The sequence below is a fragment of the Clarias gariepinus genome, chromosome 22, assembly GCF_024256425.1.
Source record: "Clarias gariepinus isolate MV-2021 ecotype Netherlands chromosome 22, CGAR_prim_01v2, whole genome shotgun sequence".
Taxonomy (NCBI): Eukaryota; Metazoa; Chordata; class Actinopteri; order Siluriformes; family Clariidae; genus Clarias; species Clarias gariepinus.
In genome coordinates this window covers 653,115-724,489 of record NC_071121.1, presented here as the reverse complement: position 1 = coordinate 724,489, position 71,375 = coordinate 653,115, and the positions used below count along the sequence as shown (strand labels likewise).

Here is a 71,375-nt window from a genome sequence, read left to right as displayed (position 1 = left end):
AAATGGTTTTATTTTACAGTAGTCCAAGTGATATTGTACAAAAATAATATTTGATTTCTGTGAAAACATTTTTCCTTTTGCAAATTACTGATAAATCCACAAGCTTACTGGTCTTGATAATTTAAGACAGAATTGACTAAAATTATAGTTTTGGAATCTTTTCAGGCGTTTATAAGCCAAAAAAAAAATCATTTCAAAATAAAGTCAAAGAAAAAGAGACGATTCCTCAGTAATTCAGAATTCTGTTATGAGTTATTAATAGAACATTTCCTCATAAGGTAGCGCTTAAAGTGTGTATATGTGTAAGTGTTTGTATACATTTTCGCCATCACACCCTTTAAGCAAACTCATTATTTCCTGCTGATTTTATCCTAAACACAAATCCGTACGCAGAAGTCGAGGCTTTCCCATCTGCCGTCTCTTGAAGGCTCACGTGAAGCGAGCGCGTGCCGTGAGGTCCCAACATAAACACGCCGCGCTCCGCACGTCCGTTGTCACGAGGGCGCGGTCAAGGGGGTTTTATTCATTTTATTATTTTTAAACAAAGCATTATATTCTTACACAACACCTCTACCTGAACCAAACACACATCTGATACTGAATGCAGAAAGATTTTTTTAAACCCCTTCTTTCTTAATTTTTTTTTCTTTAAACATGTCGAGCAGCTCACGGGGCGGGACAAGCCTCCGTCTGCCCACCTTTAGCCAATGAAGAGAAAATATTCCCAGAAAATAATACAACCATCAATGTGGAAAAGGAGGGGCCGATGAAGGGGGCGGGGCATGTTTACGCCGAGGCCTCGATGGTGCACTCCCGCGCCAGGTGACCCGTCTTCCCGCAGTTGTAGCAGTTCACCTCGCTCGCCTTACTGCACTGCACCGCCACGTGGCCGATCTCACCGCACCTGCACAGCAAGAGTACTCGCGTCATTATCATTGCCATCATCATACAACGCCACCGTCATTAATTCAGTTTTATTTGTATAGCGCTTTTAACAATTGGGGGCCGGGGAAATCAGTTCAGTTACACATCACGATTCTGACTCCAATTTTTTTCCTTTCTGTTTTTGAGCCCCAGCAAGGCCAAGTTGCCACTATTGTGGCCTAGAGCAAGGGCCTTAAACCTGTCTGCTCCAGGATAAAAGTTATTATTATCAATAATCATATCCTTATCTAATTATTAGTATTAAGTATTACTGACAGTACAATCGTAACTAATCAGTGGGATGAGTAACAGGAATCTACCTCCAGTACTCAGAGTAATGATTAGCATGGTAGAGGCCATTATAGTGACTTTATCAGCAGTACTGAGCCCGTAAGAGTAATTAACTGTACAATTTATCACTGTTATAATCATTACTGGTACAAAAGCAGCAGCGAGAGAAATATATTAGCAGGAGTACTGTAATAAATCATCATTGTAGAACAGAAGCACTCTTTATACTACAACAACAAAAATCTTTATTTGTAAAAAAAAAAAAAATATATATATATATATATATATATATATATATATGTGTGTGTGTGTAACCATCCTGAGCGGTAGCTGTGATGTGATTATTAAGAGGCATACATGATCATAGATATAATTAGTGGTAAGCTAAGCATTGAACTCGTACCGGTAGCACTTGACTTTGTCACAAAGTTTCTGGATGTGTCCGAATCCACCGCAGGAGTAACACTTCTGCTCGTTGGCATGGTCACAATCTCGGGCCACGTGTCCGGCTTTACCGCAGTTATAGCAGCACTGCTCGCGCTCCTTCTTCGGCTCCTTACAGTCCCGGGAAATGTGCCCGCTCCGGTGGCAGTTATAACACGCTGAGAGAGAGAAAGAAAGATGTTAAAGGTAATGATTATTTCAATTATCTATTTCATTACTTTTACTACTCTAATAATAATAATAAACATCCAACTTTCATATCAAAACTTAGAAATCATATTTAATCAGCACTTTTATTGCTATAAATTACGATTAGCTTGTCTCACCATCCTCAGTCTGTTCGCAGTCACGGGCGATGTGTCCCTGCTCTCCACAGCGGTAACAGAACAGATCTGCAGGATAAACACATGCAAATAAATACCAGACACGCAAGTGACCCGCTCCGTTATGCTCAGGGGGTGGAAATGACCCGATGCTCTTCCTCACCTTTTCCTCGACCTCTGCCCCGCCCACGGCCCCGCCCCGCATTGGGGCAGTTCTTCACCCAGTGTCCTGAGCGACCACATCCAAAACACTCACTGCTGCTCATATCCATGATCTGAAAACAAAATAAAAAAATGACCATTAAAAATAAATTCAAGGACACGTGGAGGGGGGTAGGGTGGGGGTAAACCTGCTGGAGTAAAATGAGCAATACTTAGATATTACAGTGCTACTGTCCGCATGTGATCACGTGTCATCCCCTCCAGCTCTACACCTCAGGTCTCTACTCAGAACTTTACTATAGAACGTTCTGTGTGTGTGTGAAGCTTGCACAGCTAACACATGGGAAGCACATGTGAATGATCACACACGAGAACTCGGATTTTAGCTTCCTTTCTGACGCAAAACCAAATCTTCGTCAGTGTGACGTCATAGATACAAAGCATAATTGGGAGAAAAACCGTGAAACTAACTAATTATAAATACATTAAAGTCGTTATGGCGGTGCTGAGAACTGGCGTGTATATAATGTATTTAAATGTACTCTGCCAATCCTAGACCTTAAACGAGCACATTTTTAAAGCTGAAACCTGTAAACTAGTTTATTTGTTAGAGTAATTTAATGGTAGAATGACTTACTCCTACACTGAGCATGCGCACGGCCTGGGTTCGCTCGTGCAGCACGCGCGCGCTAAAATCGACCAGCACAGCACATCAGCACGCGACCTCGGCGTTTATTTACTTTCTCAATTTCATTAAATGTGTTATACAGATATCACGCTTTTAAACAAGTATATTTAAGTGAAATAAATCATTAAAAGGCGCAGCTGTGTAAATACTTTCCCGCGCAGCCTGAAGCCACGCTACACTTAGGCCACGACTAGCTCACCTGCTAAGCTAAACTTTACCTAAGGCAACGATTTGCTTTACTTCTTCTCCATCCTACCACTAAAGCAAAAACGCTTAATAAATAGACCGTATATTACATTTAGAACAGATTAAACTTTCCTTATAACAAGCATTAAACGTGTTAAGACTCACCTGCTGATCTCCGCTGCTAGCCTTGTTAAGCTACGTGACTCGCTGCTCTGTGACTCCGCCCCCTCTCGCTCGCTCGCCGTCTGCGCCGCATGAGATTTGCGCATGCGCACGACTGTTCGCAGGTCACACGCGCATCTTCGCGCAATCAGGGCACGCGGTCTGCGCATGCGCGTTGGCAAGAAGAACGGGCTGAAAATAAAATACGCGGACAAACCGGAAGTGCGTCAACGGCCAATAAAATAATGCGCGAGCCTGGCCACCGCCCCCGTGAACTGTCCAATCAGATCTCAGCATCTCAGACCGTCAAAAATATACAGTGTAGGTCTGTTATTCTAATAATAATAATAATAATTACTAAATAAACATATAATATACAGATTTTGTTCACATTAATAAAACCGTCATGATATTATATACAGTTATGTGTAGGATTTAATAATCTACTTTAAGATAATCTACTAATGCGTTACTTGCTCAGTGTAAACAAACACCTGCACCAATAGATATTAATTAAAAAAAATCTTGCCAGAGGAACAATCTCTTTCTAATCGTCAGCAAGACAAAGACGCTGATAGTAGACTGTAGTACAAAGCAGGTGAGGAACTACCAGACCCCCATCATCAACAGGAGCCCAGTGGAGAGAGTGGACAGCTTTCGATAGCTCTGTGTCCACATCACTCAGGACCTGTCATGGTCCTGTCACATCAACACCGTGGTGAAAAAGGCCCGTCAGCGTCTCTACTATCTCAGACGCGTGAGAGACCTCAGACTGCCCTCCAAGGTGCTCAGGAATTTCTACTCCTGCACCATAGAGAGCGTCCTGATGGGAAACATCTTAACCTGGTTTGGGATCCGCACCATGCAGGACAGATGAGCTCTACTGAGGGTGGTGCGATCAGCTGAGAACATCATTCACACCGGACTCCTTGACCTGCACTCAATCACCAGCAAGCGGTGCTGGACGAAGGCCAGGATGATCATAAAGGACCTTAGCCATCCCAACAATGGACTGTTCTCTCTGTTGAGGTCAGGAAAGCGATTCCGCTCGCTGAAGGCCAACACAGAGAGACTGAGGAGGAGCTTCTTCCCGCAGGCAGAACTGTCTCTCAATCAGTACTGATCTATTGTGCACACCCACACGCATGTTTCATTTCACTCTCTGGACATCAACACTAGGGGCCACAACACACCTGCACATTCGTGGACATTAGTTACTTACTCTAACACAAGTCACTTTAAATATGTCACTTTCAGGCAGATTTGCACTCCCCCTGGACATTCTGTTTCCCTGATGCACATAGTCACTTTAAATATGTAAATCATGATACTTTCAGGTACGTATATTTGCACCCCCCCTGGACATTTCTACTTATATTCAACCTCATTCCCACACAAAAATTCCATAATTTTTATATTTCTATATTATATAGCTGTTTTTCTTTATTTTTTCCCCCCATATTTTTCATATTTTACTTGTATATTATATTGTATATTTGGTACTGTACAGTTATTTTATTCTTTCTTAGTTAAATTTACCTCCTATTTTCTTTTTCATATTTATTTCATATTATTAGTCTTTTATTTTAAGGTCACAAGCAGTTGTCTAAGCATTTCACTGCATATCGTAATGTGTATGACTGTGTATGTGACAAATAAAATTTTAATTTGATTTGAATTTGAATTTTAAAAGATAAAGTGAATATTTTTACTAGGATTAGTTCATATTTTCACTTTGGCTGAAATAACAGCGCTGAAGTGGTATAAGTGAATTTTAACACGCTGGAGTGGTTTTAAGACAAAACTTCATCTTTATCCTTTTATCTCCTTTTTCCATTTCTCATCTGTGATTCACTCTCCGATTACCGAACAGGGAGTGTATTTGTCTGAGCACCAAAGAAGGACAACTTAGTGTAAACAAGGCGTAAGATACTCAACCTTACAGAATGGGATTTCTTTGTGTTAATAGGTTAGACAGAGAGTTCTGCTGTACAGAGAGACACACAGACATGGACGTGGGCTTCAACCTCAAATAATAATAATAATAATAATAATAATAATAATATCACTGATTACATTAAAGATTATTATCATCAGATTATTATTAGCTTTAACATTTTAACTCTTTCTACAAACTCTTTAACTGTCGATGTCAGGCACTTACAGTACACTAGTAAATAAATTAAAAAAAATGCAAACAATCATCACAATAGTGATGACACGATCATGTAATGTGAGATTACAATGTTACTCCTAGAACAATTTTAAGGCACGTTGGCGGGTGGAAGGTGAAAGTTACACGTGCTCTTACTATTTTTTTTTATGATTTAGTTCTTGCACACTTTTTCAGTTTGGTAATTTCTATGAGTGTTCTAAAGAGTTGTGCTGATTTGTAGAGGCCACACAGTTATTATTTCAACTGCAACTTGTTTATTGCATGACAGTGGGTAAAATATATGCCAATTTGTGTATTCTATTGATATGAACCAAGCGCTGCATATAAATAATTTAGCAAAAATAAATGATTTTTAAGACACCTGCATGGATTTTGAAATACTGACATGTTGCACATCACTACACTACTCTGCATGTTTTCTAATAAAACACAGATTTCTGCCCTTTTCTCTGTGCTCTTTTAAAACACACAAAGTTTTCACATTCTTTTTCTTCTTTCAGCTGCTGCCGTTAGGAGTCGTCATGGCGGACCATTGCACATCTCCTTTGCCAAACCATCTCAATCTGACCTCTCTAACTTGTCCGTCCTACCTGCATTGTCCCTTTAATATACTCTTTCCTAATTCTATGGATTCTTGTCACTTCCAAAGCAAATCCCAGCATCTTTAGCTCTGTCACTTCAAGCTCTGAAATGATTATTGCCAGGTTAATTTCTTATTCGTCTGGGTCATAACATAGCAGGAAACTAATCAGAATTCAAGTGAATTTAGAAGTCTTATCCTGTTCTATTGCAGTGAGCCACTTTCAACTCTGATCTATTAGAACAACAAGAAAGTGCCGTTATTTTGTATTGCAGCGTAGTTTTGTCCATTACTAAACTTCTGACTGTTACAGAATATTGTACAGAATTAAGTAATTTTAAAAAAAGCTGGTCGTGTAATATTATAGGGGGAAACCCTGCATTATCAGAGCTGAATTATCAGAAATGATGTTTTTGTGAAGGTTTTAAACTCTCCCTTAAACTTCACTGATAAGCCGAAAACAGCTTCTAATGTCAAAATACATAGACAAGACATAAAATGGTTACCATAGAGACCAGGAACTGATTATATTTATTTTGGGTTCACGTGGTTTAGAATGGAGCCAAAAGTAGTTCCTTTTTTCTGTAAGTGTAAAGTGTAAAGATAAGAATTATGGTGGTTTTTATCTGTACAAGAACATGGGGAGAAAAAAGCTTGTGCCCCTGTTGAAGTTTAATTTAATTATTTATTACATTTATTGTTCAGGAAGAGTTTAATTCACTTATTAATATAAAAAAAACCTCATTGTTACTGAGACGGCTCTTATCTTATATTATAACAACATCAATAGCAGATGGACAGACAGCTTCAGGCAGAAAGACAGACTCCTTCATACAGTCAGGCACCTTCACACAGCCAGACAGCCAAACAGACATGTTCATATAGACAGAAAGCACCTTCACTCGGTCAAACAGATAGAAAGACAGACATACAGATAGACATCTTTAGACAGACAGGCACCTTCACACAGACAGACAGACAGACAGGCACCTTCACACAGACAGACAGACAGAGAGACCCCTTTACACAGACAGCTTGATCACACAACCAGACAGATAGACACCTACTAACAGATTGACAGACATCTTCACAGAGACAGAACATTCACTTAGCCAGTCAGTCAGTCAGTCAGCCAGCCAAGCAGACAGACATATTCACACAAACAGACAGACAGACAGACAGACAGACAGACAGACAGACGGATAGAGACCTTCACACAGACAGACCCACACTGACAGGCAGCAAACATCACCTTTTTGTGCAGGAAGAGGTTAATTTCAGTCTTTAACATAAAAAAACTCATCGTTACTGAGACAGCTCTTATTTAATTATAACAACAGACAGGCAGACAGACACACACCGTCAGACAGACAGAGACATTAAAACAGATGAAAACTTTCAGGCAGACAGTCACATTGAAACAAACATCTTCACATAGGCACCCTCACTCAAACAAATATACAGACAGACACCTTCAGACAGACAGACAGACAATTTCACACTGACAGACATATAGACAGAAAGATGGACAGACAGACAGACAGACAGTTAGTCGGACAGAAAGATAGACAGACACCTTCACACAGCCAGACGTTTCCATACAGACACATACAGGTAGATAGACACAAACACACTGACATTCAGACACCTTCACACACTTCAGACAGACATACACACAGACAGATGGTTAGTGAACAATAGACAGACAGACAGACAGACAGGTAGAGACAGACAGATAAAAGAGCTAGACCATCAGACTGATGAGTTTTATACACTATATATATATAGTACAGATATAGACTGTCTTTTTGACTCTCTCTCTCTCTCTCTCTCTCCCTATTTGAAGAAGCTTAAATGATGACGTCACCGCGGCTCAGTGTTTTTCCCCCTGAAGTTACTATGGCGGTTCTGAAGTTTTCAAACTTTTCTTGGTGAGTTTTAGTTGTCACTTGTTTCTGAGTTTCCTGACGGGTTTCTGCTTCAGTCCCCCACTCGGGTCTTCCCCCGGGTCGCTCGGGTGTCTTTAGGGGACTTTATTAAAGGAATCTGAGTGTAAAACCCAGACGTGTCTGAGGCGAACTTTTCTTTACGTGGCTAATAATCGGGAGTTAGCTTAGCATGCTAATGTGCTAACCAGTTTAGCGCCCGTGTGTGTGTGTGTGTGTGCGCGCGCGCGCGCAGGACAGTCTGGTGTGTGTGAGGAGGAAGATGATTTACACCGTCAGAAATCTGAATAAAACCAGGTTTCAGTGTTTAAAGCGCGTGTGGATGAACCCGGGGGTTATGTAAGGGGTTGCTCGGGTTAGCAGTGTTAGCTTAGCCAGGTTAGCCGGCTCCCTCTCAGTGTAAACACAGGGAAAGTGAGGAAATGTCCCAGAAATGTCTTTAATTTAATAATAAATACAACTGCATCGGGTCAGAGATTAAAGGAGGAATTAGACTTTATTCTCAGAGTCTTAAAACATCACACACTCACAGTTTAATCTGAGGGGAAGTTGACTTTATTCACACTTTGAGAGAAGTTTTTATATATATCTATAAACTGGTTAAAAAGTCATAGTCGTTTAAAGCTTCATCTGATGAACAAACAAACTAAATAAACTCCAGTGTGAGAGTTTATATCATCATCATCATTACATTCCTAAATCATTAGCATTTGGAGTCTAAAATAGAGTTTTGGGCCTAAAACTGTACTGATTCATCTGACCTGCTGCAGGCGCTATAGAGCAGGAGCTTACATTCGTTAATATTAAAAATCATCTGTACTGAGACCCGTCACATCTGATTTATAACATCAGACAGACAGACAGACAGACAGACACCTTCAGAAGCTCAGACAGTCTGTATTTTATTGCATATCGTTCTGTGTGTGAAAAATAAAATTAGATTTTAGAATCTTCAGACTGATGGACAGACAGACAGACATCTTCAGACACTCAGGAAGACACGCTAGGAGATAGACAGGCAGACAGCTTCAGACTGGCTGGCGGGCAGAGCGCTTCAGACACTCAGACCGGGAGACAGACATCTACAGACAGAAAGACAGACATCTTCAGACAGACTGGATGGCAGACAGACAACTTCAGACTAACGGGATCGCAGACTGCTTCAGACACTCAGACAGATGGACAGACAGGTAGACAAAGCTTCAGACACTCAGACCGGAGAACAGACATCTTCAGACACTCAGGAAGACACGCTGGGAGACACAGACAGACATCTTCAGTCACTCTGAGAGACAGCTTTAAAGTGACTGGCAGGCAGAGAGATAGATAGACAGAGTGGTCAGAGAAACATACAAAGACAGAAAACACACTGTCGGAGACAAACAAACAGTTGGAGAAAAAAAGAACCAGATAGATGGATAGACATGTAGAGGCAGACAGAAGATGGCTAGTTAAAAAGAGAGGACAAGACTACACATCAGTCTGTCTTTCTTTCTTTCTCTCTCTATCTCTCTCAAGTATAAAAGTCTTTCGCATAAAAATGTACATTTCTACGTGGGAGGTGTTGACTTGTTTACTTTTATATATATCTTTGTTTTTATTCTTTAGTTGTTTTGTTGTTGGTTTTTTAATCGAGTGTTGTGTTGTGGTAGTTTTGCTCACATCGCCCCGGCCCTTTTTTTATGTCAGTGTTTGGCATGTGTTTATTATTTTACTTTCATTAACACCTTTAAAGTTGTTTATTAGTCTTATAATTGGAATTGTTTGATGTTTGTAATTTTTTTCCTGTTAGTGTTAATTCTAACAGATTTACCTATTTACACTTTTTTACTGCATTTTATTCCCATAATGCTAAGCATTATTTAACTTTTTTTTTACTTTTTATTAAGCTTCTTTAACTTAATAATATTAATTACCAGTTTGTTTTTGTTTATTTATTTATTTGTAATTAATGAATGAAATAGTGAGGGTAGCTGGGACACACAGATCGCAGAGGGAACATATCACTGATCAGTTTAATAGTGTGAAAGTTTTCACTTCTGGTTCTAGTTCCTCATTCTGAAGCTTGTTCCGTGTCGGTCTTCTCTGCGTCAGAGACTTGTTTAACGGCTGGAGGAGATTGCTGCGTGTCCGGTCTGCACAGTTCTCCCAATTCATACAATTATGTATTTAGGGTTTTTAAAGAATCCCACTGGAGATATATATATTAAAAAAAGTAAACAATAAGTGGGCCTAAGCACCTACGCCATCCAGGTGCACCAGAAAGACCCTCAAAAAGTCATCACGGGCCTGGTCATAACCTGTGTGCCTTTTGAGCACGCCAAGACCTCTACAAAGGCCCGGATGCTGATGTCACTTAGTGCCACCTTTCGGCATGAGTTTAAGGCATTGTCACAGCTGGACGTGTCTTTTATGTCAAACAACCCAAAATATGAAGCCCTGAGCCACGCTCACGGCCCAGACTCGCAGGCATCTAAATGGCAGCGGTCTTTGAGCATCTTAAGGGCCTGGAGGATTAAAAACAATAGACTTTCACACGCTGACATCTGCACTTTGAGACATCAACACGATCATAGCGAGGCGATGATGTCATAGTGCTTGGGCCCTAATAACAGAAACACGGCAAGGATTTAAATATCAAAATAAAATAAATTTATAAATAACTAATAATTGGGAAATTATTTAAGAAATTATACTTAACCTATTTTTATTTTTGCTTTCTTTTTTTGTTTAAAAACTTTTTTATTTATGTATATATATTTCAGAGTAGACGTTTATACAGAATTTGTGTTTATGGTTCACAATTCGTTAATTTCTTATATATTTATGACCGTGTTTTTTAATTGATCTTATCGTTAATATTATAGTATATTATTAATTAATTGAATCATGAATAAACCCTGTTTGAGTATAGTGATTAACTCCACGCTGCAGTGTTTACTCTGGCGCCGCTGGTTTCCCTTACTCGCTTCCTGTGTGTGTGGCCAGGGCTAGAGTCAGTGCTGATTCCTGATTGGTCAAGCATGATAAATATAGACTGGACAAATTGATGAACATTTTCTGGTTCATTTCACTCTGTGCTTGCCCGGGTTGCCAAATCATGCCAATACTATCCTCCTTTACGGGAAACTCTGCCCTCTTTAATTATTCTAAATATTTTTTTTTTAATGAATTTGAATATTTAAGAGTTCAGTAAATGCTTCAGTGGTGTTTCAGAATTCATTGGATAATCGTGTTAAATAAGCAAGTTTTCGATATTGATTAAAATACTAATTATGATTCTTGGTGGAATTGATCAGCTCTGGTGTAACATCACAATGTAATGCAGTTACACCAGGGGGACCAGTCTGAATTATTTCTACATTGTGTTTAAATATACAGTATAAGCTGATCAGCCATAATATTATGACCCCCTGCCTCATACTGTGTGTTACCCTGAACTCCACTGGCCCTCTGAAGGTGGGGTGTGTCAAATTAACGTGAAGGGCAGGACCTGAGGTTTCCAGCAGAACCTTCTCTTTCATCGCTCCAGTCCTGAAGCTCACATGCACATTGTTGTTGTTTTGGTGGAGGACACGGGTCAGCATGGCCACCCTGACCGCTCTGCAGCTGCGCGGCTCCGTACGCAACAAACTGCCACGCCCTGTGTGTCCTGACTCCTTTCTATCAGAACCAGCTGTTTGAGCTGCAGTAGCTCTCCTATCGGATCGGACCAGACGGCTCCGCCTTTGCTCTCCGCTATCAGTCTGTCACTGAGTTACTGGTTGTCCGTCCTTACACACAGTTCTGACCCCTACACACGGGGAACACTCTGCAAGAGCTGCAGGTGTGGAGACGCTCTGACCCAGTCGTCTAGACGTCACAATGTGGTCCTTGGTGAAAATCACTCAAGTCTTTACACTCACACGATAATCAGTGTGTTACTCACGTCACCTGTAGGTGGTCATAATGTTATGGCTGATCGGTGTGTATCTCCATGACTTTTAAATAAATTCTCATTGTTTTGTTTGTAAATTCTGGAGTAATTATGAACTGGTGTGTGTTTTAATATATGCTGAACCTGTAAGTCTATTTTGTTCTCGTATATTTGAACCACTAATTTGGCATTTTTAATTTGTAGATGGGTTTTTTTCTTTACAGGATAAAGTTTTTTGTTATTAATAAAGAAAAATGAAGGTTTTTTTTTTCTTTCTCTCATTCAAATTTGTTAAAATATTTAGAAAATTGAATCGTAACCCAGGGACGTAAATCACCCGAGTGTGAGACACCTTGAATATCGATCTGAACACTGCATGACATTTACCATTTGGGTTTTTTTTGTTTGTTTTTGTTTGTTTGTTTGTTGCCGTTGACACAGTTCACACTTGATTTCCTGTTTATTTAATATTGGCACCCTCTTGCTTTGTTTGAACTGCTTGATCACTTCCTTAGATTCTTCCTGGAAATGAAACTGATCTACAAAATAATAACGAAACTCTGGATCGTTTACATTTGGTGTGTGTGTGTGTTCACCCCTTTGGTGCGGGTGCGACCACGTTCTGGTCTGAAAGCACGTGATTGATGCGGTCTCAATGTGATTCCAGGTGAACTCCAGTGAGAAGTTGATTCAGCTCTGAAAAAACTCACTGCAGAAAGTGACTCACACTCACACTCACACACACACACGCTCAGACGCAGCATTTATTATATTTGATGATCTGAAGTAAGGTGGTGTGTTTTAGAGATTCTGAGGAAACGAACTGACCCGTGACGTGTCCCGTCTGTCCTTAGGTGATAAAAATAAGTCTTGAGCTACGTAAAAGAGCATTTGTGTAAAAATAATCCCAAACAATTACAGAACTAATGAGATGAGTGGTGTGACTCTGATCGGGAGTGGACGGTTAGGTTGTTGGGTCTAAACTCGTCCTTTAGCGTCGTACCATTTGAACCTTGTTTGCCTTTGTGCTCCTAAACCTTGGGCGTTTCCCCCACAGATTTCGTGAGCGTTCGTTCCGATGGAGCACCTGCAGGGAGCGTGGAAGACCTTCAGTAACGGGCTCGGGATGAAGGAGTCGGCGCTGGAGAGCCCGTGTATGTCCCCGACTGCTGCGCAGGACTTCCCCTACCAGCGCCGCGCCTCAGACGACTCCAAAACCGTCGAGTCCAGGACCAGCAGCACCATCCGGGTGTACCTGCCCAACCAGCAGCGCACCGTGGTGAGTCCCCTGTGTGTGCGTGTGTGTGTGTGCGTGTGTGTTGTAATTGTGTTTTTGATGTGTGTGTGTGTGTTCAGGTGAACGTGCGGTCTGGTATGACCCTCCAAAGTTGCCTTATCAAAGCGCTGAAGGTTCGAGGACTCCAGCCCGAGTGCTGCGCCGTCTACAAGCTACATGCAGGACACCGCAGGTCAGAGCGCTCACATAGCCGCGTTAACACACAGTGCTGTAGCTGTAGCTGCAGTAGCACACACACTCGCACACACTCCTGTTTTATGTAGCAGGTGTGTCCATAAGGACGCTAGCATCATTTTAGCAAAAGACAGAACAAAGTGTCTGTGCACTAGAGACAGGTATCACCAGTCACTTCCTGATATGATGATATCATCACTGATACTTTGCCGCCGTTCCAATTAAATATTGCGGTTCTTTAAGTAGGAAAAATCGTTTACGATTTGGCAACAACAAACAAACAAAAAATTGAGTCCCAACTCAAATGTTTTATACCTTAGCTTTATTCACATACTCTGAATCAACAGTATTTTCTCTCTTAAAAAGCAAGTGTTGCGTTTAAGCCATACAAACTACATGTAATCCCCGACTTACGAACGAGTTTTGTTCTAGGAGCACGTTCATATGTTGAATTTGTTCTTAAGTCCCACAAATGAGTCTTATACACCTTTGACACAAATATACAATGTAAAGCATATCAATATACCTGACAAAATCTGTCCCTTTTCCACACACTGCCATTACATGGCGAAAAACCGTAACCGTAATGTAATATAATTATTATTTCCAAACAAGCTTGGCAAATAATTCACTCCAACCACATGGGTTGCCAGTGTGAGAATAGTTTAGAGCGCCACCTGTAGGAGTATAAAGAAACTGTAAAGTTTTACTTCCTCAAACCTCTCCAAAGTCTTGAGGGCGTGTTGATCAGTTGTGATTACCCAGAGCCATGCGCAGGTTTGTATGCAGATGTTTCAAGACTGATTGGCGCTCATGGTGTTGTGAGACCGGTGTAAGAGCGTGTAATGAGTGGGTCTGAAGAAAAGAGCAGATGGGAGGTCTTTTACTGCGCACAGCGTTTGATAAATATGCGTTTCTGTTGAAGTACTCAGAAGCTCGAGCATTCGTGATCATAACTGGCTGGTCTTCAGTTTGATCAGACGACACCGATCAATGGCTGATCCATGATTTTGGAGTCAGAGTGTACTGAACTCTTATGTGTTTTTATTGTTTTTTTTCTCCTCTTGTAAGTACTTTAATTAATTAATAAATTTTTACTGTAATTGCAGTAAAAATTCTCGCATGGACTGGGACACCGACTCGACGTCACTCATCGGAGAGGAGCTCCTGGTGGAGGTTCTGGATCATGTTCCTCTGACCACACACAACTTTGTGAGTTTCTGCAGATGATTCGGTCAAGTGTAAAGCCCGATGATGATGATGATGATGATGATGATCCTCTCTTTGTGTTTGAGGTGAGGAAGACGTTTTTGAAGTTGGCGTACTGCGACATGTGCCAGAAGTTCCTCCTGAACGGTTTCCGCTGTCAGACGTGTGGGTACAAGTTCCACGAGCACTGCAGCACCAAGGTTCCCACCATGTGTGTGGACTGGAGTAACATCAGGCAACTGCTGTGAGCATCACCTGTACCCTCACCTACACCCTCACTGCTCCTACAGTACACCTACAACCCTCACCTACACCCTCACTGCTCCTACAGTACACCTACACCCTCACTGCTCCTACAGTACACCTACACCCTATCCTGCACCTCTTTAAACCTACGACATGGACAGTATGATCACACATCAGGACTGAGTTTCAACTTAACACGTAAAATATATATTTATTAGTTGCGACCTTCATGATAATGATTAAGAATTTATTTCATTAAGAAGGACATTGTACAAGATGCTACAAAAACAAAGAGCTGTACAATTTTGATGTTAAATGTTAATTGTCCTATAATGAATACAACACACACCCTTATGTAACAGGACTCATTATTTTCAGCTCTTTATTCTGTTTCATCTCATCGCTGTGTGTTTCGTCAGATTATTCCCGCCTCCGGGTGAGAGCGGCGCTCCGTCTCTGCCTCCACTCACCTCCCGGAGGATGAGGGAGTCGATAAGCCGAATGCCCAGCAGGTACCACGCCTTCCTCTTCTCCTCCTCAGATCTTTAGTGTGTAGTTTCCTAATAAAACAGAAGTGTGTGAGACGGTGCTGAGTGATGTGTGGTGTCGACACAGACGTGATCCCTGGACACTCGCAGGTCCGGTTTGGGCTTCTTGGGTTCTCTAAGTCATGAGCGGTGCTGATTGTGTTCAGGTTCTGTTTCCTTCTCACAGTGTTCCAGTGCTGCTGCTGACGGACTCTGAGCTCTGATTCAGATCAAACAAAGCCCGAGTTCTTCTGTGTGTGTGTGTGTGTGTGTGTGTGTGTGTATGCACCTACACTAATGGTCAAGGTGTGTAAACACAGGGGGGTTTACTTATATTAATGTTTTATCACAGTTTACCAAAATATATCTCGTCCTACACTTCCTGAAGGTGCTTCATGTTTTCATGCACAATATCTAAAAAAGATAAAAAAAAAATAATTATCTATTATTATACACTGAGTGTACATTCAGTCACAATATTTTGAACAGAATATAAAGTTGACCATTATATACAAAAAAAAAAACTTTTTTGGTTAATTTTAAGCTTGAACCATTTTTATTCTGTGGTGGGTTCATATCCTGGTGACGCCGCAGCCCTCCGTGCGGTCCGACAGAGCCTGATTGGCCGAGCCCTGTGATTTTAAATACTTTACTAACTCTAGTTTTGGACGAAACATGACCTGTGAAGCGTATGTGTAGTAGAAGTTTGGATCATTTTAGTGACTCGGTTCTTTAAATATTGTTCAAAATGAACAAATCTTTTTTTTAGTAATTAAAATAAGATGCTACATTTTCAATAAACAGACCCCCAACACGTCTACATACATACACACATTTAGTCTAGAGTTTCAGTAATGTAAATGTTACCTGCAGCTAAGGACATATAATAATAAATAGAATCATATATTCTGGTCTGAGTCGTTCGTTCATTTGAATCTATTGCACGGCAAAGCGGTTTTGGGAGTCACGTGACAAAAGAACGAATGATTCGGACTAGATCACTCGAGAGGTTGTGTGATGATTTGCGCATGCGCGCCAGTAGAAAATGAAGGAATCATTCCCTGAGATACTCGTTCTTCTAAATCACTTTAAAGACTCGTTGAAGAGACGTTTATGAACGACCCATCACTAACGTGTAGCTGACGTGGGTTCGTCCCCCTGTTTGTGATGTTTTGTTGACGTTTGCGGTGTCTCTCGTTTCTCCGGCAGCCCTGCACACAGACACTCGACTCCTCAGGCGTTTAATGACAGCACGACATATCCTCCTGCAGGGGGCGCTCTTTCACAGAGACAGCGCTCCACTTCCACGCCCAATGTACACATGGTCAGCACCGCCCTGCCTGTGGACAGCAGCCTGATCGAGGTGACTCTCTCTCTCTCTCTCTCTCTTCCTGTATGTCTTCCCTACTGCTTCCTGTTACTGTCCTTTCACACTGGTTATATTTTCCTCCTTTCCAAAACTTGGTTAGAGCTTTATGTCTGACTCTTGCTGAGCCCTGAGCCCTCGCACTGGAGACTCCTTCCAGCTTTCAATGATTTAATATTACTTTGGACACCAGTTAGTGTTCTCTGTGTGTGTGTGTGTGTGTGTGTGTGTGTGTGTGTGTGTGTGCGCTTCTCTTTTCACCCTCTCTCTGTATTTCCTTCCGATGGTCACTCTGGTGGTCACTCCCCCTTGTGGTTGTCATTGTGCGGAGTAGATAGATTGCCTGAACACTTCTCCTAGTTCCTGGTGCCGGAGATTTTGTCTGAAGAGAAGAGTAGGTATTGTTCACCTCTTCACATTCCTAACTCACAGGTCTTACCAGTGGCGGCCAGTCAATAAGGGGCGCAAGGGCGCCGCCCACTTAAAGTTAGGCAGAGAAGAATGCTACTTTAACATGTAATTATTTAACATAATTATTTATTTTTAATAATGAAATAAAGTCATTTAGTCATTCTGTTGTATTCCTTAACATAGTTTATAAAAAACGCGGGGCGCCGGACAAACGAGTGTCTATGTAGGAACGTAAATTTTTGAAAAGCATGTGACTTGAGCCTGAGCTCTAATTGGATTTTTTTCAAATCATCCTTGGGGCGGAGCACTGTGCGCCCCGAACCCTCCCACTTTTGTTCTTAGCGAATCAATATTGTTTTTAAATATTTGGGCTCATGTGATTGGACCATTCTCAACGAGTCTCATTAACGCTCAGCAGATTGTTAGTTAATGTATTAAATAGTGATTGACGTGGAAGCTGCTAAATATGAGAGAAAATTCTGTCACCTCCTTGCTAAAATGCCCCTTCACAAGGCGCTCGGACTAAAAAAGAACAAAAGTTGGAGAGCTTGGACCAGATCGATCTGATCTTCTAATTAAGCAGCAGTCACATGATCACGGCCCATCTTACACTCGGTGCTCCTCTTATGGCTATTTACAGGCGATTTATTAAAAGTTGAATTTCAATTTTGATTGCACCCCCCCAAAGATTTCTTTGCTCCAGTCGCCACTGGGTCTCACTTCTCTTAGAAACAAATATAAAGTGTTCTAAATGCATGAAGGGAAAAAGGAACACATGGTCTGTTAGAATTTTAAATGGGTGTATTTGTGTGTGTTTGTTTTTGTTTCCGTATTTATTTGTTTAGGATGCGATACGTCATGGACACGGCCATGGATCAGGTACGAAACACAGCAGTACGGGATCTCCAGAAAGTCCAGATTATTTTGGTTAATTGCTCTTTGATTAATTGTTAATCCAATTATGAAATGAAAGACTGGACGCACCTATTATGAACAGGTAGTTAGAGTCCATATATGGACATCAAACGTTTCTGAGTAGTTATATATCTCTTGTCGCACTCATTTAAATTCCTAACAAAATCTGTACAAATAAATTTGCACCTTAATGCCCCACCCACATTTTTACATTTAAGGTCTTAAATACACGCCCACCTTGACTAATCATCCACCAGTTATTTACATAAAAATTTATTCATATTTTAATTATAAATTATCTTATTTCTGTGTTTTAATTTATGCTCTTTCTACTTTTTGTTTGTTTGTTTGTTTGTTTATTTATTTTAACATTCCTACAGGAGGAAGTTCCCCAAACCAGAGTCCGACTGGCTGGAACCAGTCCAAAACTCAGCCCCCTGCTCAGAAAGAGAGGCCGTCGTCCTTCAGCACTCAGGGGAAAATCAAAATCGTAAGTCTTCAAATGTGAAAAATAAGAAGAAACTTTATAAGATGACTATTTACATCTAATTTAAATAAAACACACTTTTATTTAAATATCTCTTTGCTGGTGTGGACTAACGGTTATTTTCCCCCCCAGCGTTCGAGGGATAAGAGAGACTCGAGTTATTACTGGGAGATCGAAGCCAGTGAGGTCGTGCTGCACTCCAGGATCGGCTCCGGATCCTTCGGAACTGTATACAAGGGGAAATGGCACGGTGAGAGAGTCGCGTCCCGCCGGAGAACCCGAGCGCGGAACTGTGCGGTGTCTGTGTGCAGAACGCTGACGTGTGACTAAGCTCTTGTTCCTCTGTCGCGACTCTCAGGTGACGTCGCCGTGAAGATCTTGAAAGTCATCGACCCCACGCCGGAGCAGTTCCAGGCCTTCCGTAACGAAGTCGCGGTTCTGCGGTGAGGCGGCATCCACGCCGTTTGGTTTTCTTTGTTTACCTACACACACGTTGGAACTCGCCTGTTCAGAGGTGTATGATTTATTATTAATTCTGTTTACATAAGATCATGTTTAGAAAGTTTTTTTTAAACAATATGAGTTTTGTTTGTTTGTGTTTTTGGCCAGGTACACCACCACACCTATTGTAAAATAAAAAACACGCAAGACTCAACTTAATTCAACAAGTGTAGTATAACCATTCACAACCAGCCTCCCTCTGTGTCCTCAGGAAAACCCGGCACGTGAACATCCTGCTGTTTATGGGCTACATGACGAAAGATGACCTGGCCATCGTGACGCAGTGGTGCGACGGCAGCAGTCTGTACAAACACCTCCACGTGCTGGAGACCAAGTACCAGATGGTGCAGCTGATCGACATCGCCAGGCAGACGGCTCAGGGCATGGAGTGAGTGTCAGGGGGACTCGAACATCACCCCTTCTACAGAAGCAAAACACATCTCATCTGTTTTAGAGTCGTGTGTGTGAATTTAACTTGAGCTTCTGTTCTTTTGATTTCAGCTACCTTCACGCAAAGAACATCATACACCGAGACATGAAGTCCAACAGTGTCCTTCACTCACTGTGTTTATTTATACAGATTTTGTCTGGTGGAGGGTGAGGGAGATGAGGGAGGTGAGGGAGGTGGGGGTGGGAGTGGGGAATTGTAAACTCAGGTGCCTGGGGCTCTAGGGTGTGGGTTCGAGGATCTGGGTTCAAGCCCCTCCCTCAATAGGTTTCACGCCCCATACTGCTCATCCCCTGCGTGCAGTGCCGGTCCCATGACCTCTTGGAAAGGTCATCCGGCATAAAATGAGCCACCAAGTTGTGTTCACATCCAATGTCTCGCTGTGACCCCTCGATGGGAACAGCCGAAAGATACAGATTTCATCTGGTGCATGAAGACAAGGGGGCATGTTAAAGCACTAACGCTCTGAAGTGTAGAGCACTTCACAGTTTAACAGGAATAAAGAAAAGCTTTCTCGTATTAGTTATTATAATAATAATAATAATAATAACTCGACTAATGTGCCACCTTTCATACTTTAAAATGCATTTAATTTTTTCATTTAAAAAAGGCTAATTATAATCGTATCCTAAATGTACAAAAATATTTACATGTAATATTTTGAATATACTCTATATATTAAGTATAGTACAGTAATAGTACTTGTGGATTTTTCTTAATGTTAATTAATATTAATGTAGCAAATTAGAAGGATAAAGTAATTGAAATTAATTATATGATAAAAGTAGTCATTTGTAGTTGCAAAAGCCACATTTCAATATTTAATACAGATTATAGACAAAATAATAGACATTACCTGATTTTTTTTATTTATTTACAAAATCTTTACAATTTATTTTATTTAGTTACGTTTTTTCAGGGTTGGGGCGGCTTTTTTTAAATGAAGTTCATTTAGAAATTTTTTAATATATAAAAAATTATAATAAAAAAGGTAAAGTCACTATAAAATTAGCGATATGATAAAAGACGTAAATTAAAGCTTGAAAAACATTTAATAGAAATAAAAACAAGACAGATATTTTTATAAGTATTATAAGCCTCCTTAACAGTTTTTTATTTAATTATTTTTACCTTTTTAGAAAATAATTTTTTTTTTCCTGTAAAAGTATCTTCTTTAACCAGAACACAGACATTTTCCTGCACGAAGGCCTGACAGTGAAGATCGGGGATTTCGGGTTGGCCACAGTGAAGGCGCGCTGGAGCGGATCTCATCAGGTCGAGCATCCCTCAGGGTCCATACTGTGGATGGTGAGTTTCAGTGGAAACATCAGTTACAAAGATCTCTGTAGTGTTCGCTGGGGGACAGAATCGATTACACCATGTGTGTTCTCCAGCAACAGTGTGATTTCTGGACCCCTGTGGTTCTCCTCTTCTCTCCTCTACCTCTGTGGTTCTCCTCCTCTACCTCTGTGGCTCTCCTCTTCTCTACTCTACCTCTGTGGTTCTCCTCCTCTACCTCTGTGGTTCTCCTCTCCAGGCTCCCGAGGTGATCCGAATGCAGGACAACAATCCGTACAGCTTCCAATCCGACGTTTATTCCTACGGCATCGTTATGTTTGAACTGATGACCGGAGAACTTCCGTATTCTCACATCGCTAACAGAGATCAGGTACGACTCAATGTCCTCACACTCGTAACCTCACGTGAGAACACGTCGGAGCTCATGGTTAAGGCCTGGTGAAAGAAGGTACAGAGTATGGTTTCACATTAGTATGTTACACAATTAATCATAAAAATCATCATGAAAATCTAAATCGCACTCTGGACCTGTACAATTATATAATCCCAAAAGTCTGCAATTTATTATACTTAGAGATTCTCGCCTTAGTTGTTTATTTATTAGTTATTGTTAGTTATTATATAGTTAGTTATTGAAATTGATCGATAAATATTTGCAGATATCCTCTTAATGGGATTATTTATGCATTATTAGCCGTTAGCTTGTTAAAGATAATTAAATACAAAGTAGTGCATTTGATAGTTATAATGGCGTCGGTGGCTCCGTGGTTCCCGCCATGTGGAAGGTTCAGGTTCGATTTACAGCCGATTCCTAAACCCCGGTCAGTGTGGCCACAGGAGCGGAGACGGTCCAACAACAGCACATGACTGTGTACATTGCAGTGTGTCCAAATAATCAGTGTGATTTGATTGTTTGTTGTGTGCAGCCGTAGTGTTTTCTTATGACTTGCATGACCTCATTGTTTTATCACTTCACAGACACACATTTTATAATTAGTCCTTTCATAAAATGATCAATAACTTCTAACTAAACCCACACGTATTTAACTGGGATATAGAAAATGTTGGTATGTGAAGTGATATAAAGTGTTGACTGTGTGTGTGTGTGTGTGTGTGTGTGTAGATTATCTTCATGGTCGGGCGAGGTTACCTGTCCCCGGATCTCACTAAGCTGTATAAGAGCTGTCCCAAAGCCATGAAGCGTCTGGTCGCCGACTGCATTAAAAAATCCAAAGACGAGAGGCCGCTGTTCCCTCAGGTGACACGCCCCCTCGTCTCTCTTTTATACATCACTCTGCATATCATCAGCGTCTAAATGTCCTGACTGGTTAGTAAAACTTTAATAAGGAACCCGAATCCTCCTCCTGTCCTGATGTTTGTACAGATCCTGTCCTCCATCGAACTCCTGCAGCACGCGCTCCCCAAAATCAACCGCAGCGCCTCGGAGCCGTCGCTGCACAGAGCCGCTCACACAGAGGACATCAACTCCTGCACTTTGACCTCCATGAGGCTGCCCGTGTTCTAACTCGACAATCAGGAGCTGATGGAAACCACCAACGCGCCGCTTCCTCAGACGTCTGACTGATGTTAGCGCAGCGTGACCCCCTCTCTCTGTCTGTCTCTTTCTTTTTCTCTCTCTCTCTGCCTCTGTCTCTCTCTCTCTCTCTCTCTCTCTCTCTCACTGCCTGTCTGTCTCTCTGTCTGTCAGATGAAGGTGAAGAGATCCAGGACTCGAGTGTTAGAGACAGTGTTGTGTTGTGTGAGGGTGAAGGTCGTCTTCATGCACAAAAACAAATCAGATGAAATGTGTGTCATGTTTATAAAGTTGTCGACGTGTTATTGTTACAGCTCTAAGCATTAAAGCGTTTCTGTTTACTGGCGAATTCGACGTGCTGAAGCGAGTCGCCGATCGTCCTGCTGTCCAGCTCACAGCGGCAGCGTCACGTTTCTATTCCCTAAACTTCAGACGAGTTGTTTTAAAGCTTTGCTTTGCTGCAGGAGCGGAGGATCCGCCCCCCTCGTCACATCCTGAAGGACCGATGTTTTCATTTCAGATCCGTACACACTTCCCTCACGTCACAGTGCCTTTCCCATGTCGCGTGAGTTTTCCCTCACGTGAGTGTGTTAAACGTTCACGTGAGCAGCCTGTAAACAGTGTTCAGAGTTTTACTGTCGATCAGAAGAGTTTTTAAAACGGTGTGATTTTGAATCAGATGTGTATTTGAAGGTTTTATTGCAGACTCGAGTTCCAGCTGTTTATCAATAATGATTATTTTAATAAAATGTAAATTAAAGTTAAAAACAGAAGCAGTGAGTTTAGTCTGTTTTTTTTTCCTACTGCTGTGTTGCACTGTGTGTGTGTGTGTGTGTGTGTGTGTGATGAAGTGGGCGGGGCTAGAATCGTCGTGATTATAATAACGTCTCTGATTAAAGGATTTTTCACACAGGATACAACAGTGAAAAAATTTTTGCACATCATCCAATTAAGTTTTCACTTTTCTTCTTTAAGTATTGGCATCCTTACCTCTGTGACTCCAGGACTTGAACATTTATTTTGACTAGAGGAGTATCGATTAGGGGTGTGTGCAAAGGATCACTAAACTTGTGTTACAGTTCCCAGAGTCATGGATTGGATTAATTTTTGGTTTAGAGGTTCATTTGCATTTCGTGCATATAGAACTTAAACTAAGGAACTTTTGCTCATGGTCTAAAACAAACAACAACAAAAAAAACCCAAAACATAATTTGTGATTTCTAAAGTTTAAATATTGTCTTAATAATTTAATACTGAACATATAATTTTGTATATTAATTGTGTATATTCTGAACATATAAAAAGCTTAGAATTTTATTCATATTACATGATTTTATTTTGAAATGAGGGTGTGCAAACTTCAGCAATCAGTGCTCAGAATGGATGTTGCTGACTGGGACAGCATGGACTTTGGCTCTACCTTGTGACATCATAATCATGACTGGCAAAAAAAACCTGGGAAATGGTTCTTCATAATTAACCATCAGCTCTATAATCCACTTTATGGAGTTTATACGGTGTGTTTATGATTAACTCATTAGGATTGTTTTAGATTAGAAACAGAACTTTAATAATGTTGTATAAACATTTCCTCCTTCAAGCCAGATTTGAACCAACACCCTTAGGGGTTCTGCTTTAAGCCTCTACAGTCCTCCAAAGGGCTTCGATCTGCTCAGAGAACGAGAGCGCTCATGTTAATCAGAATCAAACATCATCACACTGTACGTCCCCTACTTAGAGAGGACATGAACCTCTGACTCTCTCTCATGCCAATACACACACACACACACAGAAAGAACTTAAAACCACATGGGGAGCCTGATCTCCTGCCTTGTTCAAATTCTTGGTGGAATCAACATTACAGCCTGCTGTATCTCAAACAGTTAAAGAACCAAACCTCTCGCACCTTCAGCTCATGAGATGTGAACATCAGAAGCAGGAGAATGTCGCTGCCATTAAAGCAAAGTATCAGGTTACGTTCTCATAGTTTTATAAATAATTTAGATCTTGCTTTTTATTAATGAGCTTGATTCAAGAAATTTTATTTTCTTTTTCCAATACAAATGAGAAATTTGTTCTTGTTTTGATTTTAACAAAAAAGGAATTCTGTAAGATTACATTTAAAGGTGATGTGCTGTTATTGTTTATGGGAAATTTACGAAAGCAAGTTATTAATATAACATCAGATGGACAATCAGACAGACTGGATCGGTTCCTGATCGTGTTCTAGGTTCTAGTCGAGGTCCTGAATGAGCTCCAGTAAGAGCGGGTGCAGAAACAAGTTCAGCTCGCTCTCTTTCAGCTGGTGGATCTTGCGAACGTGTTCGGCTATCAGCGGCCAGAGGTCCGACACCATCTGCAGCAGTTTGGCGAACAGGTGAGGAGACTCAGGGTGGAGGACCTTCAGCTGGAGCTCCAGAGCCTGAATAACATCGTCCTGGAGCGCCTCGATGGCTCTGGAGTTCACCAGACCCGGACGATCTGCAGTCAAGCGGAGAGGAGAGGCAGAGTTAGCTGCTAATAGCTAGCGAGTAATGGAAGGTTCAGGTTTTTTGGTTTGTTTTTTTACCTCCACGCAGGATGAGTGCAGCGATGAAGAGCGCCAGGTCACAGTCCTCCAACTCAAGCGCTTTGAACTTAGAAAGGAAATGAAACTTGTTCTCCATCATGTCACAGAAGGGTTGCCGAAGGCTCTTGATGAACTCTCGGGTTATGAAGATCCAGCCCCTGGCCGTCAGGACGCCGTCCTTGTTGGTGAAGTGACTCAGACGGATCATGTTCACCTCGAAGGTGCTGTACTTCAGCATGGTGATCTGATCGCTCGGCTCCAGCTCCCTGAAGCCCGGGATGCTCTTGGCGAACTCTGCGAGTTCACACACGGTCTCGGCCATGAAGTACTGCATGCGGTGGAACAGGGACAGCTCCAGATCGGCGGCAGGAACCAGAGCCAACTCCGACACCTGCTTCTGCTTCAGGAACTCCTCACTGGCCCTCAGAGACTTCCTGTCGTGGATGATGAACAGCTGATGGAGAGAAGAGCATCTATGTAAGAGTTCTGATCCGAAGCTCTGATCGAATCTCCATCAGCAGAGCGCACTCAAGATTAAAAGAAAAGAAAAAAGAAAGATGCGTGCTAGTTTAAGCTCTGCTAAAGCCCGTGATATCAAAAATTAAAACTCTGTATCTGAAACATTTTTAAACGACCCAAATAAAAGGGCCAAAGGAAGTAAGGTTTAGGGATGAGTATAGGATTCTGGATTAAATGATTAAATTAAAAGGTTTAGTTGAGGATTAGATTATAAAATTAGGGAACATTAATTAAGATTAGAGATTAGACATTTAATATCAGGATTAGGCCAAATAAGCATTAGGTAAGTCTTTAGGTTTAATTACATTTTAAATCTAAACCCTCTATGATTTACCCTAAATTTCATCTGTAAACATAACCGCCAATCACTTTATCCCACATTTACTGGACTTAATCTGTAAATAATCTTCATCTTGACTTTAACTCTAAACCTATAAAGCCATGTGCCGAACGCGAATATTAACTAACTCTAATTAAAAAAAAAAAATCCAAACCCTATTTTTTAATCTTTAACACTCGATCTGTGATCTTAAATTTCATGTCTTGAGTCTAACCCTAACTTTAGATCTCACTTATAATTTATAAATCCTAATCCTAAATCTACATTTTATTCCCCTAAAAACACTAACCCTAAATCATTCTCTTTAAATTTAAAACTCTAGATTAAATTTCAGATTAGATCAGATCCCGGACGTTGGATTGAGGATCAGATCAGATTAGATTTAATGATTAGACTAAGATTATGGAGAAGGGATTTGGGGTGAGATTAGGAGTTTATTTGATAGATTTTTACCGTGTTTTCTTCGTCTTTTCCTGATAGAATGGCTCTGGCTCTGCTCCTCGTCATTGGGAAGTGTTTGAGGTAAGAATGGTATAAATTCCTGGCGATGGCTTTTTGTTTTTCTGCCTCTGAATCCAGACAGTGGAACTCCATCATCAGCTTCTCGCGCTCGGCCAGAGGCGTCCTCCCGAAGCGGATGGCTGTGAGGGAGTCATATTTCAGTTCCTCCGCAGGACCACAGATTTGGGGGTAAAGATGAGCAGGTGAGCGGTTTGTGGACGTACCTGTGTGAGACATTCCCGCAGTAACACACTTCTTGAACCGACAGAACTGACACTTGTTGCGGCTTTTCTTCTGGACCGGACAGTTCCGGCTGCAGTGTTTATACCTCAGGTTCAATCGCACGGTTCTCCGAAAAAAACCCTGAAGAGAAGGATTCCCAAAAATGGAATAAATGATTATTTAGAGTAAATCCCATCACAGGTTTGACATCAGACAGATTTCAGATTCAATTTTTTTTTCATGTGATTTTTTATTTCTTCTTCAGAATGTTTTCTGTTCTAACCCTGATGCAGTTACCTTACACCCCTCACAAACGTGGACGCCGTAGTGATACCCCGAGGCTCGATCTCCACATATCTTACACTCCACGTTTAATAAGGCAGCGCTCACGTCATTGTGCAGTTTGGCGTACGAGAAGCTGCGCTCTGTACGGAGGCCCAAAGTCTTAGAACCCGAACACCCGGAACACCCGGAACCTGAACCAGGACAAAACCACTTTTATTAAAACAAAACAAGAAAAATCTCCAACTCTGATATAATTCAGTCCGTGATAGCGAACATGCGATGTGCAGAACGTCTACATTTAAACCTGCTGACTTTAACATTCTTGTAACTGTTCTGTGTTTGAGGCCTCCATTAGAACTTTAAGAGCGTTTCATCATCGCTCGCTCCGGCTGATTGCTCAACCATCATCATTCTGCAATCACACCGCTACCCACAATGCATTAGGAATTACTCACACTGACTGATCTAGATGTATAACATGCATAGGTGTGTGTGTGTGTGTGTGTGTGAGTCAGTAATAAAAGGCAGAGTGACAGGTTGGAGTAATGAAGCAGATTTACTGTTATCATCCTGAAGCTGATTGTTTTCCTCTAACAGCACACCCCAACGGTTTTATTCCTTTAAACCACAGCAACTTTAAACAGTGTTATACTGCCGTGTATATTTTATGTATATACTGTATATATACTTACATTTATGTCACTTACATTATAGCAGCTCTTGAAGTATAAACCTACAGTTCCAGCTTTAACTCAGACTGTTACAAAGCGCTGACACTGGAGACTCCTTACAATATCGTTACAAAATGACTTGAAGATTCAGAGATCTTTGACCGTAACGTGTGAGAGCGAGCACATTAACCTCACATATAAACCTGCACTACCGTCAGAGCCGCTGTTTTAGAGAATTAATCAACACCTTCTGACCGAACCCGGACCCTGAACTCAGCAGCGCGGTGGTGAGATTGTGATTCTCAGTGTCAGTATGACGTACTTTCCTCTTCACTCTGAAGACACCGAGCGTCCGCGTCGCTGACGAGGTCCGATCTAAAGCTGGAGTCCTCGCTGTAATCACCCGAGGAGAACTCGGCCTCTGATGGGAACGTCGTCTCCAGAGCAGCGACGCTCATTTCATCTAGTCCGAGAGGACTGAACGTAAAACCCAGGTCCCAGGAGTCGACGTTCTCTCCGTCTGTGTGCATCGTTAATCCGAGCGAGTGTCTGGGATCGGACTGAATGAAGCGGAGCAGGAAAAGTACAGAGTGAATGATTAATAGATTTATTTATTTATTTTTGTTGTTGTTTTATAGTCAGAGTGGAACCTAATGAGCTCAAAGGTCAGATTTTTTTAAACATTAACCTGCGGTGAGGTTCTGCTGCGGCTTCCAGACATTTTACAGACAGCCTGAACCATCAACAGGAAATCTGAGGAAAGCTCGTAATATATATATATACTGTATATAATACTGTATTATTAATAATAAACAGGTAAACAAAGTGCCTTAATTACAGAATGAAGAGGATTTAAAAAGATGATCTGTGATAGTGATGTCCATCTTATTAAAGTGTGTCTTTGTGTTTGTGTCTGACACACACACACACACACACACACACACACACACACATCCCTTTTAAATTTCTCCGATTGTATCTCATCTCCGTGCTCTCATTTCCACTTCACTCTAAATATAAAGCTCATGGTTCCTGGATTTCCCTCCTGTACGTGTTAATAGACTTCAGAACAGTTACCGCTTTCATAAACAAAATAAATAATATTACAGATTAATTGTGAAATCACATTTTTAAATGCTGAGTCATGAACAAATAAAAGGACAAAAAAATAAAAGTGAAAATTTCAATTGCAGAAAGTTAAAGTTTTTTAAAATATCACATTTTTGTATTCTATTTCTATTTGTTTGTTTCAAGCTGATTTAACTGAATTTTAGAAATTCTTTAGTAACTGTTCACTTTTTCCTAATAATCACACTGCAGTGTCTTAGAGCCGTAATAAACCACTCAACTAATCAACGTCACTGAACACAAACGAGGCTCTGAGACGTCAGAGTCTCATAATAAGAATTAATAATAAAAATAAACACACTCTTGTTTGTTATATACTGATTGTCCACTTTATTAGGAACACCCGTGTGCACAAAACATGAAATCATGCGGATCGGTCCAAGAGCTTCAGCAAATGTTCACATCTAACATCATGACATCACACTACGTACGAGGGAAAAAATAATATCAGAGAATCACCAGTCACCTCCTGATTACCGTACCTCCTGATACCGTACCTCCTGGTACCGTACCTCCTGATACCGTACCTCCTGGTACCGTACCTCCTGATACCGTACCTCCTTATACCGTACCTCGGTGCCAATTCAATTAATATTGCAGTTATGTAAGTACCTTGATTTGATAGGTTTTGTTTACATTTGGCAGACACACGCATCCAGACTGTTAAGAGTGACTTTTTATATGTATAACATTATAGATCTGAGGAGTTGAGGGGCCGTGCCCAGGGGCCCAACAGAGGCGACTTCCCAATGCTGGGGTTTGAACCTGGGACCTTCCAAACCATTAGCTTGAATTGAACTGAACTAACTAAACTGAATTAAACACGAGTAATTAAATGTAGCTCGTTCCTTATAACACTAGTTTTCTCACTTAAAGACCAGGAGCAGCGTTTAAACTCCACAAACTAACTTCAAATACAAGAGTTTAAAATTTAACTTTAAATTAAATTAAACACAAAGCTACATTGGTACTGAGCCGCGCGTATCTCCGTCATCCGCCATCATTTTTATTTCTAAACAAGTTTAGTAAGTAGTTTAATAAGAGAGCGCCACATGTAGGATTGACTTTAGCACCTTCGTAAGTCACTCTGGATAAGAACATCTGCCAAGTGCCTAAATGTAAATGCGGATGTATATTATAATGAACGGTGAGGTTTTACCTCTTTAATTGATCGAGGCTTTTTAACATCCTGCTCAGCTTATTCCATTCACACAATAACACAATCTGAACTTAAATTCTTTTATATTCTTTTATACAGTATTTTATTAAATGCAATTTTTACTGAGGATTTTATTGCCTTGTGGTTTTTATGTTGAATTATTCAGAACTAAGCCCTTGGATAGTAAGTTATTAATTATTACTGCTCTCTGCTAAATTAATGTTTTATTCATTTTCACCAACTGAAAAATTATTACCAATTGAAATGAAAAAAGTGGATTTTTTTTGTGAGATTGTTCACCTAATTGGACTGATTAATTCATGAGACTGATGAGTTAAATGTAATTACATCTTCAATTAGGGGAGACCGGGGCTTCCTGTCACATGGGTCAGTTGTCACATTTTTATGTTAATATTTTCTCGATAAGAGGGTGCTACTTAAAAGTGGAATACTAGTTTTGTGCCTGGGCTGATGTCCTTCTGTCTGGGAAAAGCAAAGCGCAGAGTTAACTGGGTGAGCAGTAATTTACCAGTTTTAACATTCAACATTAACTTGATCGAGTTGCCACATGTTGCCTCATGCCATCTTCACCCACCAACCTACTGCAGAGGACATTCGGCCACACCCAAGAGCTGGTCAAGACAACCAGACCGCCAACCGAAAAACAAACAAATAAACAAACAAACAAAAACAAGAAAAACTGCGATTGTCCCTGACGGACGAGTGAAGGAGTGGAGAGCGTCTCTTCCACAGGACATGAAGAGCAACGTAGTCTAAAATACACAATAAAGGCAGATGTAATAAGAGACGAGTCTGACTAGTGAGGATTTGAAAGTTTGACTGAAATTATTTCCCAGTTGTAGTCGGTAGTGATTTAACGGCCACATTCCAGGATTTCTTCAGGGTCTGTGGTTAATCGAGGTTTTTCTGTAGATAAATTAAATTTTGAATTTGAAGTTAAAAAAATAAATAAAAATAAGCAACAATAACAACATTAAATTGGTTTGTTTTATATGTGACGTCTCACCCCACACGGTGTGAACACTTACCCGCTGGTGGGGCAACATGTCACGCATTCACACTCACTATTTATATACTTAAATACTTATAAGTCTGTACAGAAACAAGATAAGGAAATGAAATAAATACAAAATATGTGCCTAAGACTGTTCCTTCACTAGGTATGTCATTTTAACAATATGATGTATTAATCCCAAGATATATAAAAGAGTGTGAAGAGTGTGACATTACGCCCCCGGGCTCTCCGACATTTAATTCATATAGTTCAAGTTCAAGTTCAAGTAGGCTTTATTGTCACTTCAACCATATACAGTTAGTACACAGTGAAACGAAACAACGTTCCTCCAGGACCAAGGTGCTACATACAACATAAATTACAGCATAAATTAACAAAAACTAACTAAAACTAACTAACTGAGGAAGACTATCTACAGGTTTTACAGACAACAGACAACAAAGTGCACGTGCAAATGTGCAAACGAGCAACAAAGTGACAGTGCGACAAACACGACATGACAATAATACGGTGTCGAGGTGATGAGTTGAAGTGGTGGAGAAACAGTAAACGTTCCTTAACGTAGCAGCAAGAATTAAGAAGTTAACCTAACCTTTTTCCAGATGGCAGGAGTGTGAAGTGTGTGTGAGAGGGGTGTGTCTGATCAGCCACAATGCTGGTGGCTTTGCGGATGCAGCGTGTGGTGTAGATGTCTTCAATAGAGGGGAGAGAGACCCTGATGATCTTCTCCTCTGTCCTCACTATCCGCTGTAGGGTTTTGCGGTCCGATATGGCACAATTCCCAAACCAGACAGTGATGCAGACGCTCAGGATGCTCTCGATGGTTCCTCTATAGAAGGTGGTCAGGATCGGTGGTGGAAGCTTTCATGTGTAATATATATATATTAATATGGAAGCTTTTTCACTGTGACTCCTTCAGCAATGCATTCCACAACACTGCACTGCTCACACACTACCTGCACTTTATTCCAAATGCATCTTTTACACTAGCACATTATTATTATTATTATTATTATTATTACTATTATTATTTTTTATTTATTTATTTTATTGTTGGATACAAGCAAATTCTCATTTATGTAAATTCTATTTTTATGTCACTACTTCTTTATTGTAATACGGCCGGGTTCGATTCCCAGGCAGTACCCAAACCCCAGCCACTGGATGCAGTGCCGGTCCCAAGCCCGGATGAAATGGGAGGGTTACGTCAGGAAGGGCATCCGGCGTAAAAACCTGTGCCAAGTTGTAGTGCGGACTGGGTACTCCGCTGTGGCGACCCCTTGCCGGGAGCAGGCCAAAGACCAACAACACCACTTCTTTATTGTAATATATGAGTAGAGTTTGTTAAAAAATAAGCTGAGAACCAAATTATTTTAAAAAATCAGCTATCAATTATTCAGTTTTCAGCCTGTATTTGATGTTACTCTAACTAGATGTTAAAAACCTGGACATTAAGCCCATTTATTTAATCTATTATAGTGTGTGCAGTCTGTGTCACTGGGGGGCGCTATTGATGCTCTCACACTCAATAAAAAGCCTGATTTATCTTCTGGGAAATGAAGCATAGGCTGAAATATGTTTTGTTGATTATGTTGTATAAGCCATAAAAGACTGCTCTGTGGGTCGGCGTAAAATCTGTAAAATATATTTCACAAGAACTGAAAACACAGAATGATTGATGTGGGAAGCAACAGGAAAAATCATTTCAATTCAGTTGCTGTCATAGTGACTCCTGCTGTCCCTGCTTGCATGTGCACTAAATATACTATACTGTACATCCACTCAATCCATTACGCTACTGTAAGGATAAACTCTGACTGATTTATGGTCTCGCTGTGTGGTGTAACCCAAACCAGGATGAGCTTTGAGTCTGGTTCCTCTCCAGGATTCTCCCTCATGCCGGTTTTCCCTCAACACACTCATCTCCAGCTTTCAGGACAAACTGGAAAATCTGTTCATTTTTCAATTTATATGCAAAAATGTATTCCTGTGAAGCTGCTTTGTAATTGTTAAAAGTAGAGTAGAAATACATTTAAAAAAGAAAGTAACTGATATTTAGTAAACTACACAGCTGTATAAATAAAGTAAATTGTTATAACGCTGTTAGGTGTAAGTATTTTAGTTTAGGTTTTTAAAGATTTTTCTTTTTTTACTATAGTTCTAGTTACAAATTTTAGTATGTTAGTGGTTAAACATGATGTATAAACACATTAGTATTTAAACTTGAACTATAGCAGCGCTCCGGTTCTTATGCCTGCTGTACTTTTAGTCAAACAAACAAAACTCACTTTTTACTTCTAACGTCTTTACATTGACATCATTACAGATGGCGAGTGAAATATTTTCTCCTGTTGCTCGACTCCCAGTTCAATCATTCTGTGTTTTTCATTTTCATTACACATATTTTCAAACTGTCCAGTTAAATCTATTCTAATTTGTATAAATCTTTTCCACAAAGATCAGTTAAGGTTCTCCACCGCACAGTTCGCTGTATAATTTACAGACTGTATAATTTTGCTTCCTTTACACACTGAAAGGTGAAAATGACATAAAAGTGGAATATATTAGATTTTTTTTCTGTAAACAGGTAAAACCTGATCTTAGGAAATTATTTTGAATAAAGTGAAATGTATTTAATAATATAAGATCATTATAAACATACATGTACAGGTTAGTAGTGTAAGATTTTCAAAACTATTTAGACATTTTTACTAATTTCATGCTTTTCATTCTACTGATAGATAAATCTTTCATTAAAAAGATACAATATAAATACATAATAGAACTTAATAGAATAACTTAACTAATAATAAAATTTACTTTAATAATAATTTAGGCTTAAAATTAGAATATGTTATATAGAAATAGGTTTAATAATCGTATATTTCTGTTAAACTTTTCGCAGTCTTATTATATAGAATACGAGATACAGTTTAGAATATTTAAGATATTTTCACTTGGTAAATCGTGTTAGCATTAGTTGTTGGCTTTGCATGATGGACACTGTAAGGAAATAAAGTACTAACACAGATAGTATTTATATTGCAATGTGACCTTTATTGCCTGTGAGAAAGGAAGATCTTACATTACAAATGCACTGATGTTTGATTTGGGATTGTTGTTTTTGTATTTTTCTTTTTTTATTCTGCTTTAAATTTATTTATTTTATTTTTTTTGGTACTCTCTCCAAAGGTTAGGTGTTTCTGAATACCTTTATTGTTACACCTTAATTAATATGCACTCAATATTAACTCAAAACAATCTGACTTTTCTCAAGATTCACCGAACCTTGGCCCTTAATATATTAAATTATATTCTATCCATAGATTTCTATTTATAGCTTAAAATAGTAGCACACAGCTTTGTGGACGTATTTTTGGATTCACACAAGTACATTACACACTCACAATTAAATTAAACAACTCTGATTAGGGATAGAAATATACAATTTCAGTGAAATTCTGTCATGCGCATGTTTTTACCACAACAGCCATAGAATTAAACCAAAGACACAAATGTTAATAGGTTGCTGAAGCTAGCTGTGGAATTTCATTAACAGACATTTACAGTGTTATTGTCAACATCAACATCAACACACACTTGTTTATGTTACGGCACGTTAATTTCCACTCTCTCATGCAACACAAAAAAACAAAAACGAGAACAAAGCAAAAAATATAATACATCGATACACAGGGCCGAGTCCGAAATGCAGACTTTTAGCTCTACAATCATTAATCTGGCTGTGATTAAATACAGATGTAAATATAAATAGAAGTATAAATATATATATTGCACTTATTGTTCGGTGAAATAAGGCAGAAATGTAAAGAATGGCAGTAACACAAACCTTCAGCACCTGCGAGCTTTCATCACAGTGACACTCGCACAAGGAAATAAAAATACAGAACACACTCACGTCCGCCGTCACCTCGCGCTCATATGGCTTACGACCTCGCCGTCCGCGTAGGGTAACAGAGAGATCGTCACGTCGCTGAGCCTGGGTTTTGTAGTTTCATCACGTCTCTACAGTACAGCGTTTAAACCGGAGTGCAATCTGCTGTGAATGTACTCCATCCTAAATATTCATTAATATCTAAATAGATAAAACACAGGGAAATCAACCCTTTGGTCTACATTCACATCTAGTCTTAATTTCTGTTTAGAAAATTAAACCTTACAGTAAACCTGTCTAACAAGCTAATGATGCAATGCACGGAAATTCTGTCTTTCGTCTTTTTAAATTCTGTTTGGTTTGGCCAAAAAATGTTTTCAGGCATAAAAAGCATCATTTTAAAAAAATATATAAAATGAACAAAAATTGCAAATTGCAGATCAAAATGTTTTCATATACTGTAAATGTTTACAAAGTATGAAAATTTAGTTTCAATATTATTATAATTCCTGGGTTTTTTGACCAAAACTTTACATAAAGTGGCTTTTCCATAAAAAAAAAGTTATAATATGAATAAAAATAACAAAAACTAATCAAATGAATTGCATTGTGTAAAAAACAAATACATATACAAAAAAGTTAAATATCAAGACTAATATTTTATAATGGAATTTTGTATATATATATATTTTATATATCTGTGTTAGGGAAAAATTAATATATAGTAAGTTTATACAATAATAATAATAATAACAACAACAATAATAATAATAATATAAAGTTGGATTTATATTATTATTATTATATATATATGCCTAATGTACAACAGCATTATTATTATTATTATTATTATTATTATTATCATTTGATTTATTTATTTTATATATATTTCTTGGTCCAGTATGTTGTTTAAAAACCTTTATTTTGTTCCCTAATACTCTGGCATCATAGGCCTTATATGTAACATAGCCATCCATTATTTTATAAACTTCTTTATTCTTTAAAATAAAATTGAGTTTTGGTCTAAACTACGGGTAAATACACGTCTGACTTCATTATATCTCTACAATAATGAGACGCTTCTGTGAAATCCTTTTAAACGACCTATAAATTACAGCTGATGATGTTAGTCATGTTAGTCACACACGTCCACCACGTCACTAATGTCTTCTTCAGAGCGGAGCTGTGAGTTTTAAAACAGCTTCTCAACTCTCAACAAGTGCTCATGCAAAAATAAACTCCATAAATCATCGCCATACACACATTGATACTAAACACACACACACACACAGAGTTGTGAACAGTCTGAACACCCATCAAGACAAAACGAGGATAATAAAAATGAAAAAGACGATAATTTGGGCAGAAGTAAAGCGACACTGAGCTCCGAGTTAACGATCTGCTCGTTTTAAACACCACGTTTGTAATTAAACACAGGCCTGAATTTAACAACCGCTTTACACACAAACAACAAGCGACCATCACAAGCGCACAACTAAAGCGACACACTGACACTGCATAGGGGATAAAAACAGTCCAGGCTCGCTCTCTGAGACACAACCTGCCCTCACACACACACACACACACACACACACCACTGTCTCAATTCAATCTGCTAATCAGTGTTTAGATCTCAGCCCTGTGCTGAGTGCCCCTGTTTCCCCCACTCTCTCTCTCTCTCTCTCTCTCTCTCTCTCTCGTCTCATTTGGCCTGGACCGGTTTGGGTCCGACTGCGACTCCATTGCAGTCGAGAATGTACTGCAGACAGCCTTGAGGAGCCTTCTGGGACGGCGTCTTCTTCCCATCCGTCACCACGTCCTTCTGAGCTCCGTTCTGACGTGAACAAAAAAAAAACAAAGAACGGTGGCTCCATCAATGCTCACGACTATATTTATAATTTTATATTTCCAGGTTACAGTACTGAGGACTGAGGATTGTTTCATACCGTACCAGAGGCCCTGATTGAGTGATACAGTAGGTGACAGTGTGCATGTCGGTAATTTGTGAGGCACCAATAAACCAATCAATACAAATAGAACATTGGTGGCAAAGTTTACAATAAGTCGACTATTAATATTAAGGAAAGTGTCCAGAATGACCGTCTCGTCTGCCCTCCTCCTGTACCTGCTATAGCTGCGCACTTTAGAGGTTTTATTCTAAACCACATTACACTTCCGTATTTTGGCAGGTTTCGCTTTCACACCCGATTCACACCGTACCTGGGTACACCGAACCGTGATCCAAAGATTAATGTCTAACAGTTTGATGGACCACAGATTCCAGATGTCAGAGATGGAATGTTTTATGGACAGAATAATGAATAAAGGTGAAATTTGTCTGTCAGTGTAGCAGACGAGCGCTCAGTCAGACTCACCGCCGACAGGCTTTCTTTACTTTATATTCTTTCTTAGGTACGAGGTTTCAAGTTTGTAAAAAATGGTGGTGTGTCTGGGGAAGACATGTGACTAGCTCATTTTAAAAAGCATGTTTTTTTTCTTACTGAAAGTAAGTGCCATCTAATTTAACAATTATAATAATTTAATTCCATCTCATGTGTTAGACTTAAACTGTTCTGATTCTATTTCTTAAGCAGATTTATATAAAACAAATTAATAAAATATCACTGTAACGTAAGTCACATAGGGCCTTTAACTCTAAAATTGTCAGAGAAAATGTCATGTGACATCATTCACAAGGTGTTCCATGTGGTGTGTGTGGTGCACCATGTTACACCCCATAATGTCTCCTAAAGGAGAACTGGGTCCGGGCTCTTATAGGTTAAAATACCATAAGTTCATACTGAGGTTTAAAACGCATGTGTGTGTCCGTGTGTGTGTGTGTGTGTGTGTGTGTATGTGTGTACCTGTGATGGCTGGATGGTGGTGGGTCTTTTAGGGTTTTGGGACATGGCCTGGTTCATCCTGGTTATAACCATGTCTGCTATGAGCTGCCGATCTTCAGCCTGATGATCTCCAACCAGAGGCATGGACGAGCCGACCACCTGATCCACGACACAGTTTCATTAAACCTGCATTTCCCAGTATTTCTAATTATTGAGCAAAGCACTAATTGCCCTCTTCCACATACACGAGCTGACACAAGGCCAGTAGTTTGTGTCACTGTGATTGACACGTGAGTTAATACCACCGCCCCTCCCACACAGACATTCTGATTAATGACACTTTCTTGAACTCCAGGCCACAGACCGCTGTGACGTCACCAGTAAATCTGAAAATCATCCTATTCTGTTGTACAAATCCAGTGTGGACCTGAGGACACGCTTAAAATATCTTTCTAATGCATTCGTAAATATCATATAATAATGACTGTTAAAAATTTTATAATGAGTTTATAATTTTATAATAAGCCACAATAATGATAAAAATATTTGATTTGTTTTCAATTTCACTTACATTTACATTTAGGTTTATATATTTACTCCTCTATTCAGTTCTTTTAATCAGTTTGCCCCCCAAAAAAAAAACATTATCTATATAAATATACTGTATATATAAATCCAGAGGCATGAATATATTAATAAAAGAAAAATGCCCTACACTTTCAGGCCCCGCCCCCTCTCTCTTAGTATTTAAATAATTTGCATACAGTAACATGATTGGACAATTTTACTGCTGTAAAAAATTCTGCACTTTGACAAATTCCACAATTTTTATGCATGTTGAAATTCATAAAATCATCTGCGTAATGAAGTTTCAGGTGACTGACAATAATAAATAAATAATGAAACAGTTTTAGTGCTGTGATAAACGTACCTCAGTGATGTAATCTTTTCCGTCTTTACCGTGAATGGCTTTAACTGCACAGATATCCAAACCTCCGAACAGATCACTGCATGTGTCCACCCATAGCTTATACCTACACACACACACACACAACCAGTACGAACATGTAAGCCTTTTTATTTTATTTTTATTTTTAACTGAAATGATGGGTAATGGTGTTAGCATTGAAATAACAAAAGTTCAGTACAGTGAAACCTTGGATTGTGAGTAACGCGGTTCGTGAGTGTTCTGCAAGATGAGCAAAGATTTTTAATTACTTTTGACTTGCAAAATGAGCAAGTCTTGGTTTACGAGTACCAAGTATCATGTATCACGCACGCGCTTCCTGTTTTGACGCCAAGCGTCACGTTATCACAACACAGCAACTGTTTTTCTCTTTCTAGTGCTGCGGAATTGTGGGTAATCGTCTCCCCTGCTGGGTCTTAGAGCACGTCTCTTACAGGTATAATCAACATCTATGTACGAGTGTACTGTTTACTATAACACTGTGACCACATGTGTGTGTATGCGTGTGTGTACAGCGCGCGTGTAAAGCGAAAGCAAGTCTCATTAGAGAGGTTTAAGATACATTTCTTCTCTCTCTCTCTCCTTATGCGTCTGCGCACGCATAATTTGACACTGTGCCCTTTCACACACACACTCACCTTTACACCACCATTCGCCCCCATCTCCTCTCGGCTTCAGACACAAACACACAAACACACACACACATACTCTGCTCTACACGAAAACACTGCTCTGTCGCGATTCTTTTCAAAGGTAAAGTGCAGGTTCATTTGTTTGTTTGTTTTACTTTACAGCAGTGATTTTGTTAGTATGCGCTCATACGGGTGTCATTAGCGATGTTAGCAATGCAAATTTTTCCGACAAAACAGTCTTTCCGTTAATGTGTGTGTGTGTGTGTGTGTGTGTGAAATTCAAATAAAAGAGGAGAAAGGTTTACTGTGTAAGATGAAAAGGGGTAGGCTGATTCCTCCTTTTACTTCATCCACACAGACAGACACACACACACACACACACACAGGGCCTGCATGCATAAACAGAAACACTTATCTTTTGGGATTTATTTTGACTTTTTTTTAAAGGTTAAGTGCAGGTTAATTTGTTTTATTTTTACTTTATATTTTGTACTAATTATTTTTCTATGAATATTTTTGGGTCGTGGAACAAATCATCAGTTTTTTCTTTATATCTTATGGGGCAGGTTTACTTTGATATACGAGTGTTTTGATATACAAGCAGGCTTCAGGAACGAATTATGCTCACAATCCAAGATTTAACTGTGTATATTATTAAACTACACTCGTCGTATTATTGATACAAAACTGCACACTTAAATAACCACTAACGCAACTGCAGGGTGATTTATCCATTATGTCTAAACTGTGGAGTTATAGTGTTTTGCAAAATTACACAAAACACAAATGTAAAATATACACACTAATATAACTTAAACAATTTAACATTATAATTTGGCACTTGTGCTTCATAAGATAAAGGACTACAGAAGAACCTTTAATTACGAGCATAATTCGTTCGGGAAGCGGGCTCATATTCCAAAACACTCATAAATCAAAGCAAATTGATAATAGAAATAATGGAAACTTAAATTATTCCTTCCTCAGCCCAAAAAAATAAATACATTAAAATAATTAATACAAAATATAAAGTTAAAATAAAACAAATTAACCAGCACTTTGCCTTAAAAAAAAAGTTAAAATAAATCCCAACAGATAAGTGTCTCTGTTTACGCGTGCAGGCGCTGTGTGTGTGCTTTTTACATGTAAATGCAAAACTATTATTTAAAAAACAAAAATATGCTCTGAGCTTATTTAAACCTGTAAAACAGGAAGTGATGTTGTTACCTGTCCGTCATGGCCACCTGCTCCAGCATGGCTGTTCCTGTGTTGGACTTCCAGTTTCCTGAGATAGAGGTTCTCCTAAAATAAAAGCAAACAAAAATAATTTACCTTTATCTTAAATACAATGAAATCATGAGGATGTGTTCGCTCTGACAGCTGGACCTACATGTAGGCTTTGTAGTCGTTGCCGATCTTCTGGATCCTGATGTCGTACTTGGAGTCGATGAAGGGTTCGGACGTGCTGTAGGTCTGTGTGAGAGCCACCACGCTAGCTATGTCCTGGAACTTGGTGTGATTGTCCACCTTCACCTTCACACAGGGGATAAGCGTTAAAAATCATAGCTTCTGTTATTATTATTAACAGCCAATATTATCTACATGCAGTCCAGAATTATTAAATCTCTGTTTATTTATTTTATTCATATAATTATTTATTCATTTCACTAGTTAAATATTTAATGACTTAAAAATTCCAGAAATGTGTTCAGTTTATCTTTGGATTCTATAAATTTTTGCCCATTATTCATTTTAGATTTTGGTCGAGCTGACACGTACCTTACCCACTCCAGAGTGGGCGTGTCCAATTTTCACCACAACAGGGAAGGTTGGCATGGTTACCTAAAGAATATGAAAATAAAAGCATGTATTTATGATTTTCACTCCAATCCACTGAACCACACTGCAGCTCTGGTTCTCCTTGTGCTTTTCGGTTCAGTTCAGTTTATAATCTTCACCTCAGTGTGACCTCTGTGGGCGTCCCAAAGAAAATCTATGAATAAGGAAATAAATAAACATCTTACCATCTCTTTGTAGTTTGCGTAGTAGGTTTGTTCAATCAGTGGAAATTTTTCAGCTCCCAGCCTCCTGTGTGTGCTGATTAGCTGAGCAAACTGCCGAGCAAAATAAAAAAAACACACAGCCATTACACAAACATTACTATCATTAAACCCTATATCAATTTGCCCCTTTTCTTTAAAGTAAAAAATAATTATTAGGCCTTTTTCATTCATAATTGAATAAAGTTTTGGGTAAACAAAAAAGATATCACCAGATTACCCATACATTTTTTGTTATTATCACTTTGATTTTGTTAGTTCAAATTAATTATTTAGCAAGCACATTCATAATAATTGCAGATAGCCACGCCCAGAAAAATCCATAAAAGTCAAAGAGCTGCAAATTACAAAATGGTGACTAAACGCTGGAACAGCGCCTCAAAGGACAGTGTGAGGTGTAGAGAGCTGAGCTACCAGAGGCGTACTCTAAGTCTACTTCTTTTTTTAAGGCGCCATTACTTTTGACCTAATGGAACAACTTTGTGTTGATCTTTTTACCCCAGGACATTAGTATGGCATGACAGGCTGTTGTAATTGTGCAGTTCAAAATTGTACATTGCATGTTTAAATCCCAGAGTCAAAGTGAGCAATATTAGTCATGATCTCCAGGTGGGAGGGGCATATACTTTCTGTCCCCTGTCACTCACAGTGACACTAGCCAATCGAGGGAATCTGTGGGGTTCATGTATGTAGAAGAGGGTGGATAGCGCTTTACTCTGACGTGGCCGACTTCACGTTTCTCGTACAAAGCGTGCGTCAGACTTCACCCAGCCGGAGTGAAGCTGCTGTGTGACGGGAGAACTGACTGGTGCGGAAATTAGTGTGGACATGGGGTGGATGGGTGAAGTGACTGAATTTCTGAATCTGTATGATACTGAAAAGTGACTCACGGCCCATGGTTTATCACACATGTTGTATATGGACTGAAGAGAGTTGATGCTGGCGACGCCTGCGTACTGCAGACCGATGATCAGGTTCCGGAAATCAGAATTCTCCGTCATGCTGAAGGCGTGTTGGCGAATCAGGACGAAGTCTGGCTTGAATGACCTGAGGGGAAATGTAGATGTTTATGACAAAACATTCACTGACATTTTGGTGTCCATCGCAGTGAAGGAGGTGTAACACAGGCGGAGTTTGCGGAGAGACAGGCGGTGCATTTCATAGTTTAATGACTTTTTTAGAAACGGAAGCCAACTCGGCCTAGCCTCCCCTCGGACATGATGGTAAAAGTGTAATACCATGTTTCACCACACATTCATTAGTATCAGTGAAAGGGGTGTTTCCGCTGTGTATTAATGTGTATTACACTTTGCATAAGACTTTGATTGACAGCTGAGGTGAAAAGGAACATTGTTTGGAGACAGGAATATATCAGTCTCTGCATTACAGCCTCCTCCATTTCACTTATAATGCTGGACTGATCCCAATCAGCCGTGTGTGTGTGTCTGTGTGTGTATGTGTGTGTGTGTCTATGTGTGTGGGCGATGTGATGTGGTTTATTCTTCCAGCCATTAGAGCAACAATTATCCTGCAGCAGACAGGCAGGCAGTGGGCTGACACTAAGGCCACACACACACACACACACAGTTTTTTTTTCAGAACTCACACAAACACATTGAAATATTTAACATTTTTGTATTTATTTACACAGAATTTATGTTGGAAATGATTTTAAAGAACGTGTTTAAATGAGTGACGTGTGAACATTCAGTGTTAATTCTTGAGGTCTTTAACTCCTCTGTGTATGTCGTATTTTATCGTTGTGTGATTTGTAGGTAAGAGAAATATTTTGCTGATGAATGTCTTAAAAAGCAAGTTTACATTTGAGTAAGGTTTTTAAATATTATTTTGAAACATTCTAAAGGTAACAAAAAAAGAGATAAAATGTAACTCGCTCTGGATAAGGGTGTAGGCCAAATGCTCAGATGTTTCCTTCTGGCTCCTCCCTTTTAGTTATGATGTCATAATCCTGCCGGAGTCCCTGCGGCTCCAATAACCAACTGGACTCCATATAAACTTCTCCACATCTCCTGTTATACTGAACTTCCAGCCTCCTAACACACAGTATGAGTGCGGATCAATCCCTGCTATCCGTTATCACCCAGATGAGGATGGGTTCCCTGTTGAGTCTGGTTCCTCTCAAGGTTTCTTCCTATTACCATCTCAGGGAGTTTTTCCCTCAGCAACGTCACCCTCAGCTTGTTCATCTGATCATTCTGATTCAAACACATTCACATTTCATACAAACTTCTGTAATTTTTTTTGATTGTGTAAAGCTGCTTTGTGACAACGACGAGTGTTAAAAGTGCAATAGAAACTAAATTGAATTGAATTTAAATGAATTAAGTGTAAAATTTAGTTTTCAGGAAGTTGTTTATGTAAAATGGTACCGTGGTCATTAGTTATACTGTACTGTATACTGTATACTGTACTGGAACCTTGGATTACGAGCATAATTCTTTCCGGGAAGCGGGTTCGTATTTCAAAACACTAAACCGTAAACCAAAGCAAAAATTTCCCATGAAAATAATGTAAATTTAAATTATTCGTTCCACAGCCACACACTTGTTTTTGTAATTTTTTAAAATATTTTACTTCTCTTTTTGCAGCATGTTGGAAAATAATTAAAAGTGTCATCGCACTAAAAGGTGAAAATGGCATTAAAACCACAAGTACCTTTCCAGTTTTTGAATTTTTTAGTAAAATCTGACTTTATTTACTTCCAGATAAAGAACTATGTGATTTTATTCTATTACAATTTATTAGCATTAAATTCTTTTAAAGGTTAAAATGAACATTTTAATGATGATTTAGATATTTATTTATTTAAAATAATTAAACTTAAGGAATAAAGATTTAGTTCATATGGACTTCCCCCCCTGAAGAGTCATGTGACTGGGGCTCATTATATTATATGAGTCAGAATCTCAGAGCTGAAAAGAAAGAGATGCAAACAAACAGTAAGAGATTTTGCCGTTAGAGAATTGACGTAAAGTAGCAGAGTTTTAAATCAGAGCAGAGTTTACACACTACAGCGGTTTGGAAGCTTGCTATCTTTACTCAATTTTTATGTATTTTTATAGATAATTGTTTTTGATACTTCTGGTTTCATGCAAATGTTGCACGATGTCATGCAGATTTTTAAACAAGAATTGTATTTTTTTTTTTTAGATCAGGATCATACTTATTTCCCATCTTTACATTCCCAAAACCTTTAGCATCCCATGTGCCTTATTTCAAGGAGTCTCAAAAATTGTAGTGACTTAGAGGCAGCAGACTCACCTCACCACCTTAGTCCCGTTCCTGGTGACTTGCATGGCCACGTTGCAGGTCCCATTAGCTTGCGACACCACGCTGATGTCATGAAACTCAGCCTAGAATGTAGAAATTAATTTGTGCAGTAATTTAATATTAAATCACAACACCTAACAGAGATGGCAAGTACCAAAGTAACTACTCAGTTACTGTACTTAAGCATTTTTACTTTTACTTCCCATTTTTACATTTTAAATAAAGACTCTTTACTTTTTCAGCTAAGGGTCATTGGTGGCTCAGCGGTCAGTTTATTGTGTGCCATGAGGATAGCCTGGGGTCAACCCCTGGATACAGTGCCGGTCCCATGCCCGGACAAAATGGGAGCGTCGCGCCTGGAAGAGCATCTGGCATAAAACCTGTGCCAAGTTGTGTGTGGATCAGATGGTGCAGACGAAGACCAATAACAACTGATGGTCACGATGATTTTCTAATTTAAACATATGTGTTCATGCTGTCACTCACTCCACAGCATGACCTGCATCCCCATGTGTGAAGGACAGGAACAAAACAATTCCACCAATCCAAGCATTCCAAGTTTACAGAAAAGATGGCGATTTATTAGATAGCATACGTCAGATAGGTATACTAGTTCGAGCACTTCTCAAAAATGTACTTCTCGCAAAGTGTACATGGTACTTCAGCTTGAGTAAAAATTTAGAGTTGGTAAAAAAGTGTGCTTGAGTCATGAGTTCTTCTGCCACCTCTGAATCCTAAGAAATAAAAGATAAGTAACACTTTACCCCATACTCACCTGCTCCACCCGGATATCAAAATCTCCCTGCAGCTTCTTCCCCCGGAACAGTTTGGCCCTGTGGAGCACAACAACACGCGTTAGTGCTAACAGGAAGTTTATCAGCCTGTTCTACTTCAATACACTGTCTGCAAAGAAAAGTGTGTAAGTGTAACCCTGAATATCTAACACTCAACATATTCTTTTATAAGTAAAAAAAAGTGAGCAATTACTATAAAACCAAGAAGGTATTTGAATCAGAATCTAAAATTCTGCAGCAGTGTGGTGTAAAGTACAGTATTGGTGTACTATAACGTAAAACATGCAAAAGTAGAAAAGAATAAAAAGCAAAGTGTTTGACCCTGGAATGGCATGACCTTGATGGATTCCTTAAAATAATGCATGTATGCAACTAACAGATCCAACTAGAACCATAAAGGCATTTATATGTATAAAATTTAAACATATAAACATGAACTCCTGATTCAAATCAGGAGTTCAAGTCAAAGCAGGACTTTTGATTGTACAGAATAACAGAACACAGTTCTGAGAGTAAACACTCCCTTTATTTCTCTTTACATTTATCTCCCAATACACTAATGCACTTATCCCAGTGTTTCACTAGTGCTTGGACACCATCAAGGTAGATAGTTTTATCAGAAAGACATGATCACATCTGCTTTACATCTGAAATGCCGGCCTCCCAGGAACTCCATCAATGTCTTTTCCGAACATGTGGCTTGGAGTGAGGTCAGGGCTGTATGGTTTGTGTGATCCTTCTAAGTGTCCCTGTTTACTTACTTTAATGGGATATTTACAGTATGACCTTGATTGTGCTTTTCTATTATTGTTTTCTTCCTTAATGTTTGGCCACTGACTAAAAACATTTCTATGTTCACTTTAAATATGTATATTTTAATTACATTTTTACTCTAAGGAAACGTACTACTTTACTCTATTTTATTGATCGAATTTAGTTAACGGTTATTGACGCTTCTTTCCGAGAAGAAACATGATGAATGTAATAAAGCTTAATAAGCCAAATCTCAGCTTTAATTAAATTCATCAGATCTGAAGTGCTGTTTGTTACATTTCTCAATTTGCAGATTATCACAAACAAACGCAATTTGTTCTTGTGTTTAATACGTATTAGAGAAAGAAGCACTCTGCAAATGAAAAGAGCAGCAAATCTCGACGACAGATGCGTGTTTGTTTACACTGTGCATGAATTATTCATGTTGAAGCTCCCTCGCTGATCAGAGCGGAGAGAACTCGCACACACACATGACGGAGATGATGGAGCTGACGATGACTCACAGCAAGATCAAAGCGTGAGAAAATACATCTACACCAGGGAGGAACATTCGATTACTTCACATAAGCATTAGGCAGATTTTGTGACTGTGTATGTTCTTTCTCAGTTATTAGGCAGACGGCGGTGTTTAACAACAAATTAATAAAATGAGAAACGGGTTTTCGTTGGTCCTGGATTTAGGTTTTAAAAGCAAAGATTTTTTAGATTATGTTTTCTCCCAAATAACATCCAAACCTGTTCCAGCACTGTACCTGTAAGGATCTTATTCTACAATAAATGAAAGATCTACAGCATAATACTGACGCTAACGGATGGAGCATAAGCAGTGCAGCATATGTTCTTTCCCATTGTTACTCATAAGATGAATATAAATGCTCTGATCTTAAGAGCAGTGAAGGACGTGAGAGTCTGTATTAATAAACAGTTTATAGCTTTAGCACTAAACAAACCCAATCGCAGATAATGATGAACATTAAATTCGACTGTGTTTATTTTTCATATTCTCTAGTCTAGACGCTTGTGATCCTCAGACATTGATGTTAGTTAAAGCTGAGATTTAACTCTTAGAAAAAAGCTCCTGCAACCTTCATTACAACATACTGTGTATCTTTAACAGAATTAATAATTGTTAGTTGTTATATTTTAAAATCCTCCTGACATTCTGAGAAAAAAAACAGCCATTAAATGTAGTTTTATAATGCAGTCAAAGATGTACTTCTCAGATATCCTGTTAGGTTTGCTCATGTTAGCTACATTATGAAGCTGAATTTTGTAAAAATCCTAGGAGAATGAGATTAACTCCTGTGAGCTAACTAGTTAGCAGCGGCATGACCTCCTAAAATCCTAAAATAAATTCTGTCACAAATGAGATTAGTTCATTTTATCTAGCGGGCTAAAATATATATATATTTTTTTAATCCCTCAAAAATTCTGTCAAAAAAAGATCAGCTTGTGTTAGCTAACTTTCTACACATTTAAGATTAATTAATTCAGATTAGCATAACACGTTATGAATGAACAAAAAAATCCTTCAGAAATCATGTCGCTATGACATTAGCTTATATTTCGTCAGCTAGCTAGCAAAAGTAGCAGAAAAATAAAAAAACATATTCAAATCCTCTCTCATGACTACTCTAGTTTGCTAGCACACACACACATACACACACAAACACAAATAAGTGTAGGACGTTTTAGCCATTTGAAGTCTGTTTGCATGTGAGCTAGCATTATCTATCTGACTAAATTGAGCTACAGTAGGTTGCTAGAGTTAGTATGTCAAAAAGAACCTTCGGAAACCCTGTAAGAAACGCGATTAGCTCATTTTACACAGCTAGAAGGTCAATCAGCGGTCTAATTGTTCTGTGTATTAGCTGGGTACGTGTGTGATGCACATTGTGTTCATTTAGCTTCATGGTACTCAGCTCAGGTTCTTTTTTTTGGATTTTAGTTTTCACACACTGTATAATTACAGGTTGTAATGTAATGTAATGTAATGTAATGGTTCTACCCTATGTTGGGTTCTGTAAGCAAAGTGTGTAAGTACTACTGTAAGTGTAGAAGTGTGTGTGTGCGTGTGTGCCCTGCGATGGATTGGCACCCTGTCCAGGGTGTACCTAAGCCTCCTGGGATAGGCTCCAGGTCCCACGACTCTGAATACAGGATAAAGCGGTATAGAAGATGAGTGAGTGAGTGAGTGAGTGTTAGTGTAGAGTTTTTCTGCTGGTGTTCTTTCTTTAGTCTGTTGTTTTTCATTTTCTTTAAGTGCGGGTTGGTGAGTGCAGCTGTTCAGTTCAGTTCAGTTCAGTTCTGTACACACCCTGTAATTTTAGGTCTCGTAGATGCAGTGATTAGCGGTTAGTAAGAACCTGCCATTCAGAGCGTTCTCCAAATAGCTTCTATACTAAAAAGCTGAGGTCTGAGATTGCCTGTGGTATGAAAGATCTTACGTACTGTTGAATAATTGACAAATTACTTAATAATTTACAATAATTTACATATCACTAAATAATAGATTTGCTTTGAATTGCATGTTGTAGCTGGGAAACTATTGCATGTTCACTGGTAGAAAATAATGGTTTCCATTTGTCTGGATTATAAACAACACTTTTATAAGTTTATTTATTATCTACAATTGAATTTGTGTTAAAACTGGATCTTGATTAAAGTGGAGATTTTTTTAACCCTAGACTTGGCTTCTTTACTTCAACCCAAATCTAGAAGTGTAAACCCTGACTACCTGGGATTAAGTGATAAAAATTTAAAGTTATGAAAATAAATTAATTTAAATTTAGATTCAGATTCAGGATGAAAATAAAGCCAAAATAATATTTACACACACAGCTAGCATATTAATTGTTAGATTGACATAGGTTAATATTAACATAAATCCAGTGTACTTTATTCCCTTAACATTAGCTGATGAATCTAATGAAGATTTAAAATGAAACCATCATTCATTCCCTTAATGCTGTAGTGAAAATTGAAGTAGAGGTGAAATGGATGCTTTGTAACAATAACAATAATAACACTAATAATCCCACAGATATTCATTTCCTCACGTATCCGAGTGCAGAATGCTCTATGCGAGGTGTTCTGAGTGATGGTGTCAGTGCTTTAATGGTGTTTCGGGAGTTATAGAACACACGCCGTTTATTCGCTCAGCAGCGTGGAGACGAATAACCTGACACTCATGCTTTGTTCTGCAGTAAAATATAATAAACAACATCACTGCTTTGGAGTTAGACCTTCTCTTTGTCAACTTTTTGCAAAATCACACTCCATATGGCGTGAACAAACAGCGAGGCAGGGACTCACACTGAGATTCGTGTGCATTCCACAGATTATGCAGGGTTTTTTTTTTTTTTTGCTGCTGATAAACAATAAACCTGAGCCACAGTGGATAATCAGATGACAAAATATACTTAATTATTTGCTATAAAATGAAAGAGCAGACGCGATTAGAGAAATCAAGGCATTGGACTGGTGTTATAAAGAACCACAAAATGAATCCTTTTCCTAAAACAGCATGTTCCATTAGTGCTTTATTCCTCTTACATGCAGCAACTTGCCAAAGACTAAATCTTGATAAAATAAGTGAGTTCCTGTTGCTTCACTCAATGCACCATAAAACTGTATTGCACAATGCAGATAATATTTAAGGTGTCCTTGTGCAGCCATTCCTTTAAAACTAGGTTTTAGAGTCTGAAACATGGTGTGTGTGTGTATTATACCATTCGGTCTATCCATTTGAGTTAAGAATGTTATATAAGAATGTACTGTTATAACCGCTATAGACACTCGTCCCTTCACCTGTCTGGAGTTAATAAGAACAAAAGAAAATTTTCAGCTTGTCATTCTGCTGTAAAACTCCTTCCACCATATTGCAGGCTGTATTTTATAATCGCACTCTGTGTTCTGCATCACTGTCAAATCTTTGATTGTAAATCTTTTTAATTCTCTAGAGCATATAAAATCCTCAGTGGCCAGCACTGGATGTTCTGTTCTTGGGAGCGATACGACTGTCTGCAATGTTAAGTGTTTGTTCTAGTCCAGGCTTTTAGCCCGAGGCAGCTGATCAATGAGGCAGCACAGTAATGACTGAAGAGCGAGAGAAATCAAGACTCAACTTCATGAGTTTTTTTTTTTTTTTTACAGATGTAATAATATAATAAAAGGAACCACATCATTCACTTTATAGTTTTAGCGGCTGAAAGTGCAATACAAATAAAAGTAACTGATCCTTTTATCTGTAAAACAGGAAACAAACAAACAAAAAGAATATAACGGGGTTTAATTAAATAACATAACTAAAATATAAGTAGCTAGAATGGAATTATACAGAATATTAATACTAATAGAAATAGAAACATTAAAAATAGAGGGGCAAGAGGAAATAAAATGTAGCTACGCAGAAGATAAAAATAAATGATAAAATACATTTAAAAAAGGAAACTAAATGTTAATGTTTTGATATCAAACTATTTAATTAATGAGAAATTAGGTACAAAAACTAATATAAAAAAAACACCACCAAACGATATACCATATACCACGGGTAACAAACGTACACTATATGGACAAAAGTATTTCCCCAAACCTGCAGTGACATTGTATCCAAACACTGTAAATACACTTCAGTATGGAGTCGGCCCCCCTTTTGCAGCTCTAACAGCTCACACTGTCCTGTGAAGGACGTCCACAACATGTTGGAGTGTTTCTGTGTGAATTTGTGTCCATTCATTCTGTAGAGCGTTTATGAGGTCAGACACTGATGTTGGACGAGAAGGTCTGGCTCACAATCTCCAGTTCCAGTTTATCCCAAAGGTGCTCCATGGGGTTGAGGTCAGGGCTCTGTGTTCGGGCCGGTCGAGTTCTTCCACACCGAACTTATCTAACCATGTCTTTATAGTCCTCACTTTGTGCACTGGGGCCTTCAACAAACTGTAAACACAACATTGGAAGTGTAGCATTGTCCAAGAGCATCTTGTTATCGCTGACGCATTAAGATTGTCCTTCACTGGGGATAAGGGACCTGATTTAAACACCTGAATTCTATAATTAACAGGTTTGGGCAAATATTTTTGTCCATATAGTGTATTTTCTACAAACTGAGGATAAGCCAAACAAAGTATTTTGTTTTCAAATAAAGCAAAACGATTTACAAAGTGATCCTATGAGGTTACAACAGGGTGTCACCCCTAAACATTACTGTAAGTGCATCATGGCTCCCAAATGCAGCAAAACCAGGGTTAGGGTTACACTACAGACTAACTCCACCACAGTACGTACACTACAGCCTCCCACACCTTTGCTGAGAATATTATATTCTGTTCAAACGACATCCAAATCACATAATGTCCTGTTACTGCAACCTCCTTTTCTTGGCTACCACATTCTCCAAATAAAACAATGAACACAATTAGATCACAATTAGGTCGTTCCACTGATCACATGACAGAAAGAAGTGCTCTAATTGGCTTTTCAGGATGCGTTATGTTTTGCAGTGTAATGCGGCCACTCTGCGTCAAGGTTTGCATAAACTGTGCTATTTATAATTTATTTTTACTAAAGTAGATTTTTATTTGCTCCTGGAAGTTATTCTACAGTGTGCAAAGTTTAGAGAACGCTTTGCATTCAATTTTCCAATAGATATATTGTGTACTGTATATAGTACATAAGTATAAAGGGGACCAGGGGTAGCTTACATTTACATTTACATTTAGGCATTTGGCAGACGCTTTTATCCAAAGCGACTTACATTTTTTATCTCATTACACATCTGAGCAGTTGAGGGTTAAGGGCCGCGCTCAAGGGCCCAACAGTGGCAACTTGGTGGTTGTGGGGTTTGAACCTGGGATCTTCTGAACCGTAGTCCAATGCCTTAACCACTGAGCTACCCCTGGCCCCTAGCTCAGTGGTTAAGGCATTGGACTACGGTTTGGAAGATCCCAGGTTCAAACCCCACAACCACCAAGTTGCCACTGTTGGGCCCTTGAGCGCGGCCCTTAACCCTCAACTGCTCAGATGTGTAATGAGATAAAAATGTAAGTCGCTCTGGATAAGAGCGTCTGCCAAATGTATAAAGCTTTTGTATTTATTTCTTGATTATTTGAAAACGTCTGGAACAAAAATAACCCTAATATTTATGAAGAAGAAATAGGCACACAGACTCTTTTGCATTGCAACAATAAGTGTTAATTTTAGATCATACTGTAGCTTTTATACACATCAGATCCTCTATAGAGTATTCTGATGTAAAAGGTTATCTGAACTGAACACACCATCTGTACTACCCTCTGTCCTTCACCTTTACTCCAGCTGGCAGCGATAAACACACACTTCTCTCAAACTGCAGTATTTCCATTGTTTTAATGTCATTGCAATAATCTGGCCTGCACACATACGCACACACACATACACACACACACACACACACAAGCTCTTCACATCTCTGGAGTGTAAACAGGGAAAGCTCTGCAGCGACACCTTTATTGACGTGTGTAAATTGCAGAGCTTCCTGCTGCGTGATGTCTCTCGAGAATCTAAAAACGTTCTCAGCCTCACCAGAGACTTGAGCAGGAAGAGCCTGGAGTTTCGCTCAACATCCTGTGTGTGTATAATTACAGAATCTTATAACATTAGAATATGTAACACCACTCTGGCTGCTGCGGCGTTCTGCATCCTGATTGGTCAAAAGGTGTTGATTAATTTCTTTATTAGCACAGGTTTATATTAATGTGCTTGCTCTGATACGTTGTCGTTTCCATAGCAACAGCTCATCCACAGGGATGTGTACAGCGCACGCTCCACATAAACGGCTTTTAAAAATATTCTGTAAGGAAAAATGTGCTGATTTAATATTTAAACATCAGTGTAAGGAGTCTCCAGTGTCAGTGCTGTGTAACAGTCAGAGATAAAGCTCTAACCAAGTTTTTGCACATGTTTAAAACAGAGGAGTTCACACTGCTTTGTGGTTTCTCAAATGTGACAAACTAAAAGATTTTTCTCTCTTATGTAAGTGAGAGCAGGAAATAGAGTATTTTATTGTATAAGTATGATGCATCATTATTTTATTTTTTTTAATAATTGTTAGCAAATTGCTGTAGTATAAGAGGAAGAAACAATACTCACTAAAACAGTAACTGAACCAATTGTGACACTTGGAAGCCATCTCTTTAAAATCTTTCCTTTTTTTGTCCTTCTACACCTGCTTTTTAAACACACAGCATGTCAGTGTGATTATATTCCATAAATAATATAAATTTCATTCAGTCATCCTTTTTTATTTATTTATTTTTTAAAGAGACGTGTGCTGATGTCTGAGATCTGCTGAGACACGAGAGGACATGAGGTGTGTTTTATGTCAGCTACTCTTTACCATGGCCTTCACTGTTATTTCAAGGGATTTGTTGCGGAAGAATCGCAGTAATAAATAATTTTCCAGATTTCTGTCCAGAAACATGACAGCATAGCTAAACAAACTAGGGCTTTAATTAAAAAAAAACACATGTTAATTAAATGGTCCAATTATTTGACAGGTTAAATGCACATGTCACATATTTGACACTGAATTTTAACTATGTTAATAAATTATTTTATAACTGTATATTAAATATTAATAAGTACTGTGATACATGATTTTTGGCAATGATTAAAAATAATTGCTCATAATCATGAAAGGCACTCACTTGTTATAATAAACATTATAATAGTGATGACAGAAGATGGCTTCATGCGTGATGGGGGATGGAGGATTCGTGCTCACTGCACCATGCATGTGAGAGAAAAACCCAAAGCATTCAGTCAAGCATGACCTCATTTCAACATACAAACTTCACATACTGCCAGTTTCATCAAAAAAACACAACAAGAAACACCATTAAAAGCACAAGTGTTTGTGTGTTTAGAGGATTAAAAATCATCACCACACCTACCATTCCTGCTGCGGCTCGTCGATGACCAGCAGGATTTTAAACTTCTTGGCAACAGCGATGGGTGTCTGCTCGACCAGCCCTGCTGAGGCTGCCGTTTGCTTTACCACATTGGTGATGGAGCTGAAGAATCCTGCACCTGAGGGCTGAGCAGCAGGCTGGGGTTTTCTCTCCGGGGCTGGGGCCGGGGCCGGAGCTGGGGTCGGGGCCGGGGCCGGGGCTGGGTTCTGGTTCTGACTCGGAGAGACCGGAGGGGCTGGTTCGGGCGCAGTCCCCGGTGGAGGAGGCTGAGGAGGATCGGGTTTCTGCAGGTCTGATAGGTAACCGTTGGGCAGGTTGGAGATGAAGGTGCTGTCAGAGAGACGGCGGCGCAGGTAGTTCATGGCTGTGGATGAGGATGCGATCTAAAATCCTGATCCGAGATGGAGGAACTGGAGCTGCTTAGATAATGACTGCAGAATGTGTGAAGGCTCCTTCGAGAGATTATCACTCATCTGAATAGAACGGGTTTCCTCCTTGCGTCTCTGTGCTTCCTCTCAGCTCACGATGCTTGGGATGCTGACGTCGCTCATCCTCATCCACCAATCACATTCTTCTAAAGCCTGCAGGGGACGAGATGCTACGCTCCCTCCCTTCATCTCTACTACCCCTGCCCCCATTTTACAGCCTCACGACCATCATGGATTTCGGTTCACTGCAGAAACGGGGGGAAAAAAGATAAATAAATAAATAAATAAATAAGGCAAACCAGGGGGGTTTCCAGTGCATATGTGTGAATAAAATGGAGGACACGGAGATGTGCTGATCTCCAAGACAAAAAATAAAATAAAATAATACAAATATAATACAAAAAAAAAGGTGATGTCAGATTATAAGATTGAGCAATGATTTTTTAAATAAATTGTATTAATATTAATAAACAGGATGCTTCAATTTTCTACCACTGAATGTTAAACTGTATTAATGAGTTCCAAGAAAAAAAAAAAGTTAATAAAATAATAATAAAAAATGAAATAAAAATAAAATCACATAAAGGTGCCAATTACAAGATTGAACATTTTTTATTAATAATAATGTTATTTATTTTAATTTATAATATTATCATGAATTTGTTTTTTATATAGAAGTATTATTTTATTTTTTTATTAATAAACAGGATGATTCTGTTGCCACTAATTTAATTTCTACTGCTCAATGTTTAACTGGATTAATGTAATAAATAAACAAACAAACAACATGTGCTGATAACAGATAATGCTATATAATGTACCATTGTATTCCTAAAAGGGTAACATAACAAATGAATAAACAGAAAATAAAAACAAGAAGTGTTGATTGATGGTAAGCTCAATAAATTAAATCCTGATTTTTTTTTTACTGCAAGAGTATAAAAATAGATATAAAAATATAAAATCCTTCTTTTTATATAGACATAAACACCATCTAGATTAATGCCTACAGAGTTAGAATTTAAGCTTACGGACCAAAATTACAATAAAACACAATTTTGCCTAATATCTTTATTAAATTTAACTTAGATATATTATAAATAAATGATTCAATTCTATTTTTTTGGCTTTGTGAACGTCACAGCTCCAGGCCAAACCCACAGCACAATAGAGCTAGTCGGCTAAGATCTTTTACTAGCTAGCTGACTAGCCCGTTTTGTGAAGAAATAACAGTTTAAAAAATTAATTATAACAATACAATGATATGGAATTGGTTTGCTTGGTTAATTTATAAATATAAACCAGTTCATCCGTCGAACTTAATTAAAATATAAGTGCTGGGTGTAACATTTTGTTAGAGTTAGCTAAACTAGCCTCAGCTCCTCGTTAGCAGCTTAGCCTGTGAGGTAAAGCAGCCCTGTGTGAGGCAGGAGCACCCTGCGGCTTCGCTACCGTAGTTTAACCCGGACTCTTTGCTAAGTCTGTTATTTAGTGGCTATATTTTGCTGCGAATTAGTCAGTCGTGTAATTAACACGTCAGTAACGTGTTCAGGCTTCAGTAAAGGTAACCTATTCCAAAGTTAACTGAGCGAGATCATTGTTTTTGTCGTGAAGGCTAAGCTAGCTAGCTACGACTGGGCTAGCTAGCTAGCTTTTTAGCTAAATGCTTCTTACGAGAATGGACCTTTTGAGCCATCGATTTATGGATAAAATGAACAATAACATCGGGAGACTTCACTACGATTCATATGATGGTAAGTTAGAATATCTGTGCAATTAGTTAACTTTAACATGACTTAGTTAGCCGAAGTTAGCGCACTAGATATCTGTGTAATACGTATGTTAGTTCAGCGTGTGTAACTGATAAAAACTGTTTATTAATGATTAATATGAAAGAAACATTAAAACTGTTCTTTCCCACATACTAAAGTCAGTGTTTCTACTTCATTTTTTTTTTTTAACTTTGGAAATGTTTAGCTGGCAAAGTTTATAAAAAATGTATTTTGTTTTTTGCATCCACACTTTGTTTCTTAACTCTTCTCCAGAATATTATAATAGTTTAATTAGAGTTATATATCAAGTTTACACTTTGAGGTTATTAATTACAGGATGTTTAGCTCAGAGTGTCACAACCTTCAGAATTAAGAAGGATATAAACGAGGTGTAAGTAAGTGGAGTTTGACTTTGTTGTTTTTCTGTTTTTCTGTACATCAGATGATTCCGGCGACTCCAGGATGCACGCACTGTCCTCGTCCTCCACAGGGAACAGCAGGACAGGGACACCGATCAGCCCAATTAAAAGGAAGTTTGATGATGTAGAAGTGGGGAGCAGTCAGGAGTACGACAACGAACAAATGGCCAAGATGAGCTGCAGGCTTTCCTCTCATTTGTATGTTAAACATAGTGATCTTTAAAGTATTGATTCGTCACAGGGTGTCGGGTCACATCCCAAAACTGATTCGCATAGCTACAGAATCATCATATATATAATAATTTGCATTTGTAAATGTTCTGAAGACCCAGTGTCTTATCAGAGTAGAATATAATATAAATGACTAATAAATGATAAGATTTAGAGAGAGGGGGTTTGATCGCTGCAGCTGTTACAAGCTGTTATTTATATATTTACAAAATTAAGTTGTTCTGAAGAGTTAGAGACTGTAAAGGAAGCGGTACAGATCGAATAACTGTAAATATCCTCTAAAAGAATTTTTAAAACCATGAACACTTGAGGTCAGTGATTGGTCGTTAGGAGCAGTGGAGGTCAGTGATTAGTTGTTGAGAACAGTTAGTGATTGATCCTTGGCTCTCCACGCCACACCTGCTTTCTTAGCTCGTATCACCAGCGGCTGTGACGTGAGCGACATATCGAGGACTGTGTATCGAGTTGTATTAAGTGCAGATTTGTTGCTTGGTTCTTTTTTAAATAAAGTTTTTAAAGGGCGCTAAAAAACTCTTGAGTATGTCAAGATCAGATTTTGCTGTACTGTCACGCTGACGATCCAACTATGTCCAGTGTTGAAACTATCGGAGTGTCAATGTTAAAGCTAATAAATAAACTATTAATAATAAACCCAAAAGGAATTAATGTGGAACAGACACTCGGCAGGCTGGTGTGTTACCAAAATCTATTACACTTATAGGAATAACCTGAGGAATTGTGTTTAGGATCTTATTTTAACACATAATGTTTAACATTGCACCTACAGGAACAGGACAATATATACTAAGCTAATAGGGAGATTGGATGAGTGAACACTCTGTAGTGCACATGTCACTCTTTTATTAAGGTCTTGATGTTTACACTGCCTGAACTGCTTCATGTTTTTGACCTTCTCTCAAATTTTGTCACACAAAATATATATATTTAAAAAAATGATTTTAACAGTTTAATTTGAACAGTTTACGCTGTACCTGATGTCCTTTCCTTTTGTTTGGGTTTAAAGGGGAAATCCAGTGGACGGAGACTCCAGAACAGAACCTTGGGCTCACTGCCACAACCCGTTTGAGCACGCCACCTCTGCCATCACTGGGCTCCACGCAGGACATCTGTATTCACCGTTCCACTTCTACACCATGGAGCAGCCACTGGCTCTGACCAAAAACAGCACGGACACGCAGAGGTCCTCTTTCCTCCCGTCAGTCGGCTCTACAGAGCGTCAGCAGGTTAGATATCTGTGCCGTGCCTCAGTGTAGGATCAGTGACAAAACGGAGTTGATTAACATGAACGTTTGTAATTTACTGTCAGAGTCTCTGATGTAGAAAATAAATGAATGAGAATCCAGAATGTGTACCTGTGATGAGGTGAAATACCTGTGCTGTGTGTGTGTTAAATGTCGCTCAGAATCGTCCGTCGGTGATCACCTGCGCCCCCGCGAGTAACCGCACCTGCAGCCTCTCTAACTGTCACATGTCTCCGAACGGCTTCTCCGCCGGGAATAACGTCAAGAGCAAAGCTAACGGTAAGGACCGACGCTTCATTCTGTGTGAGGTTATTTAGTTAAGAAAATACAATTAAGAAATTAAAAACATATGAGAGAAAACATAAGCAAAGAGAAGTTACGAGTTTTATATGTAACAGATTGCATTTTGCAACAAGAGACAAAAATAAAGTTGGATATTGTTTAGATGCCTATATGTAAAATGAAATGGTTGGCATGAAAGACTTACTGCACGTGTATATGATTATAATAGTAACAGAATTATGAGGAGTGTGTGGCCAAACACCAATGGGTAAATATTTAAAACCAGCAAAATATGTTCAAAGAATCCAGTTAGAGACTGTGTGTGTGTGTGTGTGTGTGTGTGTGTGTGTGTGTGTTAAAATGAACCTGTGCTACCTTAAACACCACCTAAACGTCCCCGTCTCTCCCTCTCTCTCTCTTTCTCTCCTGCTCTCTTTAGCCAACACTGTGTGCGATCCTGTGATCGAGGAACATTTCCGCCGCAGTCTGGGGAACATCTACAGAGAGCCGGAGGCTTCCAACTCGGTTTCCATCACCGGCTCCGTGGATGATCACTTCGCCCAGGCGTTGGGAGACACCTGGTTACAGATCAAAGCGAAGGGCAGCGGCTCCGGGAGTCCCGAGTCTAATTTATAAAAGTTCTCCAGAGAACCTGTCTGAACCTTCTGGGTCGGTTTGTCCTGGGTTGAACTCCTCCTTCTTTCACACCAAGTCTGAACTCAAACAGTACTCTGGTCACTTTATTTTAGTCTACACAGGCTCTCTTTTATGCCTGTTGTTTAATTCATAAAAAAATTTGAGTTTATTACTGGTCACGTATTTTAGTTTCTTAAAATTACAAAATTTTCATTACAGTTGCAAAAAAGTTTTTAGCTTTACCACCCATGGAGATCTCTCTCTCTCTCTCTCTCAGGATCACATTCGATTACACACTGAAATTCACACTGTTGTGAAGGAATGATGGCACTGGCATTTATTCATTTATGCAATTTAATTGATTTAACTGATTTACTTAATTGAATCACTGAGAGAGTTTTAATTCAGAATCGACGTTGAAATTACCAATTTTTTAAAAACACTGCTTTTTTTTCCCCAAACCTCTTTAATCTTTTGTATGTTGCATGAGCTTTGGTTTGTGCAATACCGCCCCCTGGTGGACTGAAGTGTTATGCAGGAGAAAAAAGATTGGCATGATTATGACGTAGTAAGCGGGTTTGCTTAATGTTACACTGCCCCCTAGTGACAGGGTCTAGTAACACACACACACACACCACTGTCAGGGTTTTATATACAGTAGATGCACAGATTTGCGGAGCTAGACCCTACACAAACATTTTCTACACTATGAAAACCTTTAAAGTATTAAACACTATAGATACTGTGATCATCTTCACTTGAATGCCACCTAGTGGTCATTGAGAAAAACAAAATCTTGAAGGTTCTTCACGAGGATTTTCCTTGAGATTCTCAGTCCTGAGGTGTAGTTTAAGTGTAGTGTGGTGTTTAATGTGATCTTGATGCACCGATAGGAGAGAGTTTTATTTCTTTTTTTGTTTTAAAATTTGAGAAGCTTGAGTACTAGACTTGGTGTGAACAGTGTTTGGGAGGCAACAATCAGGTTGATGTGAACAGGGCCGTGAACAAATTAACTCGTGGGTTTTGTTTCGAATTGTATGTAAAGGGCTGCCAAAGATGCTTTCTACTATTTTGATAAACATTTGCTGTATTTTATAACCGTATAAAACAAGCAGATTTTAGATTTAAAAAAACAAAAGAAACCCGAATCATTCCTTGTTTTAAGGAGTGTTTTAGAGTTTTTAGCATCCTGATTATACAGTTACACAAATTCTCAACCAACCTGTAAGATGTTTAGTGTCCTGGGCTTTGAACCGAGGATGTATTTAACTTTTCATCTCTAATGCACACTCATTAACCTGACACACACACACACACACACACACACACACACACTTTGCCTATTTTATTTGTAATCTTTAATCTGCTTAAATATGTACTTCAAATAGCTGGTATCTATTACACACAGACTTCTATCTTTATACCGTTCGTTCTTTAGTTTTATTTTTTAATCAGTAACGGTTTTAGAAAGTCCTGCTGCTGGAACAGTGTACTCAATATATTTTTTTAACAAATGTCTTTTAGGTATGATGGCACCTCGCTTTGAAAGCACAGCCTCTGGAAAGGCATTTACTCCGCAGTATACACAGCTTTTTAAAGAGTTACTTCAGATTTATGACCGACGAGACGAACAGCAGCTTTACAGCGGAACACCTTGTCTTTAGTTTTGTTTATAGTTTTATCATCGTATCTGGTTTTTGTTTCACACACACAGTGTCCCAGGTGTGTCGTGTGTCTGGACATTTTCACGTTTCATCATCTTATTTATGTTATTATTTTTTAAAACATGGCTTTGAACGGCAAATTTCTCTTATGCAGTAAGAAGCGATTCCATTGTGATGAATATAATTGAGTAAAAACTAGTTTCTGAGTAGGAAAAAAAAACATTTTCCTTATTTTGCATCCTGTAGAAAATCTTAACGAACATTATTTGATAATTTTAATGAGCCATCGGGTTTAATAACTGAGCTCTGAGTAAGAACACGTATTATTACTCAAAATACACCGTCCTTTCTCCCCACCATTATAAACTGCCCCAGGCCAATCAACATACAGGTTGTAAATGATTGACAGTTGTGTATTTGCCCCACCTTCTTCTCCTCCCCATGACTCGTTAGTCATCTTTCGTCTCGACTCACTTCTCACGCCTGCCAGTGTCATGATGGATGATTTCCACTTGGACAGGATGATGAGAAACAGTTCTGCTCCCGTCACGTCTGACGCGTTACACATGATTATAACCGTACAGACGATGATTAGGTGATTTACAGACGGCGCTAAGCGTGACGTTTACACGGCTCGCTCACAGCTGAGAATAAAAATGTTTTTTTACACCCTATTACATATAATGCTCGATCACATTAATGTAAAATCAATATAAACTCATCGTCCTCATCCAGACGGAACAAATTTAGTCATACTGATAGTAGTAATAATAATAATAATAATAATAATAAACAGCCCTGCTGCAGCATTGTCCAAATGAGTTGAAAGTAATTTATTCCTAATTATCAGTGCGCGTGTTAGGTTGTCCCAGCGTATGGACATTGTAGCCGACCCACCCACCAGCTCTGATCATGTCCAGTCTGGTGTCCCTCCCATTTACACTCAGACTGCGAGTCGGGTTCAGAACCTGGAGTCTCTGTAATTAGTTCTCACTAAAGCACGAGGTGTTTGCCGAATAAACGCGCTCCGAGATTAAATATTCTTATCTTAATAATCAGCAAACTCTTACAAAGTCAGCCCTGTAATCCTGTAATGAGCTGGAAGGGAGTTTCATTTCACTTGTTTTCAGTAAAAGAAAAAACGCAACTCTGAAAAAAGTTTAGCCATCAGTAAAGACAAAAGTAATGACGGCGTATAAAAGCCGCGTTACAGGAAGATTTGGCACAAGCAGTATTTTAGTTGCCATTTTGAGCTCTTTGGAGAGTTTTGCCTTTTATGGAGTTTGTGGGTGTGGCTAAATGTTAATACTAATGCTAGTATGAAGAAATGTACTATGTTACAATGTTTGTGAATCAGGAGTCAATATTCCTTTTTCATTTCCAAAAATATTTACACACACCTGAATCACAGACATGCGGCGCTCGGAGACGGCGGTGACGGTCTCTTCACTTGTTGTTGAGTTTTTAGCGTGTAGTAGATTTACCACCACTTCGTGTTTACTGTTGAGCACCAGAACAAAAACACTAAAGCGCCTGTTTAAACATTAAACTATAAAATGTAAAATAATCATTGTTCAATTCTTATTTTTTTTAAATAATCCACCATGTAGTGCGACGTTTCTGACACGCCAAAGTGAACATTATTTCCACCGAGATTTTCTGACGTCCCTGTTTGTTTTTTATTTTTTATTCTTTTGTAGCAAAAACACTCTGAACTTTTGTGTAATATAAGATGACCATCGTTACGCAGTGCGTGATGAATGACCAGTGTTTATCTCTTGATTTCTACTTAAAGCCTCACATTATATGCATATTTAATATCCATTTCGCATGCGTTTTCATTTTCTTTTTGTTTTTCATTGAAAAAGTTGATCTTTTTATTATGTTTTTGAGGAACTGTGCGAGGTCAGTTGACTGCCAGAACAGTTTGTGGGGGGGAAAAGTCTAAAATATTAGCCGGAGGTTCAGAGTCGCGCGCATGTCGTCCGTGGTTAACGCGGTAAAGAGGCTGCGTCCTCACTGTGTAAGAGCTCTCGAAATAAATAGTGAGAATATTATAGCTAGTTTATATATAACTCTATTTACTTATTTGGCTGTTATTTTTTTTCTTACAAGTGCCACTTTTATATTCATTAAACTTGAGGAAATAAAAAGTCTTTTAACAAACTGGTCTTATCATTGTTGTTATTGAAGTCGGTATGATCTGCATTAGTTTTCATTTTTTGCAAAGCATTAGCAAAAAAAAAAAAAAACCCTTTCCAACAATGTGTGACTGATGGTATTTACAGTCAGTAACCATAGTAACCCAGCATAAGGATCCCTTTAATCAACTTTAAATCCCTTTTGTAAGTCGCTCTGGATGAGAGCTTCTGCTAAATGTACTCATGTCACTAACGTTGAGTTTTATTGTTATTTATAACGTATGTGGCAGAAATCTTTACAGATCCGCACACGCTGCACTTGGAACCTTCTGGAAGCCACCGTGTTGGATAACTGGAGTCGGTTTTCCCCTCAACACGGTTCAGTGCGACATTGCAGTAATGTAAAGATTCTGCAGTTTCCCTCCTCACCACTAGGGGCAGTGCACAGTATTTCAATAATGGTTCCTCCTGCTAATGTTTACATGTTTGTAATTTTATTGATGTGATAATTTTAGTGTAAAAATCTCACAATATTAATCTCATACCTCAGGTGCACAGGGTCGGTCAGGATGGTGTTAAAGGCCCCACTCGAGGGATAAACAGGAGGAAATTTGTGGTGCTGGGGCTCGAACCTCTGACCTTCTGATCATTAAGTGTGTTTAAGCCTCCACTGCCCCAAAACCTACAAGATCTTTGTACAAAACCAAAAAGTTTGGACCCTCTATAGGTTCACTTGTGTGATGAAAATCCGAGCCGTTCTCCTTTAAGACCTCCAGCTTATATAAAAGTATAAAAGAAAGCTGAAGCTGTTTTTCCTTTTTACACAGATATTCGTCCGAATGACTTTTTCCTGTAAAAAGTCGACACCAAAGGGCGAGAGCCACAAAGATGATATGAGATGATATACAGTATATATATATATAGAGAGAGAAGTTTACTTGTACTTGGAGTGTTACTAAGAGAGAGAGAGAGAGAGAGAGAGAGAGCTGTAATGAAGGACAATTCATCTGAGGTTCAGGTGCAACTTTTTAATTCAACCTCACAGTTCCTTAAAGTTCCACTAGGGGGCAACATCGGTACACATTTTACAGCTGTATATGTCTGTCTGTCTGACTGTCTGGGTTGAGTAAAATAGTTTTCATGTTTTTATATTTTCAGTGAAGATAATCCGAGTCTTTTCATCCTTCCTGTCTGTCATTTTTTAAATCCTAAGTAATCAACACATGACATCTCCTCCTCTCCTGTTCGTCGTTACTGAATCCTACACAAACTCCTCCGACGTCCCCCTTCTCCGAATTCTATCTGCTGTATCATCGTTGAAAGCTGAAGCTCCTCGTTAGTCTTTTATTTTTTTATGCGTGTAATTTGAAGTGGGCGTCGCCTTTTCAAGGTTTACATAATTACTCGTAGATTATTCGAGCTTCATCCATCCGTCTCCAGCCTCCTCCTCCTCTGAAGAGGATGTGAGCGTGTCCTCAGGGGAAGGAGAATCTAAAATAGATCCTTTAAACAAGTGCAGTAAAACACACACACACACACACACACACAGTGCAGATGTAAGTGAAGCTGGCAGGATGGAGCGCTTCAGCCTGGCAGCCTCACGACGTCACCGCTGCAGTGTGTAACACTGAGCAGAGCTGAAACACGTGAGGGTGAAAGGTAAGAAAGGTCCTCAGAGAGCCGTGATGAGGTGCAGAACCCTGATGAGACCTGATGAGGACGAGGTCTGAGTGAGCAGGAAGTTCATTCAGTCTGTCATCTTCACCGCAGAGGAACAGAGAGGGAACACAGAACACCACCGAGTGAGTCTGTCGGTCTGCCTCAGAGTCAGAGCCGAGTCTCCTCGCTCACGGTGCAGTGGAAGACGTGAAGATGGAAGACGTGTACGACAAAGAACATGATTATTTGTAAATGAAGAAATGAATAGAGTTAATAATGAAGCTCGGAAGCCCTGCAGAAGATCTCAGTTCTCTCCTAAATCTGATTGTCTTCATGTTCTCAGGTTCCTGCAGGTTAACGTCTTCACTTCACACCACACTTTCATCACTTTTCCACCTGACTCTGACTGTTACAAAGCCCTGAAACTGGAGACTCCTTACATTTACATTTACATTTAGGCATTTGGCAGACGCTCTTATCCAGAGCGACTTACATTTTTATCTCATTATACATCTAAGCAGTTGAGGGTTAAGGGCCGCGCTCAAGGGCCCAACAGTGGCAACTTGGTGGTTGTGGGGTTTGAACCTGGGATCTTCCGAACCGTAGTCCAATGCCTTAACCACTGAGCTACCCCTAACCCAAACATAAATTTATATTTACATTTTACTATTATATACAAAAAAAAAAGGGTTTATTATCAGAGTCTGTGTACACGCCCCTGTCAGTGAGCTGTTGCTATGGAAATGATAAACGAGTGCGTAAATATAAACCTGTTCGTGTTACAGCCGGAGTCGCTCCTGACCAATCAGGTTCAGGCATTTAACAGCACTCTGGTGCACGGTCCAATACTTTAAATTGTTTATTTATCTATTTATTTATTCGTTTAACTTATTGATTCAAATAGAATTATGGACATGTGATGTGGAGGATGCGCTTCTGTTAGTGTTTACTTTCACTTTATTTATTTATAAGACACGACGTGACTTTATTTACAGCGACTCATTCAGGAATCTCAGTTTCACAAGTCAGAACCAGAACATCAGGACCGCATGTGGCCCAAAGTGGGGGTATTTATTATTTATCAGTCATTACATTAGGATTTAATATAATTAAGATGAACGCTTTTCTGCTTGGAGTTTACCTTCTGCGTTTATTCAGGTTCACTTGTGTGATGAAAATCCGAGCCGTTCTCCTTTAAGACCTCCAGCTTATATAAAAGTATAAAAGAAAGCTGGAGCTGTTTTTCCTTTTTCCACTCAAAGCGTCTATTCTCCTAAAGTCTTTTGTGTGAGTCTTTTGTGTGTGTCGTTTCCTTGAGGAAGCACTCCAGTGTGCACGCTTCCCTTCTGACCCAGATACTGTGCACATTTCACATTTCCATCAGAATCGAGCAGGATGGAGATTTCAGCTCCACATCTCAACATCACTGCATGTTTTTACACTCATTGTACTGCTGTGAATTTAATCTGCATCCCTCAGTGCATCTGATTAAAAATAAATCAACCCGAACCTATAAACAACAAAACCAGGACACAGAATTACTATCATCATCATCATCATCATCGTGAGGATGTCTGATCTGTCCCCTGTCCCCCGTACGTCTGCTTGTTATCAGACATCAGCGCCGCTCGGCTGAACAGCGTGTTAATAAGCGACGTGACGTGATGCTGATGCGAGCGGCCGTGTTTCACATCCTGAGTCGTCCTCGCAGTCACACATCCAGACATGTGGATTACAGACTTTACATAATCGTCCTCGTGGTTCAGACACAAAGGACACGCTGCGTCTCTCTCTGTCTTCCTCGGACAACTTCGGTACTTCTGGAGCTCTATCGTTCTGTCCCTCACGTCAGGGACACGTCTCTCAGCGGCTGGTTTAATTCCTCCGGACACTGACGCAGCTATAAGACGCTAAACTACAAATAAACTGCGGGTCCCTGAGGTCATGTGACCTTCTCCTCATCACTGCTCTCCGTCTATACATGTCAGAAGTTTCTGCCTTAAAGGTTCATTAAAGCTCATTGTTTCTTTAAGGCTTAGATTTTAAGAGTGTGCCTTTTATTTTGGCACCCTTCTGGTGAAACAAAGTGACACTGACTGTGTGGAGGGGAGGAGGAACGCGATAGAGTCATAGTTTCGCTGTAATATAAAGGTTAACAAAGTGAACTTTAGCTCCTGGCTGGAACGGGGACACGGCGGCGGTGCAGATTGTTGGCCCTCAGGGGCCCCCTGGTGGCCCGGGGCCGCTCGCAGCGCCTCGGTGTGCAGTGACGTCATTCAGTCTAAGTCTATTCAGGCTTTCTAAGCTTTCATACGCACATGTCAGAAGTTATACTGGAAAACTTTGATTTAATATTTATACTGTATATAAAGTTAATGTGATGTTAAATGTTTTTTTTGTGTGTGTAAGCGATCTGTTTCTGTTATACTGTTTGATTTGGAGCTCTTACACACTGCAAAATAATGTTCCCCTAAATCTCACCTATAATTTCTGTCATTTTATTATAACAAACCAAATATAAGATTATTAAGTTTATTTCTAGTTGAAAGTGAAGAGTCTTGTTCTATTCCTAGAGGTTCTTGCTTTTTTCATGAAAATTAATAAATTCCTAAAAAACTGATCTGAGAATAAAACGGTTAGACGTCTTGTAACTTAGAATTTCCATTATTTGGTTTACTATACAGACTTTTTTACTTTTTTACTTTTAAGTGCATTTGATTGTAAATAATCTTAATAATAATCTAATATTTGTATATAGATGATTTAACCAGAGTGAAGATACTGTCACTTGCAAAGAACTAATTTTTGCAGTTTGGTGTTTTTAAGAGAAAGTCTCGACGCGTTTAAATACAACAAACAACTGAACATAAAGAAATGCTTTTGGAATCTGTTTTTCTGTCTTGCTCACTTCTGTCTTCTTCTCCTCTCTGTCCCTCTCTCTTCGTGTCTCTCTCTTGCTCTGTTTCTCACATTCCCTTTTTCTTTTTGTCTCTCTGTGATCTTTACTTTTCGTTTCTTTCTGTCTGTACTTCTCTCTATGTCTCTGTCTGTCTGTCCCTCTGTCTGTCCCTCAGTCTGTCCCTCAGTCTGTCCCTCAGTCTGTCCCTCAGTCTGTCTCCACAGTTCGCTGTCTTCAGATATTCATTAAACAGAAATCAGACACATGAAAACTATTGTGATGAGACTGCAGGCTTTAACTTGTGCCATTTATGAATGTTTTAACTGTTGCCATGGCGATGTTGTAGATATAAACAGTATATAAACAGATGTTGTGTTCCTCTAACGTTCTCCCTCGAGTGAGCGAGTGTCCCGCTGTCCCACAGTGTCCACGGACTGTAGAGCGTCAGGCTCACAAAGCTTTACGGACATCTCTCAGCAGCTCAGACTTAAACACCTGTACACTGCCAGCACACACACACACACACACACACACACACATACACACACACATATAAGATCATGATCATCATAATTGTATGCATGGTTGCTGATGCAAATAGGTACTTCATGTATATTCCATGATATTTCACACACACACACACACACACACACACACACACACACACACACACACGTACCCATGAAGGTCTTCCTGATCTCTCCTTGTCTTCCAGTGTAGATCTTCCGCTCTTAAAGCGTGTGCGCTGCTCAACACACCTTGAACGACTGGTTGCAGCATCGCCAGTAATACACAGGAACATGTCTTTTGGCACGCTGACTTATGAAGGTCGGTGCTCCCTGTGAGTGTGTGTTCAGTCTTGTGCTGCCATCGTATCATAGCAGCGTACTGTACCATCCTGTCTACACCCCAGGACGACAACGTGGTTATCAAGCTGACATCATCCAAAGAACCGACTGCAGAGCTGTTTGGTCACGCGTTCCTGAGAGGAAACCCGGGGAACCCAAAGGAGACGGCACGGACCCTCATTAACCACTGGACCAATCAGAATGCAGAATTCAGCAGCCAAATAAATCCACCTGAATTCATTAGATAAGTTTAGTTCTGGTTCTGGTTCTCACACTAGAGCAGGCTGGGATGGAGAAAGACAGGCTCTGACACACACACTGATCTGAAACCTGACCTCACAACAACTGATGGTTTGTACCCGTGTGTGTACACACACACACACACACACACACACACACACACACACACACACACAGATGAGGATTTAAAGTGCAGCAGGAACCTGTTCAGTGTTAGAGCTAGATATCTCTCTATAAGGGTAGAGTAGCTAAGTCACAGATACAGGGATGTGCTAAAGTATTTACACCCAAGTAAACCTTTAGATTAAACCATATTCACGTGTTAAATGGTTTAACAATTCTTTTCTTCAAATACAAATCTGAAAGTGTGGCGTGTGTTTGTATTCACGTTGTTCTCTGTTGAAGCACATTTCATGGAGAGCGTCTGTGAACAGCAGTTTTCAAGTCTCGTCGTTTTCTCGAGTCTCAGTTGGGTTTAGGTCTCTGACTGGTTCGTTCTATCTTTTTCCTTCCACTTCACTTCAATTCTGTGCCACTTGTCTGTCACATAAAATCCCAATAAAACACATTTACGTTTGTGTTTGTAATGTGACAAAATGTGGAAAAGTTAAGGGGTGTGAATACTTTTGGAAGACGCTGTAGTTATAAACACGTGCTCATACAGTGAGTCGTATTAAGTGTTTAACTGTGTGTGAGCAGGTGGAGTTTGTGCTGCATCCTTGAAGATGATGATGATGATGAAGATGATTAAACAGTAAATCAGCTGTAACTCCGCCCCCTCAGTGACGTCGCCGGTGTGACGTGCAAACGTGATGAGCCTCGACACGCCATGAGACACTGGTGCAGACTGAAGGTCACGGAGGACGAGCTGATAATGAACACACACACACACACACACACACACACTCCTCTCTCTTTCTCAGACGCACACACACACACACACACACACACACACACACACAGTGATACACATGATGATTTAAGTACTTATAATCCTTTTACTTTAATAAAAAGATTAAAATTTAGGAGCTAAACAGATCTTTATCTCTAAACATGACCTGAGCAGAACATCTTCCAAAACCCAGTCGTGTCTGAGGTTCACCTGCGGCTCTGCGTTTCTCCTCCGAACCTCCTGGCAACCGACTCCCACTGGGACACTGATGGAACTTATGTTTTATTATTTTTTTATTTAATAAATAATGACTGAAAAGCATAAACTAATTAACAAATTAATTAATTAACTAATTATTCTCTCAAAACACTCTGACCAATCAGAAGTCATTTACTCAACTGTGCACATGTGTGTGTGTGTGTGTGTGTGTGTGTGTCATGGCCATGGATGCTGTGTGGTGTGTTTGCTTTGTTCTAAAAAAAGGGAGAGTTCAAAGCTCATACACACACTCACACACACTCACACTCACACACACACACACACACACACACACACCCCTCCTGAGGATGCAGGCTTATTCTAACTCACTATCATTTTATTTAAAGATTACTTGGAGCTCTCATTAAAAAAATCCTAAAAACAAACACACACACACACACACACACACACACAATACCGTCAAACAAACAAGTAAACTCAGCCTCAGTACTTGCTCGAGTGCTGTTATGTTCAATGAACGAATGTAATATTTTTATGAGACTTTTGTTAAATTCTTGTGATATTTAAAGATAATGTTTGAGATTAAATGCTGTTATGAAAAGGCTCCACGTTAGACGCTTCTACTCTACAAAGATCTGGCAACCTCGGGGATGTGACCCGACACACCGGTGAACCCACCGCTGCAGAACCCGACTCTGAACACCAGGAACATTCCTCACATACACACTTCTGGACCCTTGATGATGTAAAGTGATGCAGCAGCAGGTCGTTTTCACGCGACGTCACTGTGATGTGGCCTGCAGGTCAGGAGGTGTGTGCAGGGGGACAGGAAGGACTTTAAAATACACGACGCACTAACAGTAAAGTTGCATTTCTCCATCCTTTTCTACGCTCGTCACAGGGTGAAAAGTGGGATGTCTGCTCCAGTGGTACTACAAGTTCTACAGCCATTAAATACCAGCGAGCTCATCTTCACCCAGCCTGTGTTTCTCAGGAGCAGAGTGATGTCTGGGTACGAGGGAATCCTGTCCTTCTGCCGTCTCGACTTCCTCTTCATTACAAAAGCTTCAAGGTTTAAACCGTTCTCCGGTAACATCGTCCACACTGTCTCAGTACAGCCGTCCCTCCGTCTCCACCAGGCTGATGTTCACCTCCTGTCCTCTGTCTCATGGTCACATGACTTCAGATGAGTTACTTATTAACTTCAGTCGAGGACTGGATGACATAACGCTCGTTAAGGAAATGATCACACTTTCCCTATCAACGTTTTGAATGTGAGTGGATTTATTTAAGCAGCGTTCTTCATTAACACGACAATCGTAATAATGCTGAATTAGATAACGACTTTAAAACAAAATAATTATATTACTGTTAAAATGTCCTGTGTTTAACATGAACGACTCATTAGCATGGCTGGATAATTAGGTTATTATGATCTGACGAGTAATTACAGAGGAGAGAGGAGGTAGGTGTGTGTGTGTGTGTGTGTGTGTGTGTGAGAGAGAGAGTAACCAGGATTAGCCAAGGTTCAGGTGATTCACCGTCGTACTCAGGAACAATGATTGATTCACACTGAACACATTAAAGTCTTACATTTTAAACACGATACACTCTTCAACCTTTGCAGCTCAAAAGTGTGTGTTCATCACGGTGCGTACGCAGCATCTCATGTGTTTACACACGACTTACCTTCTAACCACAAGGTGAATAAACTGTTTATATAAAGCAACAGTTAAATCAGTCGAGTGTTAATGTAAATGTAAATACACCAGCTGTGTACATGCAGAAGCCCAACCTGTATTTAAACCTGTACAGATTAATAACTGGTGTACACTAAATAAAAACCTACACTTTCATAAAATTATGTGACCAGACCTAACTGTTGCCCCTCATACTCCTCTCCATACTCCTCTCCTTTCCCTCTTTCTTTCCC

General features: G+C 39.4%; 5 protein-coding genes across 6 annotated transcripts in view; 2 read left to right on the top strand and 3 right to left on the bottom strand.

Annotated features, from left to right (window-relative positions):
* Positions 1 to 3,302, bottom strand: part of cnbpa (CCHC-type zinc finger, nucleic acid binding protein a) — a 3,407-nt gene extending 105 nt beyond the window's left edge. The window contains exons 1-5 of the mRNA XM_053481918.1: positions 3,184 to 3,302; positions 2,146 to 2,257; positions 1,986 to 2,051; positions 1,619 to 1,817; positions 1 to 904 (exon numbers count right to left, since the gene is read on the bottom strand). The exon at positions 1 to 904 is cut by the window's left edge and continues 105 nt beyond it. Of these exons, the coding sequence (XP_053337893.1) occupies positions 787 to 904; positions 1,619 to 1,817; positions 1,986 to 2,051; positions 2,146 to 2,254 (492 nt within the window). The 5' untranslated portion in view covers positions 2,255 to 2,257; positions 3,184 to 3,302 and the 3' untranslated portion in view covers positions 1 to 786. The remainder of the gene's footprint in view (positions 905 to 1,618; positions 1,818 to 1,985; positions 2,052 to 2,145; positions 2,258 to 3,183) is intronic.
* Positions 3,303 to 7,787: 4,485 nt separating this feature from the next.
* raf1a (Raf-1 proto-oncogene, serine/threonine kinase a) lies at positions 7,788 to 22,985 on the top strand. Of its 2 annotated transcripts, XM_053481911.1 has the most exons (18): positions 7,788 to 7,867; positions 12,856 to 13,077; positions 13,155 to 13,267; positions 14,379 to 14,481; positions 14,565 to 14,722; positions 15,144 to 15,236; positions 16,461 to 16,614; positions 16,952 to 17,011; positions 17,874 to 17,907; positions 18,324 to 18,433; positions 18,563 to 18,680; positions 18,789 to 18,873; positions 19,143 to 19,319; positions 19,433 to 19,479; positions 20,569 to 20,687; positions 20,917 to 21,048; positions 21,802 to 21,936; positions 22,063 to 22,985. In XM_053481911.1, the coding sequence occupies exons 2-18, from the start codon at positions 12,877 to 12,879 to the stop codon at positions 22,201 to 22,203; spliced, it is 1,980 nt and encodes a 659-aa protein (XP_053337886.1). In that variant the 5' UTR covers positions 7,788 to 7,867; positions 12,856 to 12,876; the 3' UTR covers positions 22,204 to 22,985. The 2 variants fall into 2 exon arrangements, with proteins under 2 accessions (XP_053337886.1, XP_053337888.1); XM_053481913.1 differs by lacking the exon at positions 16,952 to 17,011.
* Positions 22,986 to 24,242: 1,257 nt separating this feature from the next.
* LOC128509991 (peroxisome proliferator-activated receptor delta-like) lies at positions 24,243 to 27,884 on the bottom strand. The gene is made up of 6 exons (XM_053481915.1): positions 27,642 to 27,884; positions 26,661 to 26,839; positions 26,366 to 26,504; positions 26,094 to 26,281; positions 24,782 to 25,235; positions 24,243 to 24,693 (listed from the first exon to the last, which is right to left on the bottom strand). Exons 1-6 carry the CDS (start codon positions 27,847 to 27,849, stop codon positions 24,446 to 24,448), a joined length of 1,416 nt encoding a protein of 471 aa, XP_053337890.1. The 5' UTR covers positions 27,850 to 27,884; the 3' UTR covers positions 24,243 to 24,445.
* A 7,495-nt stretch (positions 27,885 to 35,379) lies between these two features.
* On the bottom strand, positions 35,380 to 54,483 carry syn2a (synapsin IIa). The gene is made up of 11 exons (XM_053481914.1): positions 53,833 to 54,483; positions 45,106 to 45,163; positions 44,322 to 44,413; positions 41,930 to 42,086; positions 41,004 to 41,093; positions 40,759 to 40,821; positions 40,370 to 40,512; positions 40,207 to 40,281; positions 38,312 to 38,414; positions 37,402 to 37,539; positions 35,380 to 36,371 (listed from the first exon to the last, which is right to left on the bottom strand). The coding sequence occupies exons 1-11, from the start codon at positions 54,210 to 54,212 to the stop codon at positions 36,240 to 36,242; spliced, it is 1,431 nt and encodes a 476-aa protein (XP_053337889.1). The 5' UTR covers positions 54,213 to 54,483; the 3' UTR covers positions 35,380 to 36,239.
* Positions 54,484 to 55,446: 963 nt separating this feature from the next.
* On the top strand, positions 55,447 to 62,710 carry vgll4a (vestigial-like family member 4a). The gene is made up of 5 exons (XM_053481916.1): positions 55,447 to 56,032; positions 56,493 to 56,667; positions 57,725 to 57,944; positions 58,124 to 58,241; positions 58,684 to 62,710. The coding sequence occupies exons 1-5, from the start codon at positions 55,942 to 55,944 to the stop codon at positions 58,878 to 58,880; spliced, it is 801 nt and encodes a 266-aa protein (XP_053337891.1). The 5' UTR covers positions 55,447 to 55,941; the 3' UTR covers positions 58,881 to 62,710.
* The last annotated feature ends 8,665 nt before the right edge of the window (positions 62,711 to 71,375 follow it).

Coding starts and splice junctions, on each gene's coding strand:
- syn2a (XM_053481914.1), bottom strand. CDS start 54,212: ATGAACTACCTGCGCCGCCGTCTCTCTGACAGCACCTTCATCTCCAAC. Junction 42,087..44,321: donor AACGGGACTAAGGTGGTGAG/GTGAGTCTGCTG, acceptor ATTTCCCCTCAG/GTCATTCAAGCCAGACTTCG. Junction 40,822..41,003: donor ACGCAAACTACAAAGAGATG/GTAAGATGTTTA, acceptor CATATTCTTTAG/GTAACCATGCCAACCTTCCC.
- vgll4a (XM_053481916.1), top strand. CDS start 55,942: ATGCTTCTTACGAGAATGGACCTTTTGAGCCATCGATTTATGGATAAA. Junction 56,668..57,724: donor TGCAGGCTTTCCTCTCATTT/GTATGTTAAACA, acceptor TTGGGTTTAAAG/GGGAAATCCAGTGGACGGAG. Junction 58,242..58,683: donor CGTCAAGAGCAAAGCTAACG/GTAAGGACCGAC, acceptor TGCTCTCTTTAG/CCAACACTGTGTGCGATCCT.
- LOC128509991 (XM_053481915.1), bottom strand. CDS start 27,849: ATGCACACAGACGGAGAGAACGTCGACTCCTGGGACCTGGGTTTTACG. Junction 26,505..26,660: donor ACGTTTGTGAGGGGTGTAAG/GTAACTGCATCA, acceptor CCTTCTCTTCAG/GGTTTTTTTCGGAGAACCGT. Junction 26,282..26,365: donor TGCGGGAATGTCTCACACAG/GTACGTCCACAA, acceptor ACTCCCTCACAG/CCATCCGCTTCGGGAGGACG.
- raf1a (XM_053481911.1), top strand. CDS start 12,877: ATGGAGCACCTGCAGGGAGCGTGGAAGACCTTCAGTAACGGGCTCGGG. Junction 13,078..13,154: donor CCAACCAGCAGCGCACCGTG/GTGAGTCCCCTG, acceptor GTGTGTGTTCAG/GTGAACGTGCGGTCTGGTAT. Junction 15,237..16,460: donor ATAAGCCGAATGCCCAGCAG/GTACCACGCCTT, acceptor TTTCTCCGGCAG/CCCTGCACACAGACACTCGA.